At 35.2% G+C, this 72,089-nt stretch overlaps 1 protein-coding gene across 1 annotated transcript; it reads left to right on the top strand.

The window, feature by feature from the left end:
* The first annotated feature begins 39,141 nt into the window (after positions 1 to 39,141).
* LOC131030605 (uncharacterized) lies at positions 39,142 to 43,316 on the top strand. Its single transcript, XM_057961479.2, has 8 exons — positions 39,142 to 39,446; positions 39,630 to 39,667; positions 41,057 to 41,434; positions 41,552 to 41,779; positions 41,916 to 42,270; positions 42,373 to 42,503; positions 42,623 to 42,758; positions 42,843 to 43,316. The coding sequence occupies exons 3-8, from the start codon at positions 41,088 to 41,090 to the stop codon at positions 43,080 to 43,082; spliced, it is 1,437 nt and encodes a 478-aa protein (XP_057817462.1). The 5' UTR covers positions 39,142 to 39,446; positions 39,630 to 39,667; positions 41,057 to 41,087; the 3' UTR covers positions 43,083 to 43,316.
* The last annotated feature ends 28,773 nt before the right edge of the window (positions 43,317 to 72,089 follow it).

The raw sequence follows: 72,089 nt of genomic DNA, 5'->3' as shown, positions 1-72,089 counted from the left end.
AGACTTGCGATGATTCCCTTATTCCTATCTATTCTATCCAAGAAAACAACACCCTTTCAAATCCCATTGACATTCCACATCCTGAGTAAGATCAAGATATCCCAATCTGTCCTATCCCAAATGATCCTCTTCCATTGCATGACCAAAATGTCCTTTTAAGTCCCATTGTCAATCCACTGCCTAAGCAAGATCAAGATATCCCTTTCATTTTTCCTAGTGACCCCATTGGATGTCAAGAGAAGAGCACCTTTAAAGAGGAATCCAATTATCTTCCTCCTTGTCAAGATCAAACTATCCTTCCAAATTCATGTCCACCACAAGACCCCATCATTCCTTTAAATTCTTCACAAGATCCCTTTGTTCTTCCATCTCCATGTCCTAATCCTACATATCCACTCCAAGATCTCATTTCTTTTGATGATCCCATTATTCCCCCCCTTCTATCTCATGAAGAGTTCGTCATTGATCCCAATCCCCCTCACGAAGCTAACATTTTGGATCAAGATGTTCATGAATCATCCACTTTGGTCCAGTCCGATCCACTTCATGATCTCACTATTTCTCTCATGTAATTTCCACCTCATAATGGACTCGTGTCTTCTTCCCAAAGAAAAGAGTATCCTACATGTCAATATTTTCATAAAGGCGAAGGGATAGACCTCCACAAGCAAGAACCCCTTCATGTTAAAGAAAATATTAATGGTCATGGCCTCAGTGACATTCCTCAAGATGTTGGTACCCCTACTAAATCCACACCCCTCCAAAATCCAAACATGTACCTTCCCCTTCATCCCTTCCATCCATCTTAGGTCCTTATATTCCTTCATCCCCTAGTCAAGGTCAACATAGAAACACATCTTCGAGCACCTTCCATCCAAAAAAAATACCTCCATATCATTCCTATCCGTCCATACATTCCTTTCCCTCTCCAAGCAATTTGGATGCCAATCATAAAAGTCATAAGTCCAGCAATCCATGTGTATTCAAGGATCAACATGTCAAAACACAGAAAAATATGATCCAAAAAGAAAAATAAATGTCCAAAAGGCCACAAAGGCCCACTCAGAAAAATAAAGCAAAGTCAATATATATATATATGGGTTCCTAAATCCCTTGTGCAAGCTATGTGTTCCAAAGAACAACGAAAGGATGAAAAATCCAAAACAATGTGGGTTCCTAAGAGACTCCTTGAAGCACAAAAAGAAAAATCCAACTTGGCATCCAAAATTTCTATTCATACATCCAAACCTTTCAAATATGTTCCTACATCACCTCCTTCATCCATTTTGGGTCCTTATGTCCCAAAATCCCTAGCTATTCCTTCATCAAAATCTCCATATCCAAAATCCACTCTTCCTCCATCAGTCCATCACCCCTCAAGCTATGTGTCAATGTTGATCTTTCCTTCATTTCCATCTGCTCAATCCCAATTCTTCCAATAACCTATCCATTATCCAATGCATATTTTTCATCCTTCCATCCCTTTGGTCCAATCCTTTGCATAAATCCTTGCCTTAGTGTCATCTCATTTTCCATGTCCTTATCCTACAAACGTCTTTGAGAATACTTTTAAAGGTCATGGTCCATTTTTTTCAAGGCTACTATGCAAACAACAAGATGCTTGAGTCCTTCTTCCATCCCCTATCATGTGTCCATTTTCAGCTAAAATGTCAAAATCCAAAAAAAAAAAATTGGAAAAAAAAGGAAAAAGATAAAGAAAAATATAAAGAAAAATAATTCATCCATTGGTGAAAACATGGAAAACAGGTGCCTAGGGAAAGTACCATGATGAAAACCTAGCAAACAGATGTCATGTGTAATCCATGAACTTCTTGCATGTTATATTTGGGGGTAGGTTTTATCCTATCATATCCCATTACTCTTCATTATCCTATCATATCCTATTACACTTCATTATCCTATCATGTCCTATTACCCTTCATATCCTACTTTCCCTCATGCACGTATCCCCTTTTACACCTTTGATCTTGACAAAGTTGAGGATCTTCATGAGCGTCATGCTTCATATTCGTAGTTTTCAGTCTATCATAACTTTTGGTCATTTATCCATTGGCTTATCACAACCTTACGTCCATATTCCTTGGCTTATTGCCACCTTCTGTCACTATCCCTTAGCCTATCCCGACCTTCAGTCCATGTCCCTTATCCTCTCTTGGTCTTTCTTATCCTATCCATATCTTATCACTATCCATACACTTTTTTTCGTTCCTTGATCTTGATCTAACATAAGGATGCAAAATTTAAACATAGTTTCAAAAACCTCTTGACATGTCCCTCATGCCATGCCATTGCCTTACTTTGTCATATCCAGTTCCTTATCCCATAATGTGATAGCCCTTGGACATTGAATATGTTTTGTCTCCATAATAAATGGCCTTTGTCATCCATCTATCCACCAACATTTCAGCAAACTTGTTTATCCATTTGTCATATTCCTTTCCTTGCTAGATAGTGGGGTTAAAATCATAAAATTTTTCAAAAACATAGAAAAAATACCCTAAAATAATCCAAAAACATTAAAAAAAATATTCTGAAATAATCCAAAAACATAAAAAAAATGTCCAGAAATAATTCTAAAACATTCATAAAATGTCCTGAAAAAAGCCCTAAAATCAAATATATTCAAAAACCCTAAATATTGGAAAACATTAAAAATCCAAAAACAATCACTTTGTTTCATTTCAGCAATAAACTCTCTTTTGTACATAGACAAACATTTGTGTAGACAACAAATAGATAACATGTTACAACACTGCGCTTAACAAATCATGCATTAACAGATGAACTTTTCAATCAACCAGGCATTCAAACTAATCAAAATTGTCATGTCAATCAATCAACATCAATATCATTTATCGTTGTCAATATTACCATGGGTCTTATACAGGGTGTGGTATACTCGAAACCAGGTTGTGTCATGTCTTAGATGGGGTATTGCGTTCCCTGAAATCAGACAACATGATCGTCCTTTTATGACGACACTATCACTTTGGCAACGAAGATCAGAATGTTTGTTTGACTTGTTTGAATTTGCGAGTCTTATCTTTTTATTGATTTATTTTTTTCTTTGACCATGTTCCTATGTTGCTCAATGATGTAACTAAGTGATTTAGAGTGGCTAGGATGGCTCATGGTCTTTCTTGTTTTTCGTTTTTTGTCTGTGGAGTGTTTCATAACATTCTGAGGCAAACACACATAATGTCTTAGGATGGTTGAACCATTCCTTGTCTGCAATATGTCTATTTTACGCAAAGGGATTGCATAATCGACCTGGCCTTCATTGCCATGGTGGGCTGCATCCATTTTTCCATATCAAAATAAAGGTTCTCACCTACTATTTGCATTTGTGAAAGAAAGATTTCATCACATTAATCATTCTTCACTTCTCACTTGCGTTTATTCTGGCTAACATTTCTTCTATCCCATCAATCCTTCTATATATTCATCAAATCAATCATTCTCATGCTATCTATTATATCTGATCAATCAAGAATTTCTTCATTTGATATCAATCAACCCTCTTTCTACACTCCATTAACATTCTTCCCTTCTTATTAATATTTTTCTCTTTCATCATATTTTCTCCTTGTAACATTTCTTCTCTTCTTTTGAGAGATCATTCATTTCTTTCATCCATAAACAATCTCTCAAGGGGGCATCCTACCTCCATCCCTTAGTTTGCTAGGGTATGACTTTATTTTTCAATTTTATTTGAAACAATGCTCATAATCGCATTGTCTCAAAGAGGGGCAAAATGTAGACACTTAAAATTGGTCATCACGCATGTGTCACTAACCTAATTTTTAACATGTCTTCTATGTCACATTTGATTTTCATCATATGTTGACATTGTGTCATTCTTCTAATTCAAATTTTCTATTTTCCTAATCATTTAAATCATTTTGTTATTAATCATTCATTTCCTAACATTAATTGAATAATCTTTATTACTTGATTATGTTCAATCCTACTTTAATTAAATAGTCTTTATTATTTAATTAAATTCAATTTCATTTTCCTCATAATTGAATAATTTCTTTAAATTATTTAATTAGCTAATTATTTCATCATTATTAAATAAATTTCTATTTATTTAATAAAATATAAATTATCTTCTTCCAAAAATCAAGAATGGAAACAAAACTTTATTTGCTTTTCTTTAATTAATTTAATTTCTAATTATCCTCATTGAAATTTAAAAATGGCAATAAATCGAGAAAATGATTTAAAAATTAAAATAAATCATTATCCAATTCAAACAAACTATTTTCTCATATTCTCCCAATTTTCAAAAATAGAAAGCATGTTGTCATCTGATTTATATGATTTTCAAAAATCATTATCATATCTTCCTAAAAACTGAAAATGGAAGTAACCAGTCAACTTCTGATTTTCTTGATTTATCTTCTTGGAAAATATCTGTTTAATCTCAATTTAAAATTCGAAAAAGGAGATATGCCCAATCAAAAGATGCTTTATGCCATATTTTTGAATCCATCTTGATTCTCCAATCTTGTCTTCAATCTTCTATGAATTTATCTATCTTTTCCATAATCACATGGACATTTTGAATAATTATATGTTGTCAAAATTAACTTTCAATCTTCGAATCTTCTCACCCTTGCTTTCAACACATTTGCAATTTGGAATTTGAGAGCCACATACCATTTGATTAGAGAAGAAAGAAGGAGCAACAAGGCCTTCATTGAATGGAGTAAAATTGGTTTGATTTTCCCTAATTTATTTTATTTCATTTGATGACCTTGTTGTGAATGTGCTTGATTTTGCATGGTTTTGTGTAATTTTCTTGCTACACTTACACTATGCACAATCGCCCATAAACACATCACACATAATCATTGATATAAAAAATGATCACATCAATCGGTCTTATATATCTGCAACATCAATTTAGGTCTTCATTATGTTGGCCCAAAAATGTATAACTCAAAAATGAAACGTGTTACCCAAGTCAGCTCAATCCGATCCAAAACAATCATGCAAACCAAAAAAATTGTCCACATGCTTCCCACATGTCACCTTACTAACCTTTAACACACAGACAATCGCCAAAATCACTCCGCACAATCGACACAATGAATCTTCACACATTACTGCTAATAAGCATTGTTCTACTCAAAAACCTATCTACCAGATCTTCCAATTTACACAAGACTCATCAGCAGAGGCTATAAACTTGGAATAAGGCATACTGCACGTCCACAATGCTTCTCTGAGATCCACAACACAAAATACTCAACACAACTGAATTGCCAATCAAATTATTGTACACTCTGTTAGATGTCATGTTCTTCTCATCGAACCTCAATCAATCTTCCAGTATGAATGAATTATGAACTAAAGATTGGATATCTGACTCTAGTTTCCATCAATGACAACATCTAAGCAACAATGCAGTGTCTCTTGCCAACAATCTCCCCCTTTGGCATTGATGGCAGCACTTAATGAAAAATGACTAAGTGTTGAACCAAAACTAAGATATGTACACTGTAACCAAAAAGCTGACTACCAGACTCCAAAAATCAATGCTCCCCCTAAAATCAACATTTTTCACTCCTCTACTCTCCCCCTTTGACATCAATGGAAAGGGTAGGGTTCCAGAAACCAAAAATTCAAGCCAAAAATGTTATTTACATATGTACACACAATCCTTTTATACTCACAAAAATTTGAATATGTCTGCAAAATAATTCTTCAAAAAATTTAGGTGGCTATCCCAACCCTTCTTGAGACTCTCCAACACAGATATAAGCCCACTGAACAGGTATACAAGTGCCTTTGCTGACTTGAGATCTGTCGGCTCCATGGATTTCATGGCAGTTTGGGAATCTTCCAGACCACTAAGCATGATATCCAACTTGGGAGTAATGAGACTCCTAAGTTTGTAGACTGCCAATTATTCTCTCTTTTTCCAAACTCAAACTCCTGATTTTCTCAAGAAAGGATATTATTTGGTCTTCGTGACTACTCAACGAGACGGATAAAGGATCAAATGATTGAGACATCTGGGCAAGTTGATCCTCATGCTCATTAGCCTTTTTCTCAATATCCTGGGTGAACTTTGACAGTGTTAGGCATGATTTATAAATATTTCCTCCCTCAGATAGTGCATCCTAAATGCCCTTTACACAAGTATCCAAAGTGACTCTGTCATCAACAACCATCTTTTGTAGTGTCCAGAGCCTTCCTGCATTGGACTCATTGCGGACCTTCTCTTCAACAAATTTTTCAAAAGATTGAAAATGACTGTCCATGGAGTTAATTAAAATTTTTAGTTCCCCAGATGGAGTGTCTGATGAGTCCTTCTGAAATGAAGGCATTGAATTTCTCCAAAACATTAGATGTCATGGTAAGCAACTCACTATCCTATGTGTAAGATTTCAACAGGTCCTCACTAGCTTTGGCTTGAGCAAATGCAACCAATTTGAGCACTTGGAGAGGGGACAAAGAAGCTAGGTTGATGGGGCCTTGGATGAATTATGGATCCTCTACATGAATATGCTTCCCCTTCACTACTTCCTAAGTGTCTCTTGCCTGAGTTTCAACCTCAACTTCCACCTTTTCCTTTTCTGCATCCTTCTTTGTATCTACTTCCTTTTCATGAACCAGAGGATTATCTGCATCAACCAGAGGGTTATCACTCTCGTCCTTACCCCCATCTTCTTTTCCTACATCCACTTCATCCTCAACATTAACCTCTACTTTCTCAACAGTCTGAACTTCTGAGACAGAAGTATTATCTGGCATGTTTTTCTCTCCCGGATGAGATTCCCTGTGTCCTTTTTCCTGATTAACTTCATATTGGTTATCTAACAAAATTTTTGTCAAAATTTTATGTTTCCTTTGCAACCTCATCTATTTTTCCGAACATGATTTTATTTACTCTGTACTTGCTCCTAAACTCATTCTTTGCTAACTTGAGCAATCTTTCTAACTCTTCTTTAGAAATTACTAAACATGGATTGACTAATATATATTCTTTCAAGTTCTCATCTTCTTTAGTTGTTGTTTGTCTCCTAGCATCCAAAATTTCATACAATCTCTTTGGTATGACTGACATTAGTTCAATTAGAGCCTTACTATATACATTCAGGTACTCTACAATTGCTTCCTCTAATGTTCTTTTCCCATTCTCATCAAAATTATCATACCACTCTGATAGTGGCTTCAAGTTACCATTCTTAATGATGTCATTCACAATCTCATTCAAAGACATGGGAGGCTTAACTTAAAGTTTTCCTTTCTTTAATGCCTCATCAAGTTCAGATGTCTTAGATTTCTTACTAGATTTAACACCATTTGAGGGCTTCTCTTGGTGATCTTGGTGGCCTTAGCAACTTTGGCTTTAACCTCCTTGACTGCTTCATCTGAATATGTTTCTTCTTCATCGACAAGAATGAATACTCTAGCTTGTCCTCACTTCCTCTTTCCTTCATCAGATGGTTTGGCTTGGGACTTAGAAGAACTCACAAGTTTTTGACCACCAGAGGAGGGTGAAAAGCTCCTTGGTTGCTTTGTCTCAGGGGAAGGGGCTTCTGGTTTAGCCTTCTTTGGCTTGACCATATCTTCTTCGCTCAGAATGTTCTTCTCTCGGTCTCTTTGGACCGCCTCCTTAGTAATTCTCATGCTCTCCGCCAGCTACTCTACCTCCTTCCTAACCTTCTTCTGAATCTTAGGCTTCTTGAACTTAGAGTGTAAGTCCACGTTCTTCTCCTTGTAAGTTCCAAACATTTCCTCAAATTTATCTACCGATTTTCTAAATAAGTGTTGAGGATATGCATCAAGAATATGTCCTTCAAACTCATACCCCATGGGCATGATCCATGAAGTTCTTGGCTCCACAACTTCCATAAGGCAGTGGTCAGTGTCAACCATAAAACAGATTCTGTCCTTATATTTCTCCACTATCTCCTTAGGAATTCCCTCTCTGCTCTGCATCATGCTTTGAAAGGTCTTAAAGAATCCCCATAGAATGCTATTCTAGACTGTAGCATCTCCAAGGCCATGAAGTGTTTCTTTTATTTGCATTGCCACCGACCTGTCATAGGCCCACTAAACTTTTCCCCCTCCCAGAATCTCATTCACTAAATAGAAGTATAAACATATAATCAAAGTTCCAAATTTGAATACATGCTTCTTATCCTATTTGATTTTCTTCAAGTTGCTCAATATCTCACTCTAGAGTACTTCACATAAGTCATATTTCTTATCTTCCTTCAATATATGATAGACAACATATATAGTCATACCAGATACTGAATTGTCCCTACTAGAATGATATATTTTGTATCCCATCACCATTGATGCAAACCTGACATCATATGCAATGATATCATTGATTGTCATCAACCTTTTGTAAAATTGGGAACCAGTTGCCTCTGTTACCGTCTAGTTCTTGACATTCCTCAAAGTAGGCATCTCACCAACATAGATTAAACAAGTCACTGCCTTAATTGCACTCTTGGTAATCTTGCAGTGTTTGTCAAGCCACATGAAATTGTCATGCATTCTGCTCATAATGTATCATACCCACTCAGGTTCATCGAACATCGGAAAGTTGATGAACTGTGCGAAACCCTTCTCTTCAATCAACTTAAATTCAAGTTTCAGGCTGTCCATTCCATCAATCATGTCCTGCGTGTATAGTTTCATCATTTTAGCACTCCCGAGCTCCTCAATGTTACAGTGGATGTAAGCCCTAATGTCCTCCACATACAATACTCCATATGGGATTGATGAAAAAGCACCACTCGTATCATCTTCCATTGACTTAGGTCTTGCCCTTTCATTGACATCTACTACCAATGGGGTCGCAATTCCAGATGATGCCATATTCAAAAATTTAAGCTTCAAACTGAAAAGTGTTAACCGATAAATACCTTTCAACTAGATGCAAGATCACGCAACAAATCTTCTTTTCACTCTGAATCTCTAGAAATTCTGCTTCACCACACTCTTATGCTTTCTTGCTTCGAATGCAAAGTGAGAAATGAAAGGTTAATTTGCCTTTTATCCTCTACATGCCTAACTTTTAGGTATAATAAATGCTCTTAACCCTAACTCTTTCGGATACCCTGCATACAGAAAGATCTTCAAGAAATCTTCTACAGATGACCAAATTTGATCAAAATCTTTCGAAAAACCTTCCATTGAGTCTGTGATCTTCAAATAAAACATCCGCAACCTGCTGAAACTAGGTACAAATCTCCAATAAGGGGTTTGCAAGATTTTCATGAAGACCTCCCCCTAAGGCCGGATGCCTTATCTTAGTTATTGGATGAGGTTCCAACACTAGAATCAGGTGCGGACCCATTCACTGCATTATCATCACTCTTCTTCACCCAAGTCTTCTTCATATGATCTCCGATCTCTTCAACTTTTGATTTTCCTTTCTCATCTGAATTCACATTCTTGTTCTTATCTTTTGGACCTCTCCTACTCACATTTTTTTCTTTTGTAATACTTAGCAATGTGACCGGATTTGTTGCAAGCATGGCAAACAACATTTCCTTATCTAGGCCTGAAGTTCATCTGATTTCCTCTAGATCTGCACTAATTAGCAATATGTCCAAACCTACCACATGCATAACATCTGACATTTCTCTTATTTTGAAAGTTGTTTATCACCCTTCTACATTCATTTGCCTTACGACCATACTTATTACATTTGAAACATTGACAGGTAAAAGATGGACCTTTATTATTCATCCTATTTCTACACTGACTAGCCATATGACCAAATTTATTGCAAACAAAACAGTTACCATTGAACTTATGAGTATTAGGTTGTCTTACCGAAGGCCTTCTTGAATTGTTCTTTTGTTGTGCTGATTTTGAGCTTTCACCTTTCTCAAATCCAAGACCTTGAGTATCATTAGGATTCTTCTAGCTTGCAAGCATCTCATTAAGCTTGGTTGAGCTGACATGAAGTTTCTCCTTGTACTCATTTGCAATATCAAGATCATATCTAATAATAATGATCTTCCTTTCAAGATCTTCCTCATGTTGTCTGGAGTCTTGCAAGTCAAACCTTAGTTGTCCATTCTCATTCTCAAGTCTACAACATTCTTCAGATTTGTCTTTCAAGGATTGAACAAGCTTCTCCTCATTCTTATTCCTTTCCTCAATCTCCTTTGTGAGTTTTATCACTATAGACTCCATCTCATTTTTCTAGACTATAATAGCTCTAGCAAGCTTTTCATATTCTTCTCTCTTCTCCTTCAGAGCTTCTCCATCAATGCTTTGACTTTCTTTCTCTTTCACCTTATCAACAAGTTCCTTTCTTTTCTCCTTTGACTTGTTCAACTGATCTTTCAATGATTCAATAAATTTCTTAGCATCCTTAAGGTTTTCTTTTACTTGTCGAACCTCGACTTGGGCATGATCAAGATCCTCAAGTGATACAACAAGTTGTTGCTTTAGACTACCAGATTTCATTGAATCACTTTCTTGGATCCTCCTCAAGTTGTTATGCTTATTTCGAGGAACTAGGCTCTAATACCAATTGCTGGAAACAAGGAACATTGAGGGGGGGGGGGGTGAATCAATGTTCTGCAATTTTTAACATCCTTAATCTGTCCTTTAAACCACTTAATGCAAATGAATAAAAGTAGAGTGCAGAAACACAAAGCAAATAATAATAGAACCAGGATTTTTACATGGAAACCCAGTTAAGGGAAAACCCACAGTGGGATTGAGACCCACAATATTAATATACCTTGTTAGAAGTATAATAATATTACATGACAACAATGCACATGCATTTAGGCACATTGCCTAGAGCTCACTGCTCAAATTACAATAAGGGATACAACCCTGAAAGGCTCACTGCCTTACAAATGATTACATATATTAATTGGAATGTTTGAACTGATAAACAACATCTACAAATGCCAAAAATAGTTACGGTTAAGCACAAAATACTCTGTTCACTTAACTCTAAGGTGATTGGGGAAATTACTTCCAAGATTGCTATTCACTTTAATGGGATTTTTATTTTATGTTTGAAACTTCATATTTGCTACAATAATTTGATTTATATCTCTAAGAAAGATTGCATGAGTTTTTAGTTGAGCATTCTTGGTGACAATACACATATTTACTCTTGGAAATTAGTTGATAAGAACAAGATATTAATTGAAAAAGATTAAAGGAATGCTACAATACCTCAAGTTATATTGAGTAAGAGATTGTACAATGAAAACCATCTGCACACTGTTATAGAACAAAGATATACTTGTTGGACATTGTTGCTGCTAGGATATGTTGTTGCCATTCATGTCAACATATTCCTACTCTGATGATTGCAGATTGGTTTATTGGGATTTTGGTTTGGTGTATGGAGTATTTATAGTATCAATATATTCTTTTGTATTGGTTTTGGTGATCCGGAAAGCTTAATTGATCATATTAGATGATCCAGTTTTGCAGTTTGTTTATTTGATCAGTTCTTTGCAGAGTTTAGTATTTCCTTCGGTATATTCCGGTGTGATCAGATCTTGAGCTAAGCTTTTGAGATATTTTTTGGGATGGTCTTATGTATCTTTATTTCAGATGGTTCATGATTTGGTGCTCCACAAGTTATCTTTATTTGTGATAGTTGTTGTTGTTTGAGTATTCTTGAGGTTCAGATGTCGATCAATGAAGATTTGATAAGTGGTGTTGGTGCAACTGTTACTGATGATTCTAATGTGCTTTTTCGTGTTCCCTAATTGTGTCCTATTTTTTTTATGATCTACATTGATCGTTGTGCATGTTCTTGGTGTTTTTGCCGAACCGGTGATGTTCTTCGTGTTATGCGGTTTTCTTGGTGGTGTAGCGTGTTGTAGTTGATCTTGGCGTGATTATCAATGGTGATGAGCATTTGGATATTTGAATTAGGTCCATGTTATGTCATGTATATCATTATATTGGTCCGATGGTCGATCTTTGTATCGTATGATGTAATTTTGTAATTATGAGTTGAGGGTTTAGCCGACCTTGTTGTCAAGGTTGATGAATTGTATAAATAGGTGTTATTGTCATGCAATTTAGATATAGAGGTGGTGTCTGTATTATCAGAGAGTGGTGTATGTGCGAACAAGTGATTCATCCTTCGACATTATGATTGAGCAAAGATTGGTGTTGAAGAGCAGACAATTGTGCCTAATAGGAACTATCATTAGGCATTTGGATATGCTATTCTTTTAGTTCATTCCTTTCGAATTGTAGTCTGAATCTTGTTGTAAGTCAGTGAGACTTCCCTAAGGGTTGTAGCCTTTCGAGTCATTATCTTTTGAGCAGTGAGCTTTAGGTGGTGTGCTTGAATGCATGTGCATTCCCCATTGCAATATTTTCACACACTATTGTGGAGTATCATCTTATTATGGGTAAGTTCCCACCGTGGTTTTTCCCTTAACCAGGTTTTCCACGTCAAAATCGTGGTGTTGTGTGTTGTGTTTTCAACTTACTTATCTTTGTTATTGTTGCAGTTAATCAGATTAGTTTTTGTGGTTAAGTTTGTAGATCTGGTGAAAATTGATTCACCCCCTTCCCCCAACCCCCCACCCCTCTTAGTTTTCCTTCATTGTTGTTGCCAACAATACTTTCCTAGAAAATTTCAAGATGCTTGGGAAGAAAATGCAATTTCACACGGGTACACAATTACAATCTATTATGTAGTTTATCATGATATATCATTTTGGCATCAAGATCTTGGAGACATGCTTTTAATTGATTGAGGACAAGCAAGTTTGGGAAGGGAGGATTTGTCATGTCCCCCTTTTTGAAAATAGGAACTTACTAAAAATGGTAAGTATCCACTATCCAAAAATAGTAAGTCGAGCCCATATGATAGTTTGGGAAAATAAAACACTAAATAGTATTTTTTTATTTTTTTTTATGTAAATTCATATTCATCAAAATAAATAAATAAAGTAATTTCCTCTTATGGTGGGCTTTGGTTTTTGGAAAGTTTCCTTGGTAAGTTTGGACATCTTTGGCGTGTAGAGGCTTTATGGAAGTTGCCATAAAATAACTATTTCTAGTCCATGAAAGTTTCCTCCATGTTGAGTAGTGATATTTGGGCACCAAATTTGAGTTGTGAAAATGGTTTCATATATGCATGGATTTGGCTCCATTTTGAATTCATTCATGATGTAGATTTTGTTAAGTTTTGGCTTGTTTCTTTAATGGTTGATAAACCAGTGGAGAAGGAGATTGTAGGATGGGAGTTTGAAAGTTTATAGGTGATCTAAGGAGAGGATTCAAAGGAATACTAGGTGATTTAAGACCAGAGTAAAGGATTACCATTAGATAATCTCATTTTCGAGGTTATCAGTTTGCTGAATAATTGAGGCTTTCTTTAGTTTTCAATTTATATGTGTTATAGAAGTTTATGGAATCCTTGAGACCATGGTTTTTCTATTATTTTAATTATTTTCATGATATTTTGTCATTAATAAAGTTTCCTTGAAATTTGGTGAGTTTATTTCGAAGTTTTGTGAGCTTGCAGTACATTTTAGACTTCATATCTGCTCACTGTTTGGGGTTAATTTGTAGTAGAATTATATTGTTTTTTATCAACCTCGAGTCTATGGGTTTTCTAAATATAACGTATTTTTTATATTATTTACTTTCATTTTAAGCTTTGTCAAGTTTTAGGTTGATTTGACAGTCAGATCTACAAATCGAGTGCATGGTTTGTAAGATTTCTTGCTAAATATTTGTGGCTATTCCAGTTTATTTGGGAAAATTAATTTCATGTGGGTTTTGGAATGAGAATAAAATTACATCTACTATCCCTTTCTACAATTTTAAGTTGATTTCATAAATTTATCAAACAAACACGTTATAGAAATATCCACAAACATTATACAATCCACTTCTTAGTAATAATATATTAATTATGACATAATCATGATATCACAACAATATATAAAATATAATTAATAATTATCAAATTGGTTTTGAAAAACCATATAATTAATTTGACTAGCATATCATCGCTAAAAATGAAAATAGTGAAGTTGAATACAACATATCTATGTTCAATCATAAATTAACATATATATCTTTGGTATAAATACATTGATATTCATGCATAAATACAAGTACAATATTTTAGATCAATCTCAATACATAACTACATAGATGCATCTAAAACAAAATTGCATTTTGATGGTGAAGGTACAAATGTCTATATACCTTATAAGCTCATTCCTTGATCTATCATTTTTCTCTATTTACACTAATTTTCATATATTTAACTTTATCTTATCCATATTTGCTTATATCCTTATATTTTAACCATTTATTATACTTTTCCTTTCACCCATTCCCATACATTCCTTCACCACCCTTACATTAGCACTTTCGTGTCATGAACACATTGGTACGTGAAATTGACCCAAAAATTTACAAACGTTCAAATTAAAATGTGTTGACTCTCACCTATCCCACTAGTATCATAACCCTAAATTTCACTCACTATTTTAAACATTTATTTTAAGTTGAATTAGAATAATTATGATTGAATTTTTTCACAAATATTAAAGTAAGCTGTTTTATTTATAAAAAGTTATATTTAAAATTGAATGTTAAAAGTGATATATTTTATTATAAAGTGACAATAATAGGAATAATCATCCGTACATGCATGAAAGGAATACTTATGTATGAAAGAATCACTCATAAAATGCATGAAGGGAATAATCATAAAATGCATGAAAGGAATACTCATAAAATGCATGAAGAGAATAATTATAAAATGCATGAACGTAGGATTTTTATTTAAAAAGGTGAGTTTTTCAAAATTAGGAAAGAGGGGATAACATTTCATTATTTTTGCAACATTCCTTTTTAAACAAATAAAAAGAACTTAACCAAATTTTGGAGAGAAAAGCCATCTTCTTGCTTGACTTTTGTAGTTTGAAGAATGAATTAGTTTGTGGATAGATTCAAATGGTTTTTATTGGATTGAAGTAGGAATTGGGAAGCCTTCAATGTTGTCCAAGAATTGTACAAATTTGTTTGGTATGTTGGAGTTCTTTGCATTTTCATTTTGGAGATAAGTTAGGTAGGGCTTCTCATATCTTTTTCATTTCTTCATCTTTTGAATTAAAATTTGTTGCAAATTGATTGTAGTGTGGTTTTAAGCATTCTCCATCTTTAAATACTTTCATTTGAATGATTAATATTATTTGTGTGTTTCATATTTGGAAAAGTATGGATTTATATGGGGAAATGTTCCTAAACTTTCATTGGATTATGGGGAGGGAATTTTGAATGCATTTTTGTGTTGTTGGGTTCATGGAGACCAATGGGTTTAGATCTTAGATTTTGGTTTTGAGTATTTTAGGTTTTTTAAGCTTTTGAGGTCCATCAATGGAGAATGACCTCTTGGATTAGTTTTTATTCAAAAAATGAAATTTGAGTGTTTAAATGACATAGTTTAATGTGGAATGTTATATTTATATTTTAAGTTTTTTTTATTTGGCTTGATTTGAGTTTGTTTTCAATTGATTATGGTCATGGTGGGATAAAATTAAAATCGAGGATAAAGGGTTAATCAAGGTTAATAAAATGATGTGTAATTCATGTACCTTAAGTATATAGTTTCAATTTGAATGTAATTGAATAGGTCATTATAGAATCATGCTTTATTCTATCTAATAATTTAGGGGAAAAAGGATTAACATCAATCTAATAAATTAGCTTCAATGTCATCTACACAATTATTGACATGAAATAGTTGATATAGGAAACTCTATAATATCTTCATTTGACACCCTAATTGTAGCGTAGATATTAAGAACAAGGATAGATAAATATAGGAGTACTTATGTCAAAGTTGTTATTCTAGTGTTTGATTCAAGAGTACCTCATGACAGTTAATGATGACCAACTTAGGATTGATCTTTTCTTTTATTTATTTGTCTTCAGTATACTTGAAAGTGTAGATTTTATAAAAGACTTTGCATTGATGGGGTACTTAATATTACCCAATAGTTTGTGAGCCTTTCTCGGACTCTTAATTACCTTTTATTCTAATCTTCTTCCCTTAAAGAATATTTTGGACTTAATTGGAAAGGACAAAATCCCTTTCCTAAAACTTAGTGAAGGAATCATTAATGGCTATGTCAAAATCAACATATTTACCAAGCTTAGAATATTAAATCTTATATATACTTTATTCACCATTTATATTACTAAATGCAACTTATTTTAATATTCTAGCATGCAACAACAATCCTCTATTATAAATCCTTCCATGTAGTAGTATGGATGTAATAACCCACCACAATTGATTCAACAAAATTGAGTATTCTTTTTTTGTGTGTGTTTAATTTAATCATTATGTTTTATTCAATTGCATACTATGGCCATCCATCCATTCGGGATGAGCATCTAACCATACGGGTTAGGCAATTGTCCATACGAGACATAAGATTCCATCTATCCAATACGGGATAGGCATCTACCCATACGGGGTAGGCATCTATCCAAACGGGATAGGAGATGCTCTGGCCAGAGACTTAGACTCATCGGGACCATTCGGGTCCTGAGCCACTCACTAAGTACTACACTCTTCTAACAGAAGTGCACCGAGGCCGTCGTCCTTAGGAGTAATTAAATAATACAAGCTTGAATTCCGCCTCGGAATTTGGCTTAAAGCCTTGGGAAGTCAAGCGAATCCATATGGGATTCCTTCCGAGTATGCATTGAATTTCTTTTTCCAATTTAATTATCTTATCTTTCAAATAGGATTCTTAGTCAACCAAGCCTAGACCCCACCCACGAACGCCTGAGTACGAGGGACAACTCCGTCCCAAGATTGCCTACATACCCGCTTCGGCACGGGATCAAGGCGTAAAGTATGTAGTTCTATTTTCTATTTTGTGGTTTGATGTAAACTGATTTGTGGGTACGCAACCCTTTCTAGGGTCAATGTCCTAGACAGTTTCTCTGCGGTTGCTACCCACGATGGTAGCGCTTAAGCGAAGGCTCAAGATGGCCTATTGCTTGTGGCCTAAAATAACTAGATCCTAATTCTTATCATGAGCGTCACCCTTGACCAAATTGCAAATCACCAATATCTCTTCAAGATAAAAAAAAGAAATCAATTTCATAAAAGCATTTAACTTGACCATCCCTAAAAGGGGTTTACTATGGTTTATCTCAATGGATGTGAAATCATTTAAAAGTTATCTTATTAGATTATTGATCCAAGGGGGATTACCCGCCCCTTGGATTTTAACTTCCAAGTGTCCTTTATTACTCCCCGACGATTTATAGGGACGATGCCACAGACGTCGTTGATGCAGCTTTATTAGGTGTTAAGTGCAGTAGTTCAACACGACGACATTACCCGTAAGCGTGACCCAGAGGCACCGTATATACCAAACGTTGCTAGTTTTGGTTTTCCAACTTCCTTTGTTTAGTTTCTAACTTATAATAACATCATGTTGAAAAATAATTATGAATTTAGACATTGCAAAGCCAAATTAATTGACATAACTGTGGAATAAAAAAAACCATAACTAGAATCATTTATTCAAAAACTTGAGTATAATTTGCGAAATAATGAAAGTTAGGTAACTTGTATACCAACAATTAAATGTATAATTTGCATGAAGATGGAACACCAATATTTGATTCAACGTAAAGATGTATGCATGAGCGAAGGTAAGGTAAGTTGTACGCGAGAATGCCGCTTATAAAATCACTAGCCCCAACATAGAATTCAGCTTATGTCATTAATTGCTAAGTGGGTCTTAAGATGACTTAATATAAATTTATTAAAACTAGTTTATAAATTTAAAAAAAAAAGATTTCTTAAGTTTAAAATTTTCGTTAACTAAAATTTATTTACATATCAAAATAAAAGAATTTTTAATTAAACTAAAATTTTAAATATATATAAAAAGGAATTTAAAAAAAAAAGTAATCATTGCCATCGAACTAAGTTCGAATGGCATGCATGCAGGTTAATGGGAGTGGGACCCCATGGTCCCCTCCACTAACCTGCGGCCATTGCCGCAGCAGTGACAGCAGGCTAGTGGAGGGTACCATAACGGTACCACTACCCCTGCGGAGTACTATCTCCGTTCTCAACCTGCGAACCAGTACGCACAGACCCGTTCTCGTGCAGTGCAACATCAATCACTTCGCATTTGTTAATACAAAATGCATTAAGATTAAAATGTTAATACTATATATATATATATATATATATATATATATATATATATATATATATATATATATATATATATATATATATATATATATATATATATATTATATTTTATGTCTAAAGTTCCCAGTTTAATTTTATTTTAAAACCAGAATATGAGAGGTAAAGTATTAATGTGAACAATAAGAATTTACTTACAGTAGCAAATACATAGAGAGTAGTAATAAACCAAAATACAAAAATGAAACAATATGGATTTACATATTGGAGCGATCAACACAGAGAGTAGAATTTAACCAGGAAGCAATAAGGATTTACATATTGGAGCGATTAACACAGAGAATAAAACTAAACCAGAATACAAAGATGAAGCAATATGGATTTGCATATTGGGATAATTACTACAGAGAGTAAAACTAAACCAGAATACAAAAAAAATGAAGCAATATGGATCTGCATATTGGAATACAAAGAGTATTTCACAGAGGGACTCATTCCTTGGTTTTCAATTGTTATTTTTTTCCAGAGAGGAGTAGATAACCAAACTAGAACAAATGAGAATATTGCAGAAAATTATTCACAGCGAATCCTATCCTTTCTTTCAACAATTTTTTGCAGAAAATATATAACCAGATAATGGAAAATATGTATAGAATCAAATGAGAAACATGGAGAAATATCCACAGCGAGATCTATGAGATTCAGATTTTTATTCGAAAACTAGGGAGATGAATTAGAGGGAGAAATAAAAATTGATCTAATCTAGTTCTCAACAAGAATTGAAACAATTTTGATTTACTTGAAACAAATTGATCTAATCTAATTTGCAGCAAGAATAAGATGCATGATAAAGTAAAACTAAATTGAAAGAACCTGGATGCTTGAAATTGATGTAGAATCCCCTATGAATCCTTCAATTAGTCTCCCGTGATCCTTCAACTTGAAAGAAGTTCTCCAAAACAATCTTAGTTATTTTCAAAATGAAATATGACTACAAAAGAAAAATTTACTTGAGAGAAGAATTTCTTTATGGAATAACCAACTCCCGTTTTTGAAAACTTGTATATCATTTATAAGAAAAATCTCTCTATTCCACTACCTAAATTTTTAATTAAAAAAAAGAGATTCTTTCCCAATTTTGGACTTCATGTAAAATTGATTAGACTTAGTGAGAGGAGTTACATGCAAGGTGGTGGAGAATCCTCTAAAAGCTTCTTATTCTTCCTACAACATGTGCCATAATTGGGTGAGGAAAATTAAATAAATAATTAAGAAAAAATTATATTTTCCATGTGTGTGTGTGAGTTTTATTATTTTATCCTTTTATGATATTCATTCAATCATTTAAATAGTTTATCCAAAAGTATAATAGAGTTTGTATTTTAAATCCAAAAGTGATAAAGGAGGGTTGTGACATCCTCCCCCCCTTAATTTGTGCATCGTCCCGATGCACTTATTAAATGAATGCAAAAGAGTCTATAGTTTATGTTTAAAACAAAAAAGGAAACAACTACTGCATCTCCTTAGTATCTTCCCACGTGGCATTCTTTTCATCATATTGGTCCCATTGTACTTTGCACTGATCAACCTCTCTGTTGCGCAACTGGCACTGGCGCCTCTCCAAGATTCTGACTGGCTCTATCATTATTCCTCCCATTTCCTGGACCTGTAAAGCATCCCAATTCAAAATGTGTTTTTCATCAGGTACATACTTTTTAAGAAGAGATACATGGAAGACATCATGGATTCGACTCAATTGGGGAGGTAAGGCCAACCGGTATGCAACTGGATTAATCCTTCCCACTATTTCAAAGGGTCCAACATAACGAGGTGCAAGCTTAGTCTTCTTCCCAAATCTTATAGAACTCTTGTGTGGCCTAACCCTTAGGAAGACTTTCTCTCCTACCTCAAACTCCCTTGGTGTCCTGTTTTTGTCTGCATAACTTTTCTGCCTATCTGAGGCTTCCTTCAATCTTTGCCTAATTTCCTTAGTTTTCCTTTCCATTTCTTTCAACATATCTGGCCCAATAATCACTCTATCTTCAAGACTATCCCAACTCAAAGGTGTTCGACATGGTCTACCATACAAAGCTTCAAAAGGTGCCATTCCCAAATGTGTTTGATATGTATTATTGTAAGCAAATTCTACTAGAGGTAGGTATTCTTCCCATTTCCTCTGTTGGTCCATACAATACATGCGAAGCAGGTCTTCCATAATCTGATTTCTCCTTTCTGTCTGACCGTCGGTTTCAGGATGGTATGCGGTGCTAAAATTTAGTTGAGTTCCTAGAGCTGATTGAAGAGTGGTCCAAAACCTGGAAGTGAATCTAGCATCTCTATCTGATATGATTTTCTCTGGTATTCCATGCAACCTAAATATTTCCTTAACAAAGCATCTAGCCAAGGTAGGTGCATCATTCGTCAGATTCCCTGGTATAAAGTGTGCCACCTTAGTGAGTTTGTCAATTACCACCATTATTGCATCATGCCTAGAAGGTGACATGGGTAACCCTTGTACAAAATCCATGCTAATAACTTGCCACTTGTGTTGAGGTACATTGTGTAATTGTAACAATCCAGCTGGATGTCTATGTTCTGCCTTTACTCTTTGACACTCCAAACATTTAGCCACATACTTGACAATGTCATTCTTCATCCCTTGCCAAAAGTATAACTTCTTTAGATCTGCATAAAGTTTGTTAACTCCTGGGTGCCCTGAATAAGGGGCATTGTGAGCCTCTGACAGGACTACTTCCCTTGAGTCTCCTGAATTTGGAATATAGATTCTATTATTGTATCTAAGCAACCCTTCTTCATCTAATGTATACCCTTCAACCTTAGGATCGGTTGGGTTGTGTTCTAAAGTCAATCTGACTTGCTCATACCATGGGTCGTGACCCTGCTCATCCATTACTTGCCTTTTGAGAGAAGTTTTGAATGTTGTTATAGTCATCAAGTGTCTCCTCCTACTTAAGGCATCTGCCACCCTATTTTCCATCCCTTTAATATATTCAATTTCAAAATCGTATTCACTTAGAAACTCTAACCACCTTCTTTGTCTGACATTTAAGTGGGGTTGGGTAAAGATGTATTTTAGTCCTTGGTTATTTGACTTTAGCTCAAAGGGCTTCCCTAGTAAGAAGCGTCTCCATTTTTGTAGGGCATGCACAATTGCAGCCAACTCTAAGTCGTGGGGTGCATAATTGACTTCATGAGTCTTTAGCTTTCTGGATTCATAGGCTACTACCCCTTCATCTTGGACAAGTACTCCTCTTAACCCTTCAATAGAAGCATCAGTTATGACTGTGAAGTGTCCATTCGGATCTGGTACCTTCAAAATGGGTGCTGAAGTTAGTTTTCCCTTCTAGATTTGGAATGCCTTATCACGTTGCTCGGTCCACACAAACCTTTTGCCCTTCCTTTTTAATGAGGTGATGGGGTTTGCTATCTTAGAGAATCCTTCCACAAACCTCCTATAGTAACCTGCTAGCCCCATAAAGCTTCTTACCTTTGAAACATTCTTAGGGATTGGCCATTCTACTATTGCCTTTATTTTATCTGGATCAACTGCTATTCCTTCCTTTGATATTATATGCCCAAGGTAGTGGATCTTTTCCTCAAAGAAGGCACATTTGGACAATTTCCCATATAACTTATGTTCTCTCAACCTTTGCAAAACAATTTGTAGGTGCACTAAATGTTCCTCTTCATTTCTAGAGTAAATCAATATGTCATCCAGAAATACCAAAACAAATTTATCTAAGTAGTCATGGAGTACACTATTCATTAGGTTCATAAATGCAGTTGGGGCGTTGGTTACACCAAAAGGAACTACTGTGAATTCATAATGCCCATATCTAGTCCTGAAAGTTGTTTTCGGAATGTCTTCCTCCTTAATTCTGAGTTGATGGTACCCTGACCGGAGGTCTATCTTTGAGAAAACTACCGCTCCTTTCATTTGGTCAAAAAGATCCTCTATGCGAGGCAAGGGATACCTATTCTTTATTGTGACCTTGTTCAACATCCTATAGTCGATGCATAGCCTTAAGGTTCCATCCTTCTTCTTAACAAATAAGACTAGTGCTCCCCATGGTGATACACTTGTCCTTATTAATCCCTTAACTAAGAGTTCCTCTAATTGCATTTTGAGCTCTTGTAATTCAGTTGTGTTCATACGGTAAGGTGCCCGTGATACTGGTTCAGCTCCTGGTAGTACTTCGATAGAAAAGTCAAACTTCCTCTTAGGGGGTAAACCGGGTAATTCTTCTGGAAAAACATCCTTAAATTCTTTTAAGAAAGGGGCATTTTCAAAGGTTGGTGTATTTTCCTCCTTTCCTTCATCAATTTCAACCATATAGATTTGGCCTCTTCTCCTTTCCTTCTTTAATTGCATTGCTGAGATGGTTTCTATATTAATGGGTTTAAACTTTCCTTGGATTTTGACCCTTTTTCCCCCATCATCCAAACATTCAACAACTTTGTTATAGCAATCTACATTAGCTTGATGGTCTGTTAACCAACTCATTCCAATAATTATATCATATAATCCTAAGGGTGCCACATAGAGATCTACCCTTGTTTCGAACTCAAGAAATTGTACCCTTGCCCTCGGCAAACACTTAGTTACTTCCCTAGTTGCCTTATCCCCATATTGAACCGTCCATGATGACTCCATTTGATTAACTTTTAATGCATATTTGTTTACTAATTCAGGTGAGATGAAACATTCAGATGATCCAGTGTCAATTAGAATTGATATTGGTTGTTCAAATAGTGTACCTGTAATTTCCATGAGAACATTCTGGTATCTTCCTCTTCGGTTCCTACCCGCTGCATGAATCCTTTGTTGGGGCCCTTGTTGGGGTTGATTGTCCCTAATTTGTCCTTGCATCCTGGGGCACTCTCTAGTAAAATGGTTTCCCCCACACATGAAGCATCCACTTGGAGGACCCCTCCTACCTTGATTTCTAGGGGGATCATTCCTTGTTTCATTGACCCTGGGTGGATAAGTTACCCTGTTCTGCTGGTCATTCCTGTTATAGTTGCCTCTGTTATTATTGCCCCTGTTATTATTATTATTTCCATTTCTCTGATATTGATTAGGAGGTGGCCTTCTTTCGGAAGAATTATTCCTTTGACCCTTGTTGAAATTCGTGTTTCCATTGAATTCTTGCTTTCTTTTAAATGAGTGATTCCCATTATAGTTCTGCCCTGCTAGTGTTTGAATCTTCCTCTCTTGCCTTAGGGACTTTTCAAGTACTTCATTCATGTTTCTGGGTCCATGTATGTCAACCTCTGCCCCTATGTTGGTATTTAGCCCCAAAATGAACTTCCTTGCTTGACCTTCTTCATCTTTCTAGTACATAGGTACATATTTAAGCAACTTGGCGAACTTATCCCAATATTGTTGAACGGATAGGGACCCCTGACGTAGATTATGGAATTTTGTCACCTTCTCATCGAAGAACAATTGAGGGAGCCACCTATCTCGGAAGTGGTGAACAAATTGATCCCATGTGACTGTATCCCTGCTATACCCATTCTGTTCCTTGAAGTTGGTCCACCGACTGGCTGCCTCCCTTGTGAGTTGATAGGAACCCCATAAGGCCTTGGTTGTTTCGCTAAAATCTCTTAGCTCAAAATATTTTTCCATTTCATTTAGCCAATTCTCAGCCCCTTCACCAATCTACCTCCCATCGAAATTAGGAGGGGTGATTTTCTTTAAGTCCTTGGAGAGTTCCAATATGTTATTTTCCTTTCTATTACCCACCATATTCCCTTGATTGCTACCAGGGTTTCCATTTTCGGTACCACTTCTATTTTCAAAGTCGTTCTGCTTTTCCCTAAGGTCTTGCATTGATTGTTCCAAAAAGTTGATTTTATCTCTTTGTTCGGTTAGAAGATCGATTATAGCTTGGACCCCATCTTCGTTATTTCTTGGATTGTGTCGATCCTCTTCATGGTCTTCCTCATGGTTTTCTTCATGGTTTTCCTCATGGTTTTCTTCTCTTTGACTCCTAGTACGTCTTCCATTACCCCTTCCTCTTCCTCTTCTTCTTCCTCTTCCTCTTCCTCTTGCCATTCTAGGGTTTTACTTGAAAGTTAAATTATGTAGTTAGTTCTCGGTTTAGGTTTTTAAAATTTAATTCCTATCATTGCAAAACATTCCCTTAGTTGAATAAATTGAAGTGAGCACAAGGCCTAGATTTGAACCTTTGCTCTGATACCACATGTAATAACCCACCATAATTGATTCAACAAAATTGAGTATTCTTTTTTTGTGTGTGTTTAATTTAATCATTATGTTTTATTCAATTGCATACTCTAGGCATCCATCTATTAGGATTAGGCATTCATCCATCTGGGATGAGCATCTAACCATACGGGTTAGGCAATTATCCATATGGGACATAAGATTCCATCTATCCAATACGTGATAGGCATCTACCCATATGAGGTAGGCATCTATCCAAACAGGATAGGCATCTACCCATACAGGGTAGGCATCTATCCAAATGGGATAGGAGATGCTCTGGCCAGAGACTTAGACTCATCGGGACCATTCAGGTCCTGAGCCACTCACTAAGTACTACACTCTTCTAACAGAAGTGCACCGAGGTCGCCGTCCTTAGGAGTAATTAAATAGTACAAGCTTGAATTCCACCTAGGAATTTGGCTTAAAGCCTCGGGAAGTCAAGCGAATCCATACGAGATTCCTTCCGAGTATGCATTGAATTTCTTTTTCCAATTTAATTATCTTATCTTTCAAATAGGATTCTTACTCAACCAAGCCTAGACCCCACCCATGAACGCCTGAGTATGAGGGACAACTCCGTCCCAAGACTGCCTACATACCCACTTCGGCATGGGATCAAGGCGTAAAGTATGTAGTTCTATTTTCTATTTTGTGGTTTGATGTAAACTGATTTGTGGGTACGCAACCCTTTCTAGGGTCAATGTCCCAGATAGTTTCTCTGCGGTTGCTACCCACGATGGTAGCGCTTAAGCGAAGGCTCAAGATGGCCTATTGCTTGTGGCCTAAAATAACTAGATCCTAATTCTTATCATGAGCGTCACCCTTGACCAAATTGCAAATCACCAATATCTCTTCAAGATAAAAAAAAGAAATCAATTTCATAAAAGCATTTAACTTGACCATCCCTAAAAGGGGTTTACTATGGTTTATCTCAACGGATGTGAAATCATTTAAAAGTTATCTTATTAGATTATTGATCCAAGGGGGATTACCCACCCCTTGGATTTTAACTTCCAAGTGTCCCTTATTACTCCCCGACAATTTATAGGGACGATGCCACAGACGTCGTTGATGCAGCTTTATTAGGCGTTAAGTGCAGTAGTTCAACACGACGGCATTACCCGTAAGCATGACCCAGAGGCACTGTATATATCGAACGCTGCTAGTTTTGGTTTTCCAACTTCCTTTTTTTAGTTTCTAACTTATAATAACATCATGTTGAAAAATAATTATGAATTTAGACATTGCAAAGCCAAATTAATTGAAATAACTGTGGAATAAAAAAAACCATAACTAGAATCATTTATTCAAAAACTTGAGTATAATTTGCGAAATAATGAAAGTTAGGTAACTTGTATACCAACAATTAAATGTATAATTTGCATGAAGATGGAACACCAATATTTGATTCAATGTAAAGATGTATGTATGAGCGAAGGTAAGGTAAGTTGTACATGAGAATGTCGCTTATAAAATCACTAGCCCCAGCATAGAATTTAGCTTATGTCATTAATTGCTAAGTGGGTCTTAAGATGACTTAATATAAATTTATTAAAACTAGTTTATAAATTTAAAAAAAAAAGATTTCTTAAGTTTAAAATTTTCGTTAACTAAAATTTATTTACATATTAAAAAAAAAGAATTTTTAATTAAACTAAAATTTTAAATATATATAAAAAGGAATTTCAAAAAAAAAGTAATCATTGCCATCGAACTAAGTTTGAATGACATGCATGTGGGTTAATGGGAGTGGGACCCCATGGTCCCCTCCACTAACCTGTGGCCACTGCTGCAGCAGTGACCGCAGGCTAGTGGAGGGTACCGTAACGGTACCACTCCCCCTGCGGAGTACTATCTCCGTCCTCCACCTGCGAACCGGTACGCACAGGCCCGTTCTCGTGCAGTGCGACATCAATCACTTCGCATTTGTTAATACATAATGCATTAAGATTAAAATGCTAATACTATATATATATATATATATATATATATATATATATATATATATATATATATATATATATATATATATATATATATATGTCTAAAGTTCCCAGTTTAATTTTATTTAAAACCAGAATACGAGAGGTAAAGTATTAATGTGAACAATAAGAATTTACTTACAGTAGCAAATACATAGAGAGTAGTAATAAACCAGAATACAAAAATGAAACAATATGGATTTACATATTGGAGCGATCAACATAGAGAGTAGAATTTAACCAGGAAGCAATAAGGATTTACATATTGGAGCGATTAACACAGAGAGTATAACTAAACCAGAATACAAAGATGAAGCAATATGGATTTGCATATTGGGATAATTACTACAGAGAGTAAAACTAAACCAGAATACAAAAAAAATGAAGCAATATGGATCTGCATATTGGAATACAGAGAGTATTTCACAGAGGGACTCATTCCTTGGTTTTCAACTGTTATTTTTTTCCAGAGAGGAGTAGATAACCAAACTAGAACAAATGAGAATATTGCAGAAAATTATTCACAACGAGTCCTATCCTTTCTGTCAACAATTTTTTGCAGAAAATATATAACCAGATAATGGAAAATATGTATAGAATCAAATGAGAAACATGGAGAAATATCCACAGCAAGATCTATGAGATTCAGATTTTTATTCGAAAACCAGGGAGATGAATTAGAGGGAGAAATAAAAATTGATCTAATCTAGTTCTCAACAAGAATTGAAACAATTTTGATTTAGTTGAAACAAATTGATCTAATCTAATTTGTAGCAAGAATAAGATGCATGATAAAGTAAAACTAAATTGAAAGAACCCGGATGCTTGAAATTGATGTAGAATCCCCTATGAATCCTTCAATTAGTCTCCCTTGATCCTTCAACTTGAAAGAAGTTCTCCAAAGCAATCTTAGTTATTTTCAAAATGAAATATGACTACAAAAGAAAAATTTACTTGAGAGAAGAATTTCTTTATGGAATAACCAACTCCCATTTTTGAAAACTTGTATATCATTTATAGGAAAAATTCCTCTATTCCACTACCTAAATTTTTAATTAAAAAAAAGAGATTTTTTCCCAATTTTGGACTTCATGCAAAATTGATTAGACTTAGTGGGAGGAGTTATATGCAAGGTGGTGGAGAATCCTCTAGAAGCTTCTTATTCTTCCTACAACATGTGCCATAATTGGGTGAGGAAAATTAAATAAATAATTAAGAAAAAAGTATATTTTCCATGTGTGGGTGTGAGTTTTATTATTTTATCCTTTTATGATATTCATTCAATCATTTAAATAGTTTATCCAAAAATATAATAGAGTTTGTATTTTAAATCCAAAAGTGATAAAGGAGGGTTGTGACAATGGAAAAGATACAATAGTTTTCAATGTTAGTGACATGAAGATGTCATACTTTGCCAAAATTAAATATGTATACTTTCATTTAAAAAAAATAAGATAGTGCAAGTAATACATTTATGTATCCTTATCTTAAGGATAGGTAATGGCAATATAATTTCTCTACCATTTATTAAAGAATAATTCAATAGGATAGTCACACGATAGAATCATTATGGGAGAGTCCTAAGATGATCATTACTATAATAGGGATTAATGAAGATATTAACACTTAAATGAAATTAAAGTATCATACATTTAAAAATTTATGAAAAAGTTACTTTTCTTGATTTAATTTTGAAATTTATCTAGTATTTTATGAATTTGATTTATTCTATCTATTGTTACAAGGATTTGCACCCAATAGCTAAATGTGATGCTCAACAATCTCGTGAAACATTGGAACATCCTCAAGCCCGTAGGTTGCTCATTTTGAGGATGAACCTCTAGATTATGGGTTGGCTCCCCTTTTGATAACCTATAAACTACTGATTTTTGCTTGAGAAAAGGGATAAATGGATGCTTTGGAAATGAAACTACTGCCACTAATGGGTTATGCACCAATGACTAAAATGACTTGATATGTTGTCAAAGTCACAAACTACTCAACTATGAAGCTAAATCAGCTTGTAGTCCACCTACACATGCCTGCAAAAACGTTTCATATGAAAGTTTTTTCTGATTTTTGATGGCCATTTGTAGGAAGACAATAGTGTTTCACAACTTGCATACATCTAAACATGAAAATCATTCAAAGACTTGCACCACACATGTTGCTCTTGAACCAAACATTAAGGAATTATACAAAAATAAAGGATGTTGAGAATCAATCACAATATTTTTATCATACAATTCACATACAATAATTGGACATCAAGAGAATTGGAAAAGAATTTAGCTTCTTTATTGAACAATATGAGTCATTTACACAAGAAGTCTGAAAAATGCTTATAAAATAACTGAATTACTCATAAGGAATGAGTTACAAAGTGTACTCTTGCTGCTACAACAAAGAAAGTCAGAACTAGAGAAGAATGGAGAAATAAATCTTATAGTCAAAAAAGGCTCCAACATTTGAAATTTGAATTGTTGGTTGTCTTTTTCTCCTGATGACCGAGTTGTGATGATGTTGACTGCTCCTTCTTGTGCTTGAAATCAGGTCCAACTGGCTATTGATTTTGAAATCATAGTCTTGTTGGGCAAGCATACTTGAAAGGCCTACAAAATAGGGCTAGAACTGAAGATGTCTAGCTGCTAACTGCTTCAAAACTCCCTTTGTCTGATAGACAACCCTTGGGGGCCTTCAAATCAGGGGTATGACTGTTGTTTAACTCTCAACAACCTTCTCAAATCATGGGTTTTGTCTTTGGTCGCCCTCCTTTGACTCATTTTTGAATTTGAAGATGGATGCATCAATGATGAGTTTGAATATGCATCAATGATGAGTTTGAATTTGTAACTCAATATCTACTTCTAATGATTTATCACAACATTACAACTCCCTACAAATATGTCATTCAAATGCCTTTTATGGGCTGTGAAAAACTTCCTTCACCCTTTGACAGTCCCTTATGTGTATGCATTGTGATATATGCTCATGCCTTACACTTGACAAAGGCACCAATATGAATTTGCATTAATGAAAGGGATAAGACGTTTTCTTTGTAATCACTGTCACTGTTTCTGGAAATACTGCAGTGATTTTGCAGTCTTTGGCTTTGACACTGTTTATCACTATCCTTTTATCCTACTATTCCATAAATACAACCTCACTATTGTTGTGTACGCTTTGAGTTTGGTGAGAACTACCACTAGGATTTTACAGGCCGATTGGTCTTAGCTCTGCTATTAATAGGCACTGATCTGCCATTACCTTGTAATGACTCATTTGGTATCTTAAATGCAGTATTGCTGCTATGGTGTATGACTGTTGTCATAAGGCTACTTGTGACTGCATCTTGGCCCGAGTACCTTTGTGATGATATTGATCCATTGTGCCTCTTACTTGGGCTGCTATAGCTACTTTGTTATGGTTCAAAGCTCTTGACTGTTCTAACAGTCCTAGACCTGATGTAGATTCATTATTGTTGCTGCTATTATCACTGCATCCTTTCAATGGTGAGGAAGACTCCATTGATTGCTTCGAGAGATCTTAGGGCTGCAACAATGGCATTTGTTTCTTCCATGATTAATGTTAATGCACAATATTGTTGTGGAAAAAGATCTTGGGTTTGATTCATCATAGACAACACCTTTTGACAATGTTGCACCTGTAACCTTGAAAACCTTGGGAAAAGATCATCACTGCTTTTGTCTTTTGTTGCCGCTACAATGATGTCTTTTCGCCCTTTGTGGACTACACATTCTTCATTTAGGACTATGTATATATTGCCTTCTTTTAATTTGACAGGGGCTGCTATCATTCTGACATATTCATCTTATTGAGCTGAGACTGCGTGAAGAGGCTTTATGACTGTTATCTCCTTTGACTGGGTTATTCGTTGTGTTTCCAATGAGACTACCATTATGATTCAGCATGACTCACTTTGGTTTGAACTTCTTACTTACTGTCTTGTGTGCACCTTTTCATGAATTCTCTAATCTCCTCCAAAGGCCTTTGTTGTCTCCTTGGACAAATGATTGTCTTTATGATGGTATACTCTATCTTGTAACAGTCATAGGATGCTATTTTCATCATAACTATGTCAGTGCCCATGTGGGCCTGTGTATTGATCATGTTTTTAAACAATCAATGGAAGACTATCCATGTGAGTAGTCAATGATCTTTACCCTGTTGTGACAGTGATACAATCAGTGTGATTTCTTGAAGATTCTCTGCTGCCCAAGTATAGTCTTGAAGGTTATCTGAGTTGAGGACATATTCACTCTTGGTGTTGTACCATGAAGATGCTTCAATCTTATTCTTTCGTTATCTCTTTACTCTTTGTCGAGGGACTGTTATTAGGCTTGTGATGCTATCCATGTCTCTTGACATTCTCTGTCTACACAGAGATTACCATCATGATAATGATTGCATCCTCTTGTGATTACTGTTTGGTGATATTCTGGGCTGTGACTGTAGGATCGTTGTAGAGTCCTTCAAGGTTATTCACTACAAACCACCTTGACTTGTCTGCCCATGTGACAGCTACATCTGCATTTATCATAGGAAATTCACTATTTTGAGAGTGGATTCTCTCTGTCACAACTTTCATAAACTGTCCTTGAAGAATACTGTCATTTCTCTGTGTTTGCATCTTGACAGTGACCTTCATTATTGCCTTGAGATTTCATATGACCTTCACTGGTTTAATAGGTATTGTATTTCATGAATTAGTTGAGCTTTCTCTGACATTCATGATCCTCATATCACTATGATTGAGTGCTCTATAGGACTGCTCTTATATTGACAGTCTTTTGGAATGCTTCAATGACTGCATTATTCATAGAGATATCAACAACTTATTTGATAGTTGAAGAGAAACAAAAACCATTACTAATGAGCAGTGACTAGGATTGTGCTCTCTATGCATCCTTTCTATTTGTCCATTTGAAAATTAGAAGCACCTTCAATACTTATTTTTTCATGGATTGCTTTGTCTAATGACAGTGCTGTGATCATATTTGGGATTTAGACATAGTATTTACTATCTTCTTTTCACTGCTCCAATGTTCTAGCTCACTATCACAGTCCTATATTATTCATGCTATCATCATACCATTATTTTGGCCGCCTCGTACCCTTGGAAAAATTACTATCTTATATCTATTTACTTATACACAGTCATAGCCACAAAGTATTGTTTGAGATCTATGGCTGCCCTGTGACCGTATTCTCATTCTTTGCAAGGATACCTTCAAATCCTCTCTTCACTGATTTTGAACTTTGGACTTGGGCCTATGATGTCCCAAAAACAGTGACTGCTATCTTGGTTGTGGATTTCTACAAACCTTTGCTTCGATGGTGACAATATGCTATTAAAATCCACTCCCATGACTATGATAATGTGTTCATTGATATCTTGATAAGACCTTATCATTTTATGCTCCTTAGAACTGTGAAGCTGTTGTTGTTATATGGAGCCTAATCAGAATCAAAGGTTAAATTTTTCCTACTTCTATCGGTGCGGTTTCCCTTCATATTTTTTCGATGGGGGTTTGGGGGTAGCGCCCCCAAGATGGGGTCAAGGGGCAGTGTCCCTTGCGGGGTCTAGGGGCACAATACAAGGTGGGGTCGAGGGGTAGCGCCCTGCGAGGACAGAAAGACTTATTATTTTATAAAGGCATCGAACGTTATTTTTCTATTGGCTGACATGTTGTAACCCTAATTTTGTAATCGACATAAGTCTTGATAAAAAGGCTAAGGGTTAGGGTTTTCAGTAGAGAATTTTGTAGCATTTTTGCAGCGGTATTGAGTTGCAAGGGGTTTGTTGGTTGTAATCGATTTTGATTTACTGGATAATAATATTGGACTCTCTGTTTGGTGGATGTAGCCCAAGATTGGGTGAACCGCATTAAATATTGTCTCTTCGCTGTTATTTTTTTTTGTGTTTTTCATTCCCGTGTTTAATATTTATCTCAATATAATTGATATTTTTTGCATGCAATTCCTAACAAGTGGTATCAGAACTGGTTGTGTTCGATTATCGTCTGCAGGAAGATCTCATGGTTGAGTGGGAGTCTCACGGTTAAGTGGGAGCAATGGCGGATGAGGGTGAATTGAAGGTAGAAAAATTCAATGGGTAGAACTCTCGGTTATGGAAGATGCGGATGGAGGATTATCTCTATCAGAAGGATTTATGGAGGCCATTAGAAGGAACAACCAAGAAAGGCACAATGAGTGATGAGGATTGAAATATTTTGGATAGAAAGACACTGAGAACCATTCGGCTATGCCTGACACCGTTTGTAGCATTCAATATAATAAAAGCAACAATGACTGCATAACTGATGTCGACACTAGCTAAATTGTATGAAAAACCCTCAGCCTCAAACAAGGTATTTCTCATGAAGCGTCTATTTAATCTAAAAATGATTGAAGGTGGATTTGTGATAGATAATTTGAATGAGTTTAATACGATTACCAATCGACTTCTCTAAAGGTAAATTTCAATGAAGAAGTTAGAGCTCTCCTGATATTATGTTCTTTTCTTGAAAGCTGGAATAGTTTGGTAATGGCGGTTAGTAACTCTGTTTCTGGTTCAAATACCCTGAAATTTGATGATGTTGTTAGTGTTATTCAGAGTGAGGAAATTTGTAGGAAAAGATCAAGTAGATCCACATCAGGTAGTGTTTTTGAATGCAAAAAGTAGGGGCAGACCAAAGGAGAGAGGAAAAGGTTCTGGAGGTTATGGGAAGTCATGAGGAAAATCAAAAGACAAGAGATCCCAATCCAAAGGACCGAAAGATTGCTGGTACTGTGGGAAACTAGGTCATTTGAAGAAAGATTGCTGGTCCCGGAAGAATAAAGAAGGAGACAAACAAGAAAGTAATAAGGAGGCAAATGTGGTAAGTAATAAATCTGAAGAAGATGATTTGATTCTTTACCTAGATAATGCTAATGATTCATGGGTTTTAGATTCAGGGGCTTCATTTCATGCTACGCCCCATATAAGTTATTTTCTTGATTACGTCCAAGGAAATTTTGGGTTGGTTTATTTGGGAGATAATGAACCTTGTCAGATTGTTGGAAACAGAAGAATCAAGATTAATTTGCAAAATGGGAATCATTTTCTACCACAAGAGGTAAGGCACATTCCAAGGCTAAGTAGGAATTTAATTTTAGCAGGGCAACTAGGTGATGAAGGTTGCACAGTTACTTTTAATGATAAAAATTGGAAGCTTTCAAAGGGTGCCTTGTTAGTAGAAAAAGGTGTGAAAGTAGGAACCTTATATCTTTGTATAGGTTATACTGTTCCTTCTACTTTAGTTGTTGCAGAGAAAATCCAAACAATTTGGGAACAATTGTTGTGGGTTCACAGGAAGAAACTAAAATATTTGTTGCAAGTTCTGAGACAACACTGTGGCACAAAAGACGGGCATATGAGTGTTATTCTAAAAAGGTTTTACTAGGTTTGAAATGCATTAATATGGATTTTTGTGAAAGTTGTGTGTATGGCAAACAAAAGAGAGTTAGTTTTCTCAAGGATGGGAAGCAAAAGAAAGATGAAAAGTTGGATCTTGTGCATACATATGTATGGGGACCGACTCAGGTATCTTCTCTTGGTGGCTCTTGGTATTATGTTACATTCATAGATAATGCAACTAGGAAGGTTTGGATTTACTTCCTTAGGCAAAAATCTGATGTATTTGAAACATTTCAGAAATGGAGAAGCTTGGTTGAAAATGAGACAGGTAAAAGATCAAAATATCTCAGATCTGATAATGATGGTGAGTATTGCAACAAAGAACTTGAGGATTATTATTCCATTAATGGAATTCATAGGTAGAAAACAGTTCCAAGAGCTCCACAAGAAAATGGAGTGGCTAAGCGCATGAATAGGACAATAATGGAGCATGTAAGGAGCAAGAGATTGCATGTTGGGCTACCTTTAAACATGTGGGTAGAGCCTGTCAATACTATTGTATATTTAATTAATAGAGGTCCTTCGACTCCTTTGGGTTGTGGTATTCCAGAGGAAGCATGGACAGGTAAGAAGGTGAGTTATTTTTTTCTCAAAACTTTTGAATGTGAAGCATTTGCACATGTAGATTCTGGAAATAGAACCAAGCTGAATGCAAAATCAAAAAAGTGTATTTTTGTTGGATATGACATTGATGAATTTGGTTATAGACTTTGAGATGTTGAAAATCTGAAAATTGTGTGAAGAAGGGATGTTGTATTCAATGAGAAGGTGTTGTACAAAGATCAGTTGCAGCAGCATGAGAAGAAAGAAAAGGATTTTGTTGTGCTGGATGATATTCCAAATAGTGATGTTCCAATGGTTCCTCATGCTCCGCAACAACAACCATAAATACCACAAACTCCTGTGAATGTTAGACGGTCAACAAGGCTAAGTAGACCTCCTGATAGGTTCTCTCCCTCTTTGTATTTTGTTTTGTTAATAGATGATGGTGAACCAAAAGGATATGACGAAGCTATGCAGGTAGATACAAAGGTTCAGTGGGAGCTTGCCATGAAAGAAGAAATGGACTCCTTGCATAAAAACCAGACTTGGAAATTATGTAAGCTGCTTGTAGGTAAAAAGGCTTTACAAAACAAATGGGTTTATAGGCTGAAAGAGGAAGATGGAGGTAAGCATAGATTTAAAGCTAAGTTAGTTGTTAAAGGATTTGCACAGAAAAAGGGCATTGATTTTGTTGAAACTTTTTCTTTGGTTGTTAAGATGACTTCTATTCGTATTATTTTAAGTATTGTGGTTGCTGAAGATTTGCATTTGGAACTGTTAGATGTGAAAACCGCCTTTCTCCATGGTGATTTGGATGAGAAAATATATATGGAACAACCCTAAGGATTTGAGGTCAAAAGTAAGGAGAAATTGGTGTGTAGATTGTAAAAGAGTTTATATGGCTTGAAACAAGCACCTCGACAATGGTACTTGAAATTTGATAGTTTTATGGTTGAGCAAGGCTACAGTAGGTATAATTATAACCATTGTGTTTATTTTAAGAGGTTGGATAACGAAAGCTACATTATTTTGTGTTTATATGTTGATGACATGCTTGTAGCGTGGTCTAACATGGATCACATTAGAGAGTTAAAACAACAGTTAGCAAAATCATTTGCTATGAAGGATTTTGAGGCAACAAAAAAAATCCTTGGTATGAAAGTTTGTAGAGATAGGCAGAACAAAAAATTGACTCTATCCTAGGTTGATTATGTCGAAAAGGTGTTGCAGAGATTCCACATGGAAAATGCAAAAGCTGTCAGCACACCTTTGCCTAGTCATTTGAAATTGACTAAGGAGATGTGTCCAAAGACACAAGAGGAGAAAGACAAAATGTCCAAGGTACCATATGCTTCAGTTGTAGGAAGTTTAATGTACACAATGGTATGCACGAGACCGGATATTGCACATATTGTTGGAGTCGTAAGCAGGTATATGAGTAATCCTGAATTGGAGCATTAGAATGCAGTAAAATGGGTTCTCGGGTATTTACGAGGTACATCCAACAAAAAATTATATTTTGGGGGCTCTAATACTGATTTAGCAGGTTATGTAGACTCAGATTTGGCAGGGGATATAGATACCAGGCGGAGTACTATAGGCTATGTCTTTCCTGTCGATGAGACAACAATGAGTTGGATCTCTAGGTTGCAAAAAGTGGTTGCTTTATCCACCATAGAGGCAGAGTATGTAGTTGCAAAAAAGGCAAGCAAATAGATGGTATGGCTGCAATCTTTCTTGGAAGAATTGGGCAAAAGACAGGCTAACAGTTATTTGTTTACAGACAACCAAAGTGCCATCCATCTTACAAAAAATTCTGCCTTGCATTCAAAGAAAAAACACATGCTGTTGAGGTATCACTTCATTCGGTCAGTGTTGGATGATGGACAATTAAGGCTGGAAAAGCTACATACAGATGAAAATCTAGCGGATATGCTTACAAAGTCAGTGACAAGGGAGAAGTTGAGCTCCTCTTCAACTTCAGTTGGTCTTCAAGATTGAAAACAATAAAACAAAATAATAGAGTCTAGGGTGTTTCATTCCAGTGGGAGCTATAGGGTTAGCGGTGTTACGATTAGTCTCCAAGTGGGAGATGATATGTTGTGGAGTCTGATCAATCTCCAAGTGGGAGATTGTTGTTATATGGAGCCTAATCAGACTCGGAGGTTAAATTTTCCCTACTTTTATCGGCGCGGTTTCCCCCCATATTTTTCGACGGGGATTTGGGGGCAGCGCCCCCAAGATGGGGTCAAGGGGCAACGCCCCTTGCGGGGTCCAGGGGTAGCGCCTCTGTCGCGATACAAGGTGGGATCGAGAGGTAGCGCCCCACGAGGGCAAAAAGACTCTTATTATTTTATAAAGGCGTCAAACATTATTTTTCTATTGGCTGACATGTTGTAACCCTAATTTTGTAACCGACATAAGTCTTGATAAAAGGCTAAGGGTTAGGGTTTTTAGTAGAGAATCTTGTAGTATTGTTGCAGTGGTATTGAGTTGCAAGGGGATTACTGGTTGTAATCGATTTTGATTTACTGGATAATAATATTGGACTCTTTGTTTGGTGGATGTAGCTCGAGATTGCGTGAACCATGTTAAATATTGTCTCTTCGTTTTTATTATTTCTGTGTTTAATATTTGTTTCCATATAATTGATATTTTCTGCAAGCAATTCCTAATAACTGCTACTCTCTGTCTTTGAGACTATATTATATAAACCTTATGGCTACCCATGACTTTGATCTAACTCTGTTTATGATCATGGTGCTTTCCTTATTTCAATGTATTACAACTCTCTCTCATAAATAAGAATAGCAAAAGGAATTTCAAAAGGATTTGACAAACTCATAAGAACCTCTATTATTGTAAACTCCACATGTAACTATAAAAGTTAAGCCACACGATTTTCAACAACCAAAATGAATCAACACCTTTACTGCATACCTGAAAAACTTTTGAAACTTAAGTGTGAAGAAGAGTGAAACTCCACATGGTCAACATTGGAGACAATCCTAGCTGCCAAATCTGCATTAAAATCCTCATGAAACGTTGCATGCTATTAACAACTGCCTCTTTTCTTCTGTTTGGTGTCCGCCATGAAACTAAATCATTGAGAACTAGGGCATTTTACAGTCCAAACTCAAGTTCATTTTCTTTTACTTAAACCACGGGTTCAACTCGAGTTCGGGGATGCTCGAAATAAAACTTAAACCTCCCTCCAAAATTTTATCATGAACTTTTCTTTATGTCCTCTCTTCAACGTATCACCTTGAAAATATCACTCTTAATTCCTTTTCAAAAAGAAAATAGATGGAAATAAAAGCTTTTGGTTATTAAACAATGATAGCAGGATAAGGGGTATTTCCAACTACAAAGGCCGCTTTAGGATTAGGAGCTTGACTTAGGATTTTTACAAGACAAAACCCCCCCCTTAAACCACATATCAACCTAAAATAGAAATTTTAGCCCTATTTTGTTGAAAAGTTACATCTCATTGTGCAATTTTTAGCTTTGCCTAAAATTGGACAACACTACCTAATAAATGATTAATTGTTAGGTTTTTTCCCCACCTTATATAAAAATTTGGTAAATATTATTTGGAAAAATTCTTTGAGTAAAACCTGCGAAGAATATTATGACCAATTGAGCCAAGGTGAGGAATTTAGTGAGATGATAATATTACCCTTGATGATGTCAACTACAATGTGACTTTCTACGAGTATTCTTTTGGTTTTACTATTTGTTCCTCAAGATTAAGAAATGACTCGAGAATAGGATTGGAAGTTATCTAAGAGAAAGGCTATAATAGGAGAATGCATATATTTGGGTTGAGCGTCTTCTATACCTGTTTACTTTTTGTGATTAATAAATTTTTTTGAAATCCTTTAAAAAGAGAAGGGGCTATTAGTTTTACGAAGTTGAATAATTTTATATTTATATTTGAGTAACCTTATATTCTTGATTAATTTATCAGACTCCATTTTGATTAATCTATATTTATCATTCTCAATTTTGATTAATTTAATCTAAATTGATTTGTATTTAATTAAGTGTATTCACTTACTTAATCTAGATTAAGAGTACTTTTCCTTTACAAATTTATCATTAGGTTTGACTTGAAATTATAGGGATCTATATTTCCTTGCATATATACATATACATCTTAGCTACTAGGAAACGGGTTTCATGGAGCCTTTATACAAACTAGTTTTTGGAGCAAGGATTAAGAAGAAAAATAGATAACATGCTAAATTAGAACCTTGTGCAATAAAATATGTCACTTGCTTCCTAAAATTTAGTTATTGAACTTTCTTTATATCTAAATTTTAAAATTCCTACCATAAATTTAATATTTAATATTTTATATTTTAAGATGGTATCTTTCAAATGAGATTTATAGTTTCCTCCACTTCTTAAAATTATATTTGAAAAAATAATTTATAAATTCCTATTAAAAATATTTTAGATTTAATTATTAAATATAAAATTAACTATATATTTAAAAAGTTTTAAGCTTGCAAAATCCATGAGATGACCTATTTAAGAAGCTTTAAAAACTCTCTTAACAGTACCTTCTCAGATATTTTAGGAAGTCCCCTTCATGGGACCGCATCCCAATTCTTCCTTTCCACGTGACCTGGTGCTTTACTTCGCAATTAATAGAAGATACATCCACCGACCGATCTTGACGAAAGACCTGGAAGAGACATTAAGAGCCGTCCGATCTACTTCCACCCCTGTTTTGGGCGTAAGGAAATAAACTAGTGCCGACGTGCTGCTCAGATAACCTAGACAGGCTAGATAAAACAAGGGAAGGGATCTACACTTCCGGGTTCGCTTTCTATGATAAGCTACATGTAATCCAGAGTTTAAAAAACAATGGCGTAAGGAGAGATCTGTTCTAATTTCTCCCACGCTTTCACCGTCAGCTCCAATTCGATCGACTACATCTACTGAGCGCCGTATAATTTGGTAGGGTTTCTCACTTTTTTCATAATAAACGCCAAGTATTGCAGTATTTCTTAAAGGTTTTTGTTTCACCTGCTTAGATCTGCTCTATGGTGCACCCCATGCCAAATTTTACAGGCTTTTTTAAGGTCTAAGGGAGTCTATGGATTAACAGTGATTTCAAGGGTTTTCTTGTTCGTTTTGCAGATTACTTTGTTTGATTGGGTTGACCGACAGAATATCAGGTACTTTTATGTGAACTTCGCAACCAATTAGTATTTGATCCTTTTTCTGAGCTTTGATTTCATTTTTAATAAGCATTCGCTGTATACACGAAATACTTTTGGGACTCTTCATGTGCCTTGCCAGTTGTATTACGGCATTCTATGAAGGGATTTAGGATTGTATGTGCAGATAATTCATTTTATTATTGTGGATTTAATGCCTGCTGGTGGTAGATTTAAAAGGCCGGTTGTGCAACAGTGTAATTTTCTATGTGATCAGTTTTCATTAATTGGTTAATTCTTCTAAAAAAATTTGCCAACCAGAAATTTTTTAAAATAATATTCGCCAAATTTTTTTAATTAAACCTGCAAACTTATCAGATTCACCAAAATATACATTTACTAGTAGTGAATTCCATTATTTTACTCAAAACTCGCTTATAATACATAATTTAAATTATTATTAATTTAAGTTACAAATATTCCCCTCACATTCTATACATATGAATATTTTGTACTACTTTGAAACCGCAACCTTTTCTATCATTCATAATTAGTTGATTGTAAGTTTAGTCATGATTTGTTGATTGCAAGTTTAGTCACGATTTTTTGACTGCCATTTTAACTGTGTTGTTTGAACTCTTTCGCTAGCTTTCCGTTTCCGATTTTTATCTTTTATAACCAGCTTGTTAAAATTAGTGGTTTTGTGACCTTTCGGAGCTTCTGCCTATATTATTTACTCTAAGGTTACTTTTTAACAAAGCTAAATTCGTTGTCATGGAGCTATCATGTGTTATAATCGACAAACTTAGCATTTTGTTATGGGTTTTGGACCCCTTTGTGAAATTGCTGAAACTGTTTTTCATGTTGTTCCCGAAGGTCGATGAAGGTTCTTTTTTTTTCTTTTGTGTACTCTCTTTTTTTTCTCATATTCTTGTCAGTATGATAGGCAAGGAGGTGATGAAGTTTCTGAGGTAGACGGATTTCCATTTTTTCTTTCTTGTTAAAGAAAAATGTTTCTAAAAAACTTCATGAAAACATATTATTTATTAGTATTGAGGAATTTTGGGATTTTGTTGACTATATGCTGGTCATAACTGGAGATTTGTGGCGTGTTTTCATTGCTGCCCAAATATCAGATGTCAGCCTAAAAGAAAGAAATACATTTTCGAGACAGTTCATTCTTTTAGTTTGATGTATACAGATTTTAGTTTTAGTGTATAACAAAAGTCGTTCTTTTCTTACTTGAAAAGTATGTTTTCAATTTCATTTTTGACATTTTGTGAGCAAGTACTGAAAAACAATCTGCTCTGATCCCATGTTTAGTGAACTAGTTTACTTTTCTATTTCATTTCTTCTTGATGACAAATCTGGTATTAGATATGCTTACATTGCGCTCCATATCTACAGTTTAATATTTTGGCTTTACCTACAAGAAAAAATGCCGAGCGGTGGATTTAGGGTTTTACACCTTGTGAGGCCATTTCTCTCAATTTTGCCCGAGGTTCAGACAGCAGAAAGAAAAGTTCCTTTTCGGGAGAAGGTTCTTTATACTGTAATCTCTCTATTTATATTTCTGGTATGCAGTCAGTTGCCTCTGTATGGTATACATTCAGCTACAGGTGCAGATCCATTCTATTGGATGCGTGTAATCCTGGCCTCAAATCGTGGAACTGTTATGGAGCTTGGCATTACACCTATTGTTACTTCAGGCCTAGTGATGCAGCTTTTGGCAGGATCGAAGATAATTGAAGTGGACAATAGTGTTCGAGAAGATCGTGCACTTTTGTAAGTGTTTGGCTTTCTGAATCTCATTGATTGAAAATTCAGTTGGTGTTAGTTATGATAGTGCTATGTTTGGTCAAAAATGATCTTGTAATAATCTGAGCCTTCTGTGGCTGGCAGGAATGGGGCACAGAAGTTACTTGGTGTTCTGATCACAATTGGGGAAGCAGTTGCGTACGTGCTTTCAGGAATGTATGGTGACATCAGGGATCTTGGAGCTGGCAATGCCATCCTTATTATTGTCCAACTCTTTTTTGCTGGTATCATTGTGATATGTTTGGATGAGCTGCTTCAGAAAGGCTATGGATTGGGCTCAGGCATTTCATTATTCATTGCAACTAATATATGGTGGGTATATATTGTAGGTTTTCAAATTTTTTTACCTGTTTTGTTTATAGAGAATTCTAGAGGGAGAATTTTATTAAAATTGTTTTTTTGTTGTTCATTTTATGTATACTCTTTATTGATAAGTGTGTAATTGCAGTGAGAGTATCATATGGAAGGCATTTAGTCCCACAACAATTAATAGTGGACGTGGTGCTGAGTTTGAGGGAGCTGTGATTGCATTGTTCCATTTGTTGATAACACGAACAGACAAGGTTCGAGCACTCAGAGAGGCTTTTTACAGGCAGAATCTTCCAAATGTGACCAATCTGCTTGCAACAGTTTTGGTTTTTCTCATTGTGATATACTTCCAAGGCTTCCGGGTTGTTTTGCCTGTGAGATCAAAGAATGCACGTGGGCAGCAAGGATCATATCCTATTAAATTATTTTATACATCTAACATGCCAATCATTCTGCAGTCAGCTTTGGTTTCGAATTTGTATTTCATTTCTCAGGTACTCTTTTCCATTGCTGTCTAAAATTGTCAGCTTTGTTAATATTATTTCTCTTGCATATGATAATTGTATAAACTCTTAAGTGTATGCATTATTTTCCAGTTGCTCTACAGGAGGTACAGTGGAAACTTCCTTATTAATTTGTTAGGAAAGTGGAAAGAATCTGAATATTCTTCAAGTGGCCAGTTTGTTCCCGTGGGTGGTCTTGTTTATTACATCACCCCTCCTTCAAGGTAAATGCTAATACTATATGGTTGGTTTGAAAGATGTGTGATATGCCAGTCTTGACATTGTTAACAGTGCCTGGGATTATTAATTATTGTTAAAAATTAAATTTCTGATTGATATACAGCTTGGCAGAGATGGCAGCAAATCCTTTCCATGCTCTTTTCTATTTGACTTTTATGCTGACAGCATGTGCACTCTTTTCAAAGACATGGATTGAAGTATCAGGTTCCTCTGCTAGAGATGTAGCAAAACAGCTCAAGGTATAAGGAGCTTCAATAACCTTTTTAGTATTTGCTTGCATTTTATTCTTCAGTATCACATATTTATTTGCATTCAACCTGCAGGAGCAACAAATGGTTATGCCAGGCCATAGAGAGTCTAATCTCCAGAAGGAGCTGAATCGATACATACCAACTGCTGCAGCTTTCGGTGGCATGTGCATTGGTGCTCTGACTGTCATGGCTGATTTTATGGGTGCAATTGGTTCCGGGACAGGAATTCTTCTGGCTGTAACTATCATCTACCAGTATTTTGAGACCTTTGAGAAGGAAAGGGCCAGTGAATTAGGTTTCTTTGGTTTTTGAACGATATCCCGTTGAACTTGAAATTTTTAGAAATGTTTCATATCAGACTTGTTTTGCTAGTTCTATAACCCTTGAAAGATGTGAGTTTCGGGGGATTTTAAGCCCCAGTTGAAGTTTTGCAGCCATCTTCTAATGTAAACAGAAGTAGAAGCTAGCAGGCATAAAGGTCCTGAGTGCTTTACTAACGTTGAGATGTTTTAGAATAACTTTTTATTTGAACACAGCAGTTCTATATGATAAGAGGCCATGGACTCGTAGTTAGGAGTAGCCTAAACATTGCTTTTTTAAAAGTTATATGCAGTCTTAAAATGCAGAGGGACCTGGTAATTTCGTGACAAATAATGCAATATATGGCTTTTTCAGTATCAATAAACATAACACAAACATGGCTTTGTTGACAAATAATGCAATATATGTTCTCCCTTCAAAATTAATAATCATCATACATTTGGGTACTCACTCTAGTTGTGAGCCCCAACATGTGGCTGGGCAGGCTCTGCCATGTTGTAACACCTATATGCTTCAAACGGCTTTTAGCCTTGTCTTTGAATGTTTGGAATATTCTACCAAGTATTTTGCGCATGATTGCTTGCGTCTCGCAGCAAAACAGCGTTCAAAGGGCATTTGGAAATTAAGTTTTAATCGTGATTGTTTCCTCGTATTTCTCTCCTTCCCTACGGCATTTTGCAAATTTAAAGGGGGAATGCATAGATAGATTGAAATGTATTGTTTAGAAAACTCTCTTTTTAAATTTGTAGATGAATCAATATTTTTCTTTTTCAATATCTTTTTATATATATTCAAAAGGGAAACTAGGGTTCCAAGCCCATAACAACACAGTATATCAGATTAAAATCCTACATAAATAGCCTAGAAGTTCAAAATATCAAAAGTCAACACTAAATGCTAAACCATTAACATAACTATCTAGTATCAGAGCTCAAATTATGGTGGTTGATTAAACACTCTCATCGGTTTTAAGAATTTTTGTTTAGCAGCCCATGGTATTATCTATATTGTTGGCTTTCGTTCAAACATTGGTTCATATTTCTTTTTTAGGTTTTGTTGTTCCACCTTTTCCTCAAACCTCTTCTTCCTCTTGTGAAGTTCAGATTGCAAAAGAACTTTGTTTGTGACTCTTTGCCAAAGCTGACAATCTTAGAGATCGCTTTCTCATTTTTGTCAACTTTATTCCTTATAATGGCACTGGTTTTATTTAATTTTTTACCATTTAATAACACAGATAGTACAACGTAATTCATTTAGCTATTCCAAGAAGTTCTTGTGGAATACTATCATTCTTAAGATTAGCATCAGGATCTTCAGACATCTGGTCATCCTTTTCGATGGACTGTTTTTTTTTGAAATTTCTACACTAGGATTTGTGTCGTATCTCACAGAGGCCCTTGTATCAGGAAGAGGGGAATTCGGATATAAAATATTCGTATCAGAATTAAGAACAAAATCATAGTCAAAGGAAAACATCCTCGATATCATCGAGGCCCTTGTATCAGGAAAGGGGAATTTGGATACAAAACATTCTTAACAGGATTAGGAACAAAATCATAGTGAAAGGAAATATCCTCAATAATCGCTTAATTAGTGGGTCTACAATTTTCCCATCTCTATCTTTCTTTTGAAAATGAGCAGCAACTTTCCTCACCGTCTAATTAGTGGCCTTACAATTTTCCTATCTATATATTTTTCTAGAAAATATGCACCAACTTAATTTTAAATATATTCTTTGCTCTAGATTTCTCGGACTTTCGTCAAAAGCAAAATTAAAAGTGTTTACCAGTCCGTTTACTAGCAGGCTTCACCTTATTAGGGTAAGGGATAAGGGATAAAAGCAACGACTATGGTCATGATTGTAGTGTCTGATTTGATTTTGATATTCTTAAATTTAGAATCCCTGCATTTTGAGAGGCATTTTGAGAGGTTTATGAACGACAGTATCAAAGATCATCTTTGGAGTACAAGGGTCTTTTTCTTCATTAATTTAACAGGATTCTTGCTTGGTTTGGCGAGGGTGTTAGCAACATATTTTTCCTTGGTTTAGCAAGGGTGTTAGCAACATATTTTTCCTTGGTTTAGAGCTTAAAAGACATGGGATTATCATCAAAATTAGCCTTGTTAGGTAATTCAACTTTGTTCAACAGAACTTCTGTCACACAGATCAAAAGAGGATGTATTAAGAAAGCTGATCAAATTAAGGTGCCTAAGGGTGATCAAGCAAAAGAAAAGATGTGCATGCGCATGTATAAATTATCTTCCATGATAATGTATTTAATCAGAAATCAACTAACCTCATTCCATGGTGATAGAAGGTTCTCCCACTTTAACACAATTTGAAATTTAGTCAGATTCTCCTTCCCTTGCAGAAAAGAGGTAATAGACTACTTGTCCTTGTTGCGCCCTAACCGTTTGACCTTTATGACTTCTAGTTGCAGCACCAATTTTTACCAGTCTTCGTTTGAAGATAATAGGGACAATTTGAAGAGTTATGCACATGAGGAAGAAAATACTAATAAGAGAAATGTTGAAAATTCCTCCATTTCTAGTATAAATTCATTAATCTTCAATGATAGAATTGACTTACAATTAGGTCAATTATAATTTTGGAGTCTTTCTATGGATTTCCTTAAAATTTGTCAATTTCACCTTCTATTGGGCTGTCATAACTTCACCCTCATTATTGGTTTTGACATCGATAGTAGAAACGTAAGACTCAATCAACTCGCTTTTGTCATTTTTCAGAATTCCTTCAGCCCTTGAAATTTTCTTTTAAAGCACCATTTGATTCAACATTTTAGAAGGCATTGTTAAACTATTTTTTTATTTTTATTTTTCATTTTTTAAATTTGAAACCTCTTCAAATTTCTATTGAAAAGATCTCTTTTAATATCCCATCCTCTAACAATTTGAGGTTCTTGTATTGAAGGGGGACTTTTGGTCTTTTAATATGTGATATGTTCATTTTTTGACTAATTAAGAAATAGAATGAAATAATTCATTTGCATTCTTGAATATCTAATTATTCCTCTCCTTCTAAATGCCCTCTCTACATGAGGGAGTGATCCAAATTTTCTAAATAATAGAATGTTCGAAATGTAGAGTTGAGTTGTCTAACAACATTGCTTATAGTTTAACATTAATAACTATAACCAACTTTAGTTGCTGCCGCGATGTTGTCTGCCCTAAGGCCGTCTGCGACTATTGCTGCCGCCACCGCTGCCCTAAGGACATTGGTTGGTGATGTCGTCCAGTCCTCCCATGGGGTGGCTAGTCCTGGTGCTATGCATGGGATGCTTGCGAATGTTGCTGTCGCGATGTCGTCCGCCCTATGGCCGTTTGTGACTGCTTCCCCTGGTGCGGCTAGTCCTGGTGTTGTGCATGGGAGCTCTGCGGGGGTTTCAGATGGTGATATGGTGCTTCTAGTGCCCTCTGCTGCTGATCGGGGTATCCGTGGCTTAGGGCCTGTGGCGGTTTCTGTTTGCAAACCTCTGGTTTTCAAGGTGTCTGCTGATACTGACATGGAAATCATCCACATGTCCTCTGTGTTTGAAGCTCATGGTCTGATCTGCAGGTTTCGAGGTTTTTGGCCAAGCCTTCCTCAGCTGCACACTTGGATCTCCCAAAGCTGGGAATCAATCATAAAAGGTTCAGTTAACATTTTTCCCTCAGCGAAGGGTTTTTTCATTGCTAAATTTGAATTTGCAGAGGACAGATCGAAAATCTTAGGGATTAATCCTTTCAGCTAGGAGGACAAATATGTTTTGATGGTTAAACCCTGGTTCTCAAGCTTTAATCCATCTACTGATTCATTTAATGAGATTCCTATTTGGGTTAGGCTCCCCAACCTTCCCTTTCATCTTTGGACAGATTCTCTGCTAGAGGAAGTGGGGGAGGCTTTAGGTGAATTCCTAATGATTGATAAGGAATCTTACCAAATTTATCATTCTACTTATGCTTGTATTTTGGTTAACATTGATGTCTCTAAAGGGCTTCTAGCTGAGATAGAGATTGAATCTTCCTTGGGATCTTGGGTCCAACCACTCGACTTTGAAGGTATCCCCTTTAGATGTCGAAAGTGCTTCCAGACTGGACATGTTGCTGCAGGGTGTGAAACAGATAAAAAGAAAAAAAGATCTGCTTCTTGGTGGAAAGGTGCATCCTCTGAACACTATTTTGTTAAAAAGAAAAGCTTCTCCAAGGTGGTGGCACAAGTTCCTCAGACTAAGGGTACGCCTCTTGTTTCTAGTGTTGCCTTGCCTCAGGAATGTGTGAATGCCTGCAGTGTCATCCTGAGTGATCGTTTGAAAAATGATGGATCTTCTTCTTCGATGGATGACCCTCCCGCATCTTAGATTGTTGTTGGATCTTCTGCTATCTTTGCCTCTCCGGATGTTGGCTCTGTTCCTCATGATGATGGGAGGTCCTCTATTCTGGACCCATCCTCTTGACAAAAGGCTGCTGCTAGGGTTGAGGAGGGATGGATTACTGTTTAAAGTAAAAAATCTAAATTGTCCCAGTCCTCTTTTGATATGACCCTTCGATCCCATAAGGGTAGGTCAAATTCTTGATCTTTCCTGGTTGGGGTAGGGTTGCTGGTTTTTTTGCAGCTTGTTGGTTTTTGGTGGGGGTTTATGTTGTTCCCTTTCTTTTGATTGGCTGGGCCAATTCTCTTTTGTGTTCTGTTTCTTTGAGTGGTCTTTCAAGTTTATCTTTCGGTTCGGGTTGCAGGTCCTAAAACCTGTCTTGTATAGGGTTTCTGGTCCCTTTAAAACTTGTTTTTACTTAATATAAAACATTGCTTATAGTTTGAAGTATGATTTTATTGGTGTGAATAGAGTGTTTTGCTTATATGGTTCATCACCTAGGCGCTATTCACATTAGTTACTTACACAAGATAATTAACATTTTATGTCTCAAGTCATAAGATTAAGACACATGTTATAATCTTAAGGAAACCTATGTCTCACCTATGTTTATAGAACCAAGTTTGTATCCTCAATTTGATCATCATTATGCTTTCATTGAAGCTCCAATCTATTTGACCATCCTTTAATAAAATAGAATCATTCTCTTATATTTGATCTCTCTTGTACTTTCATTAGAGTTCCTAGACTTGAGCTATTGGAAGGCTGGTGCCTTTGTCCCCTTGGTTGTTTGGTGCTGCCCTAGGGGATTCACGACATGGCTTAACCGCCTTGTGTGGTTTGTTTATCTTTGGTGTTTGTATCGGGCATCAATAGGTTGATCTTTTGACACAATGACAAACCTTGGACCAACATGAGTGCCTATATCTTTATCCAAATTTTCCATGGCATAAGCATTTTATACTAACGCTTACAAATCTAATTTATTTTAAATTCGTCATACAAAGCTTCCTAAATTAGTTTAGAATATTCACAATGAAAAAAAATATGGTCTCTGTTTCTTTTTGAAGAGTAGCAAAATAAACATTTATTTGGGGTTTGAAATCCTTGCTTTATTAGATTATTATTTGTAAGTATTTGATCATATACAATAGATTATCATTTTTAAGTATTTGATCATATACAATAGATTATCATTTTTAAGTATTTGATCATATACAATTTTCCAAATAATAGAACCTTTAGGAGGACCAATGAAATTAGTTAATGATATAATGTCCTTCGAAGATAGTTTGCCTTCATTATAGAACTCTAGCCTTTGTTGTCCTTCATCAAATGCCAACTCACTTTTGCAACAAGTGCCTTGTTTACCACCTTTTTCTTATCTAATCTATCATAGACTTAGCCTGCAAACTAAGTCTTAATTCACTAAAGGTAGCTAATTTTTCTCTTCTGATTTTTGGATTTGACTTGGGGATATATATATATATATATATATATATATATATATATATATATATATATATATATATATATATATATATATATATATAATTTTAGATTTTCATTTTTGTAAGGTTTATTTCAAATGTATTTGACAATCCTATTCTAATGTCATATTTAACATTTTAAATATGAAAGGGAGAATAGAATAAATAACAAAAATATCTAATTTTACATAGCCAATATATTATATTCCTATGCAAATATTTTGTAAATCTAAAATGATTTTAAATGACATAAATGTTAAATTTTGTGACCCAGATTAGTAATCAGATTATTAGTATTTAATTATTTGCTAATATTAAGTAAAGTAATGATAGAATGAAAGTAAGTGCATAGGAGACAAACACAAATACCTTGGGAAAACCTCCAAGGAGGAAAAACCCTGCACTAAAGACCCACAGGTCAGATTATGTATTCAATCTGAATTGTACCAATACAATACTTAGCTGAACTCTTTAGCCTCTTATCAGATCTACATGTTTAATGGTCAGATTTGCCCTTCTAATTATTCCAAGTCTGCATCAAATCTGCTCTCTAACAGAATTCTGGCCTTTGGCCTTCTTGAATGAGTTCGCCCAATTTTACTTCTTAATTTCGCATGCTTAGTTGCAGAGGTATTTTGCTTTGCAAGAGGGAAATAAGAATGTGTTTGTGTTTGGTAAATGATCATTTAACCCACATACCCTTTAAGTTGGCCTCCATTTACATATTCATTTTGGCGCCAATTTAATGTGGCGTGGTGAATGGGGCTAGTTGGAATTGGGTTTGTTTCCTGACCCGGACCCACTGCACCACTGAGGTGAGGACGAGCCATCTGCCTTACCTGGAGCGCTTATTAGAGATAGAGCTACCCCCTCAATCAATGGAAATTTCCGAGCCGGTTGGGCACCAAGAAAGATTTGCGAAAAGTGTAGCATTCGGATATAGTAGGCATTGAACCGACTGAACCTACCACGTTAACCCTTTTTGGGGCTGGTCCTCCACGTTATGCTTAAGGGAAGGGGTTCAGATGTTGCCTTAGGGCAATCCGAACCCTCTTTCCTAGTTACAAACAACACTCCCTCTTAACTAGGGAAGACGTGAATACATAATCTGAACCTTTAGAGTTCCATCTAGCACACAAGCATAGAATGGATCTAGCACACAAGCATAGAATTACATCTTCCACCTAGCACATGAGCATAGGATGGTTCTAGCACACAAGCATAGAAGGTGTAATACAAAAGTGGGTCTTTACATAATTACAATTTTCCATCTAGCACACAAGCATAGATTGGACATAATTCATTCTTGCACACAAGCAAAGAATGATTCAAACTGCTGCAGATAGAGTCACTGAGATTGAAGCTCCCTCTCAATCAGGGTTTTGTTTTCGACAACACCAAGTCTGTCTCTGAAGTATTCGAACTTCACCCTGGATAACGGTTTGGTAAGGATGTCCACAATCTGTTCATCTGTGCTAATGTACTTTAGATGAATGGCGCCTCTTTGCACCATGTCCCGAATGAAATGATAGTGTGTTTCCACATGTTTGGATCGATCATGAAATACGGGATTTACTGACATATTTATACGGCTTTGATTATCACAATGAATGGTGGTAGGACCACTAGCTTGACCAAATAATCCAACAAGGAGCTTGCGGAGCCACACTGCTTCTCTGGATGCAACAGATGTGATAATGTACTCAACTTCTGTAGTGCTTAATGCTACCGAAGATTTCTTTCTACATGCCCAAGAGATCACTGCAGAGCCTAAGTTGAAGCAGATCCTTGAAGTACTCTTCTTGTCCTTGACACTTCCTGCCCAATTTGAATCTGAGTAGCCTTCCAAGAGGATTGAGGTATTAAGTGAATACTTCAGCCCATAACCAATCGTGCCACATAGGTATCTTAGGATGTGCTTAGTAGCAACTAGGTGAACAAGTTTAGGTAAGCTCATGAACTGGCTGAGAGCATTCACAGCATAATAGATATCTAGCCTAGTATTGACTAGGTACATCAGGGAATCAATCAACTGCCTATACTCAAATGGATCTGCAAAATCCGAGTTAGCTGCAGAAACACTTAACTTCTTTAAGTTAGATTCCATAGGAGTATGCATAGGTTTACAATCTATCATTATAAATCTTTTCAAAATATCAATAGTATATTTTCCTTGACTTAGAAAAATTTCATTGGATCTTTGCCATACTTCTAACCCTAGGAAGTAGTGCATTAGACCTAAATCCTTCATTTCAAATTCTGAGGCTAATTCCTTCTTACATCTTATGATTAATTTACTTTCACCAGTGAGAAATAAATCATCCACATACAAAACTAAAATAAGCATCTCATCATTATAAACTTTCAAGTAAATGTTAGCATCAACATCATTCTTGCAAAATCCTAAGCTTAGTAAGTACTTATCAATTCTTTCATACCAAGCACGAGGAGCCTGTTTGAGCCCATATAAGGCTTTCTTCAACCTGCAAACACGAGAATCTCTTTTATGGATTACATAACCTTCTGGTTGCTCAATATAGACTTCCTCCTCAATGACACCATTGAGGAAGGTTGTCTTACTGTCCATTTGATGCAGCACCCAACCTTTGGCTGCAACAATAGCTATTATAGATCTAATAGAGGTATATCTAGCAACAAGGGCAAAAGTTTCTTCATAATCTATTATTTCCTTTTGAGAGAAACCACAAGCTACAAACCTAGCTTTATATTTTTCGATACTACCATCAACATTATGCTTAATTTTAAACAACCATTTAGAGGAAACAATAGACTTACCTTTGGGTCTGGGTACAATGTCCTAGACATCATTCTTGATGATAGACCCATACTCTTCATCCATGGCTAATTTCCAAGCATAATGGGACATATCTTCTTCGACATTGTGAGGTTCAAACTCAATGATATTGCACATCACAGAAATGTAGTTGACGTGATTTTGGAATCTCTTGCTATCTCTAAAGGTTCCTCTGGGAGCAACAAAACCTTCAGCATCTTGAATTGTGTTTCTAACCCAAAGTGGTATTTTCTTGCAGACCACAATATCCTGAGGTATATCGGTAGGGAGCATAGGCTCTGATGAGTCATTCTGAACTTCCTGATCTGGAAGGTCAGTAGTCTCCTCCTGTATCTCAAGGTTAGCATCAACTATTGAATCTTGATTTTCAATTTCCATATCATTATTGTTTGATAATGAACCTTTAGATCTTTTGAAAGAAATATCTTCTTCAAAAGTTACATCTCTACTTACCTCAACATACCTTTGACCTGAAATGTAAATCCTGAAAGCCTTGGAAGATTCGTTGTATCCCACTAAGATGCCTTTCTTTCCAGATGGATCCAACTTGGTTCGTTTTTCTTTAGGCACATGAACATACACCGGGCTCCCGAATATCCTTAGATGACTAATGTCAGGTTTGATTCTTGTAAAAGGCTTCTTCGAGAGTCACATCCTTTAGGGCACGATGAAGACATCTATTCTGAATATACACTGTTGTTTTGGATGCTTCTGCCCATAGAAAAGGTTGCAGGTCTTGATCATGGATCATGGCTCTTGCAGCTTCAACAATGGTCCCGTTCTTTCTTTCAGCAACTCCATTTTGCTGAGGATTGTAGGGAACACAAAACTCCCTCTTAATTCCCGCTTTAATACAAAAGTCATAAAAACTACTTGAGGTGTATTCACCTTCATTGTCAGACCCCAGACATTTGATTCGGTTTCCTGTAGTATTTTCAACTAAGACTTTGAATTCTTTAAATCTGTTTAGGACTTCTTCAGACTCTTTAGATTTAAGAAAATAGATCCATGTTTTTCTAGAGAAATCATCTATGAAGATAACATAATATAGGAAGCCGATAGGAGATGCTACAGACATAGGACCACATAAATCTGAATGAATAAGGTCTAACCTTTCTTTAGCCCTACTATCGCTTTTATGAAAAGGATTCTTCACATTCTTGCTCATTGCACAACCTTTACAAGCATCATCATGAGATAAACTGAGTTTGGGCATACCTTTAACCATTTTACTGAGAGTAGGAAGAGCTTGAAAGTGTAGATGTCCTAGTCTTCTATGCCATAGCTCACATGATTCAGGGGTCTCATGAATGAGAGCTTGAATTGGATTAGCTGCAAGCTTATATAAACTATCACATCTATTTCCAATAATACTAGCAGCTTTGAAATTAGATTTCTTAGGCCAAGTGAGTACTTTCCCTTCAGAAAATGCTATTTGCAAACCCTTATCTTCTAAGGCAGAAATGGAAATAAGATTTCTTTTAATACCAGGTACAAAGAGAATATCACAGAATTGTAAGGAAATACCAGAATCTAGTTTTAAAGAGGTAGTACCAGAACCTTTTACCGAGTATCGAGTATCATCACCAATTACTACATGAAGGTTGGTGTCCTTTTCAATCAGATCTGAGAGTTGCTCACGAAAACTTGAGATGTGTCTGGAGGCACCACTGTCAAGTATCCACGTATTGTTGTCTGTAGAAACATTGCTGGATAGAGCAGAGATAAGAAGATAATCTTCAATTTGTTCGGCAACTTCATTGAAGTTGACTTCCCTTTCCTTTGGATCATTCTGACAATCTCTGGCATAGTGACCATACTTATCACATTTGAAGCAACGAATGTGAGAGGAATCTCTTGACTTCTTCCTTGGATCATAGGAGGAGGATCTAAAATCTTTGCTTCTCTTTTCTTTCTTCCAATGTCCAACTTTCCTAGATTTAGCTAAGAGAACATGATTATCTTTGTGAGAGTTCTTGAGTTTTCCTCTTACCGCAATTCGAGATTCCTCTTCGATGCAATCAGATTGAAGATGCTCAAAGTTGGGACGATCAACTCTTCCACCAATACTATGAATGAATGGTTCCCATTCATCAGGTAGACCATTTAATGCAATCATAACAAGATCTTTGTCCGAGATTTGGCAATCAAGAGTGCTTAGCTTGTCCTTTAGTTCATTGATCTTCATGAAGTAGGCTATGATTGAGTCTTCTTCTTTCATTTTTATGTGAAGAAGTTGCTGTCATAGTGCAAGTGCCCTGCTGAGGTTGTTGACTTCATACATCCCTTCCAAGTGTTTGATCATTTCCCTGGCAGACACAAACTTTGATATGACAGTGACAAGATGATTCTTAACGGATTCAATTATGATCCTCCTAGCCTTGAGGGAATCTTTCTTGAACTGTTTCAGTTCTTCAACATCTTTTGGAGGAGACATCCCTTCTTCTTCTACAAATTTCACCATATCATTCTCTTCAAGGATCAATAGAATATAGACCTTCCAAGCAGCAAAATCAATGGCTCCCTCAAGTCTATCTTCAGCCTTCAAACCCGACATTTTAATCTGAAGACAAACAGTAGCTACATGCAACAAATGATTTACTAAAATCAGAAGTTAGTAACACCTTAGCTCTGATACCATGTTAAATTTTGTGACCCAGATTAGTAATCAGATTATCAATATTTAATTATTTGCTAATATTAAGTAAAGTAATGACACAATGAAAGTAAGTGCATAGGAGACAAACACAAATACCCTGGGAAAACCTCCAAGGAGGAAAAACCCAACACTAAAGACCCATAGGTCAGATTATGTATTCAATATGAATTGTACCAATACAATACTTAGCTGAACTCTTCAGCCTCTTATCAGATCTGCATGTTTAATGGTCAGATCTGCCCTTCTAATTATTCCAAGTCTGCATCAAATCTACTCTCTAACAGAATTTTGGCCTTTGGCCTTCTTGGATGAGTTCGCCCAGTTTTACTTCTTAATTTTGCATGCTTAGTTGCAGAGGTATTTCACTTTACAAGAGGGAAATAAGAATGTGTTTGTGTTTGGTAAATGATCATTATTTATATGATCATTTAACCCACATACCCTTTAAGTCGGCCTCCATTTACATATTCATTTTGGCGCCAATTTAATGTGGCGTGGTGAATGGGGTTGGTCTTTGTTTTAGGGCCACGTTAACCCTTTTTGGGGCCGGTCCTCCATGTTATGCTTAAGGGAAGGGGTTTGGATGTTGCCTTAGGGCAATCCGAACCCTCTTTCCTAGTTAAAAACAACAATGAATGCATAAAATTCTCAATTTCTACATAAAAATGTATAAGCAAAATTTGATGGTTTATCTAGACAAAAACGGCATAAATTCAACACTTTAAAAAAATAAATAAAAAACTTATATACAAATAAACCTAAGAAATTACTCCTTTCAACATACAAACAATTTTGACAATTCTTGCACCATACATAGACATGCCTTTCACAACTTTAGTAAATTTTCTTATAGACTACTATGCATAATAAAATGTGGCAATAACAACAATAAGAATTGTAAAAATTTAAGACCAAACAAAGATAAACATTGAAATCTTGAAAACTCTTTAATCATTTTGATAAGTTTTGTATCTATTTTCTGAATTTGAATGAATAAATTCTACAACTAAAAGTAGATATAAAACAAACAAAATAACTACATACAAAAATAAAATTGAAATAACTCTCTTCTACTTTAATAAAATATACAAACTAACAAACTAAAAATAAGTTAAAATCTATAATATTATGAAACAAAACATCTTTTGAATGAGATTATGTTACTAAATCAAATAACATCAAATGAAATTTTCCACATATAATTAATTTTCAGAAGCTAGGACACCTAAAAACCCAATGCCTTAGCTTGGGAAACTAATATTATATTTTTTTTCTTTCATAACTAATGCCTAAAAATAGATTGTAATCTCCCCACTCATTACCTGGAATAAATTATCATACCATAACTCTGATCTGTCTTCCTTGGGATTTACGAGTAGAATATTTAGAAAAATAGATTATTAATATTTTTTTTGGATGAGAATTTTTTTATTAGAAGATAAAACAAAGTACATCAATGCAAGCCCTTAACGCAAGGGTGCTACATGAAAACACAAAACTAGTCTGTTCACAAGCTTTCTAAGCTTGCCAAAGTAAATTACAACATTCATTCTATTGTTGTATTCTCATTAAATCCAGCATCTGATGCTTACCAAGAAGGGAAGAAAAGAGGGGATTTCTTCCCTTTGACCATTGTCCATCCTTGATCTGAGGGGAGAAGAGACCCAAGTGTTTTGGTCTACTTCCTTTAAAGGTCTATTCCCCTCAATGTCTCCTAAAATCTGTTCTGTTGCACCATTTTTGTTGGCAGCTAATTCCCCCTTATAGTTGTTCTCAAGGATCGTCTGAGGGCCAGAAGAAGCTGGAACATTGTTCATCATTTTGGAGTCGGCGCTATCTGTGGAGATTTTGGAGCTGCTGGAGGTTGAGAAAAAATGGCCTACAACCTTCCTCCCTCTCATGTTCTTGCAAAGAGGCCACCTTCTTGGCTTGTGGGGAAACAAAATCCTTCTTGTGGCCTTTTAAAGGGCATCCATAGTATAAGATTGGTGCTCAAATTTGACCTTCGATTTGGTGTAGATGCTAGCCACGTGACAAGTTTCAAAACATTTTCTCCACCAGAAAGGCAAAATCCAATGGTTGAGACCAGCTGCGATAAACAATCTAGAAAGTAATATCTGCCAGAAGATCTCTCGAAATGTTGATGTCCACAAGGAGGATATGGGCAAATGTGGTATGAAAGAAGTTAGAAGTATCTGAGTCAATGGTCAAGAAGTCACCGAAAGAGTCATCGATGGTTTTGAAGCAATCTTCAAACCAGAATTGAAGCTGGACGTTTGGGAGGTGCTCATCGAAAAAGATTCCTTCAAGGGGGTTTGAGAAGGAGCAGATTTTGTCCTAGCACCAGCGTTCCTGGAGGATGGCATCCCAATTCTGTTTGCAGTAAAGAAATCAAAATAAAAAAAAAACTTTGAACACAAGAATAAACTTCAACATTACCTTGTAGCAGAGGCTGCCATTCCTCTAAGATCCATTTGTGCAAATTGCAAGCGTTGGCCATAAACAATTGAACTGGCCAATCAAACAATTGGAGATGTAAAATTGTTCTCCCTCAGATCCTCACAAATAAACTAGAATTGGGGATGTCTTGGCCCATTTGATAAGGGTTTTCGTGCAAATCCTAGAACCCCCTGCAAATCTGACGCCGTTCCACACTTAGTCGGCTGTGCATCACAAGTACCACGAGCAATGGCATCACGGAACGAAGAACCCAGCTCAGTGCAGGTCGTCACCAAATCAGAAAAAGCTGTAGAATGACTCTGGAAAACCTCCATTCCACCAAGAACAAGCTTGAGCTGATATGGAGGTGAAGGAGGACTGTAGGTGTCCTAATAGATTTATGGTACGACACACCCGATTACGCAATCACATTACCCTTGGCCTTACCAGCAACCAGAATCTCTCTATTTCTATTAAACTCTTGAAGTTGATAATTATTTTTAAACAATAAAATGTTATTATTTATTTAACTATAATGTTAAAATTTTTAGTTCTTTTAGGTATATAATTAAATATTAAATAGATTATTTCTTGTTCCCTTATGTTGATTCATTGAAAATATTGGAGTTTGATAATAAATCTTTAATTAATTTATATATAACTAAAAATGGACATTGCATTAAGAATATTAAAGATTTTCCATTACAAGGACATCTTAGCAATAAAGAAACATAAAATACTCTTTTCATATTAATATACTATCCAAAAATAACAAGATATTTGTCTTAAGTATTCTTCTATATTTTTGGTTCAATTGGTGAGGATTTACCAAACAATATGGTATCATCAACATAATCACTTATGTGATTGATTTGACCCTTCACATAGAATAGTTTGAAATCAACTTAAAAATACACTTGTCCAATAATTTTGCAATTATAATAAAAATTGAAGAGAAAGAGGATCTCCATGTTTTTTTTAATGGGAAAAGGTCTCAGCCTATAATATATTATATATATAAAATATGAATGAAAGATAATTACAATGTGAAAGTGCCAACAAGAGGGGAAGATAAACACCCTCAGACACATTTAAAAATCCTTGATCTGTTCAAAATATAGAACCAAATACTGCAATACCCTAAAAATGGTCATCTAAACCATGAGCCCCTAATCTCGACGTCGTCACCAAGGTCCTAACCAAAGACAATTAAATAAATCTTGAGCACACTATTAATTCTTTAATCATCAAATGCCACATGGCAAAATTAATCACTCAATATTAATTAAATATTTATTTAATTAATTGATCATTCCAAGTAAATCATTTTTTAAACAATTATCTTATTTATTTTAATTAAATATCCTAGCATATTTAATTAAATAAATCAATTTGCCATTAAATCATCAAAAAGAGGAATTAATTTGAAAAATAAATAAAAATTGCCATAAATCTTCAAAAAAGGAAACAAATCAAGAAAGAGGAATTGGAAATTATGAGCACAAATCTTCAAAAAAAAGGAAAAATGAAATAAATAAAAACATGAATTAATTGACAAAGAAATAATTAAAATTTGAGAAAAGAAATCAGTTGGAGATAATCTTGAAAAACAAATTAAAAATTGATAAACAATTTCAAAGAAAGCAATTAAAACAATTAAATATTAAAATTGAATGAAATAGAGAATAAATTAGTTTTTTTTCTTGATTTTATCTTAGTTTTAGTTCAATTTCCTTTAAAACAGAGAAAAGCATCCAATCACATCAATTCACCTGGATTGTGCTTCCTCTTGGAAAATCTTGACCGCTCATCATCATTTGATCTCAGCCATTGGTTTCTTTCTGAATTTTCTATAAATTTAGGCTCTCATCTCTCATTCAAAAATCCTAGAGAATATATTGTTATTATGTTGCTTTTGCTCTAGGTTCATTGAGAATTTGCATTGAGATATTGCATATTAGTTATTTCATATTGTTTAAATCATTTAGCTTAAATATTCATATATTGCTTAAATCAGGTTAGATTAATCTTGCATATCTAGCTTAAATCTTGCATCCATCTAGCTTAAATCCATGCTCATATAGATTAAACATCTTTCGTTTAGGTGTTGTCTAGTCACTGGATAGCTTAGCAATCTAAGAGCAATCTAAACTCGCATCTACTAGAATGCAATGGGTCGCTTTGTAATGGTTTATTATTCATTGATTATTGATTTACTAACCATGCATCCAATGACTTAATTGAAGTGTTGTGTATTCCAGATACATATATAGGTCCACTTTTCACACACACATTTTTTACGCCCACCATGGGGCTTGAACCCACGAATACAAGATTTCTAATGTTTCTTAAACAAATTTAATGTTTGGTTTTTATAACTAATAAACATGTGTTAAATTTGCAAATAAAAATCTTTTTTTTTGCTTGTTCTTTTGTGATAGTAAAAAATGGTCTATTTTTGGAGGTCATAATTTTTTATTGAACCGTTGGATCTAAACCAATTTTTGATATGTTGTTTAAAACCAATGTTTCTACAGTTTCACTGAAGCAATTGTCCTAAACATATCTGGTTTGAAAGTTAGGAATGATAGAGTGCAGTACTATCATTTTACTTATTCTTCCGTGACAGTCAAAAATGGTCTCTGTTCGGACCAAATAACTTTTTATTGAACCGTTGGATCTAAACAAAATTTTAATATTTTCTGTAAAACCAAGTTGTCCAAATTTCCACCGAAGCGATTTTTCGAATTAGCTCTGGTTAAAAAGTTATAAATGACAAAGTGCAGTACTATCAAAACTGTCATAACTAGGATAGTCATAAAAAATGGAAATTCTTGTTAGATTAGTTTAATTTATAGTTTGCATGCTAGAATTTTCTTTTGATGATTTTTTTAATGTTATTTTGGCAACTAATTTTGGGCTTTTAATGTTTACAGGTTCACTTGACAAAGAATTTATCAATCAAACATATGCCTATCAAAGAATAAAAAAAAACATGACTACTGATGCGTTAGTTTTGCAGGTTGCCTAAAGAGAATCGACCAAACATTGTGTATTCTTTAAATTAATTTTTAGGCGCTTAAATTTCTATTTGGTTAAAGAACAAATCTGTCTTTTGTGTTTTCAGAAAAATTTGAGAGGTAGGAGAGTATGCTCTTGTCTTTTACAGACAATAAAAAATCTAGACCTTTGAAGATTTTTTCTAAGTTTTGAGATTTGTGTATCTTTAGCGGGCCTGTCACAGTGGGAAAAAGTAATCACCCTGTGAGAACGACCCAAGTGAGTACAACTGGACTTGAGCATTCCAACTCACTGTAATAAATAGGCCTCTGGTGATTAAAGTCTCAGAGGATGAGATTATTTGAGTTTTCTCTTTGAGATCTCTCATATTGAGAATTTTGTAGGGCCTCGTGGTCTCAATCACGTTTATGTTACTAAAACTTGTTTCAGTACCTTTTCGGGCTATAGGCCTCAATCATGCTTGCGTGACTTCAAGGGGTAATTTCAAACAAAATTCCTGACTAAAAACTATAAGATAGAGGCTACTCGATTCACCCCCGAAAGGGGGATAATCTTTGTGCAAGAGAGATAGTAACTCTCCCAAGACACTTGCCATACCATGCCCCCATTAGCGTTTGGAGTCGGCTAAAACGGTGTTGAGATTCCATTGCGTGAGACTCAACAGTCGTATTCTGATTAGCTATTGGGTGTGTACCTAAGTTAGCAAGCAAAGATTTTCTTCTCTACGTCAACTTCTGTACGATTAGCGTGCTGTGATTGAATTATTATATATCTTGCGTGTTTTATGTGTTTTCATCCTTGAAATTGAAAATAAAATACTAAAATTGGAGAAAAAAAAATCAAACAATATCAAACAATTCAGTGATAAACCCTATCCGTGTCCAAACTGGTCTTTGTTAGCCATCAAAACATCAGTCCTTATAAAAAATTGGTAGTCGCTAGTAATTGAAACTCCATCTGTCAAAATCTCATCTTTGTCCAATCCTCTGTCGTACGAATTCTTGATCTTGTCAGTCAAAACAGTCAAAATTGCCCAGATCAGTCTACAACGAGCATAAAATTGGTTATCGTAATTCAAAGCATAAACAATCTTGATAGTGTACCCCTGCTGTTGCGTTGCATGATTTAGTTGATCATCTCTAAGCTAGTTGAAATGACATCTTATCAAGCCTAAGTTAACTTAGATAATGTCTTACATAGGATAGATCATTCCTGAAACCAGACCAGATCTTAGTTACTTCACTCAATCACTATGTTAAATGAACAACTAGCTACAATTTGATCTTGACTTCTGCAACACATCTAGCTCTCGGTCTTGTCGATTGTAAATGCCTATTCAAATTAGAAGCTCTTCTAAAAATTCTGACAAAAGTAAGAAGCCCATGGATACCTTGGCCCAACAAATTCAAGATCTCAAGAAAGAAATGTATGACATTCAAGCCCAACAAAAATATTCAATGACCCCTCTTGAGATGAAAATCAATGATATTAAGAACACTAGACTTCAAGAAATACTAAAACAATTACATAAGATGGAACAAGAAATAATTGACAGTCAAAGACCAAATCTCAAACAAGCTCACAAGACACCTTCACCAAGACAAAAAGACATCCATCCTCTAGATAGACAGTTTACACCTTTGGGGCAATCTATTGAGTCAACTTTTGAGGAGCTTCTTAAGAACAATCTTATCATATTGCCTAGAAAGACAACATGGGGATGTGAAGTTTTGAGTAGTTACTGTGCATATCGTAGGCATAACAAACATAAGACTTCAAGGTGTATGGATTTAAAACATAAGATTCAAGATCTCATTGATAATGGTGTCATTGAAATTGAAGATCCTAATGACTCACCTAAAGAAAAAGAAGGAACTACTTCTAAGCATGATCAAAATCATGAACCTATATCTAGCAAGGCTCCATATATAGCCTTCATCCCTTCCATGATGCCTTCATCTCCTAAGACTTCTCAGCAACAATCCATACCATCTCCTTCAAACACTAAAACTTCTCATGTTTACCTTCAAGGGCTATCTCCTATGGAAATCCAAGTTAATGCCAATATTGATACAAGTTGCTCACATGATTTAAAAATCCCAGATCCTATGCCATCATGCACTCCAATTCCAATCATACCCACTCCAGAAGGCCCTTTCCAAAATGCTTCCCCATCATGCCAAAATATGGAGACCTTCCAAGAATCCCCTACGCCTATGCAAAATCCTATCCCTTCCTTAGAAGTGGTTCCATGCCAGGAGTATAATTTGAAGAATGAAGAAACAAGTCCTATCATAAATCAAGATCAAGACACCAAAAATCCTCAATCCCATCTAATGATTGATAAAGATCCTATTTCACTAGAATCCCATGATGATCCCATTATACCTTTCCATTTCTTCCAAGATGATCCCCTTCCATCTCAAGAAAAAAACATCCTTCCAAATCCCATTCCTAATCCACTTCCTAAGCAAGATCATGATGCCTCTTCCACCTTTTCAAACGATCCTATTCAAAATGAAGAGTCAAACATCCTTCCTACTCTATCCAATGGTCCTCTTCCATGTCAAGATCAAAGTATCCCTTCATCTCCTTGTCATAATCCTCCATGTTCACTTCATGATCCTATCATACCTTGCAAGCCACCTCCACCTCAAAATGGACTTGCCTCTAGCATTAAAAGTAAGAAGAAACCCTTTGTTAAAAAGATCTTTCAAAGCATGCATTATCAAAGAAAAGGGTTAGACATTCATGAACAGGGCATATTAGAACTCCCTACTATAAAAGAAAATCTTGATTATATTGGCTACATTTACCACTCTCAAGATGTTGGCATCTCTCATAAATCCTACATTTCTCCAGTTAAATCCAAATACACACCTTCTCCTTCATCACTTCCATCCATTCTAGGTCCCTATATCCCTCCGCCCCTTATGCTGGATCAACAAAGGCACACATCTTCGAGTACCTTCCATCCATCTAAAAGACCTCCATATCATTCCTATCTATCCACGCATCTCCCTCCAATCAATTTGGATGCCAAGCATAAAAGTCATAAGTCAAGTAATCCAAATGTATTCAAGGATCAACATGTCCCATTTAATCGACATGTCAAAACAAAGAAAAATATGATCCAAAAAGGAAAAGAAAAATACAAAACGCCGCAAAGGCCTACAAAGAAAGAAGCAAAGTCAAAAGTTATATGGGTTCCTAAGGAACTTGTACAAGCAATGTGCTCTAAGGAACTACAAAAGCATGAAAAATCAAAAACCATGTGGATCCCTAAGCAGCTTCTTGAAGCACAACAGTCTAAAGAAAAATCAAAATTGGCATCCAAAATTGTTGTTCCTCCATCGAAACCTTCTAAGTCTATTCCTCCATCACCTCCTTCATCCATTTTGGGTTCTTATACCACAAAATCTGTAACCTTTCCTCCATCCAAATCTCAAAATTTGAGATTCACTTCTCTTCCATATGTCCACCATTCCTCAAGGCGTGTGCCGATGTTGATCTTTCCATCATTTTGATCTATCCATACATAATTCTTCCAACATCCCATCCATTATCCAACACCTGTTTTTCACCCTTCCATCCCTCTTATCCAATCCTTTGCATAAATCCTTGCCCTAGTTTCATTTCATTATCCTGCCAACATCTTTGAGCATACCTTCATAGCCATGGTCTATTGCAACTCATATTCCAAGGGTACCATCCAAAGAAGCGAAAGATTGGGGTCCTTCTTCCATCCCCTATCATGCCTCCATTATCTTCCAAAAGAAAAAAAAAGGATGAAAAAGTGAAAGAAAAAAAAATCAGAAAAAAGTAAAGAGAAATAAATTCGTCCTTGTGTGAAAACCACTTCATGTGGCGCCTTGGGAAAGTACCATGATGAAAACCTGGAAAACAGGCATCATGCGTAATCCATTATCCTTTTTCACTTTACACTAGGGGCAAGTTCCATCCATGTACATCCATCTATTATCCTTCTTCCTCCATTATCCTTCATCCTCCATTATCCCTCATTCACTCTATCTTCGCTCATATCCCTTTTCCACCTTTGATCTTGACAAGGTTAAGGATCTTTTTAGGTTTCACATGTCCTATATATTACACTTGATCTAGACCCTTTATCTCCTATCCATTGCTCGCTTACATCCTTCATTACCACCTTTGATCTTGATTATCCTATTTGTCCCCTATCCAAATCTATCCCTTGATCTTGATCAACACTATGGACAAAATGCAAAAACATGCTTTCCACAAACCTCTTGACATGGCCACTTCTTTGGACCATATGGCTTCATTACGCCATATCCTTGCTTTGTTATGATATATCCTTCCTTTACATCACTAAAATCCTTGCTTTACATCGCTAAAATCTTCGCTTTACATTGCTATATCTAGTTCCTGTGCTTGAATTAACGTTGTGAGATAGTCCTTGAAAGCGTCTGCCATCATTCGCTTATCCATTCATGTACTCAAAATCCCTTTTGCCTTGCTAGACACTAGGAGAAAACATCAAAATCCTAAAATTAATAAAATGTCCTGAACAAAAGCCTAAAAATAAAAAAACTCACTAAATCAAAAAAACTGACAAAATTGAAGCAAGAAAGCATAGACAATCCTTCAAACCAAATCAACCACAAACAAACTCTCAAGGTCTGCAATCAAACTCATCTCATGTCTTGTTAATCAATCTATCAAACTCTACCAAACATCAACATGTCTTATACAAGGAAGGGTATACTCGAAACCAAACAGATCGGTCTTATACGAGGTACTTACTCTTTGAAACTAGACATTCCTATCAATAATCACACAAATCAAAACAATGACATAGATCAGTATGGCTGTTGGATTTTGTCCAGGTTGGTCTTATCTCTTGTACTGAAATGCTGCATCTTTGCTTTATCTTTTGGTCTCTTTTACGTGTCCTAAGCAGTATCAACCAAGTCAACTTTACGTCAGTGAAACCTCGTCGTCCACTCCGAGTCAGTCACCTGTCTCCTGACCACTGAAGAGTTTTATCACTGAGTATACAAGCAAACCAACATTACTGAAAACAATCACTAAACAGTTTGAGCTATGCATGAAATTTTCTTTGTATGCTCTCTCTTTACATTGGTTTTTTATTATTATTCCCTCTGAGTAACTCGAGGAAGTCTATCTTGACTAAGAGAAGCAAGGATTGGGGACATAGTATCTTCGTTGTTTTCTTCTTATAAGAATGATTCCGATGATCTGAAAACATCTAATCAGCTAGGTGTCTATGACCTTCATATTCAGGTGAAATCACCACACATACCTTGACTCCGCTTATTTGAATGCTATAGGGAAGTTCGCATCATTTCTTTGTCTATTTTGAGGGAATTTCTTTATCATGCAATCCAGGTCCATGCAAAATCTGTTCAAGGATATGAACAAAAAAAGGGTCATTGTAGGCAAGATAATTAATATTGCACATGAAAAGAAAGGAACTCTAATCTACCTACTATGTTTGTTAAAAACTCAATGATGAAAATTAAGCTTTTCAAATCCAGTGACTAGGTTTCAGTTGCATCTCATTTTGCATCTCATCTTGCATTTCATTTTGTATTTTGTGAATTTAGAGTGATTACGGTATAATAACAATGCTCTCTTTATCTTCTGAATGAGAGTTGGAAGCTTCATCATTTCTCAGCTAAGTGGTCTCTTTTTCATCATCGTTTCTCCGATCGAGTACTTGTGTATTGATATGTTAGCTGCATACATGAGCATTTTATATAGACCCATACATTTCATTTTATACTTATTTGCATTCATATTATTGCATGAAGAAAAATAAACATTTGCATTACTCATTACTCATTTTCATCATTTATTTGCATAAAAAGAAACAAAAATAAACATCCATATTCCATTTGCATTCATTAATCTATACTAAAAAAGATATGCATACATATAGAATAAAGCATAAAGAACAACATCTCATAATCAATCAACACAAGTACGATGAAATCAAATCAAGAGCTCGTAAATCGGCTGTCTTGAGTCCATTTTCGGGATCGAAATCGAAATCTGATGTCAATTCTTTCATCGAAATTTCATGACGTTGACCACTTAGCGCTTTCATCAACTGCTCATTCTCTTCTTCAATTTGTGCTCAATTTCTCGTTAATCAATGCTAAATCTCAATTTAATTCTCACATTAACTCTAATTTTAATCTTCAACATTAATCTTTGTGCTCAAATAACTTATCATCGCTACAATTTTTTTTTTTGCCTACAATCACTACACAACCCTCACTATCTTTCGATTTCGCTCCCGAGGGGGCATACTCATGACCTTATGACCTCATATCTTCAAATGTCGAGAAAATTTTCAAATTTTCAAGTAGCTAAGCTTCATCAAATCAATCTCTAGGGGCATATTAGTTTTATCGCTTCATATCAAGCTGATATTGTATTTGTCTGAATCCATCTCTTAACATTAATCAGTTTCATCGCTTTTCATCAAGCTGATTATTCGTTTAAACTCAATCAAGGGTTTAAAGAGTATCTTTGATCACACTCAATCTAACCAGGTGTTCAGTTTCATCACATTGAATCAAGCTGGACAGTTTATCTTCACTCATTGTATCTTGATCAATCAAGTTCAAGATCGGTTTTTATCTTCGCTCACTGTGTCTAGTTCAATCAAGTTCTAGATCAGTAAGATCCGCTTCTTGATCAATCAAGTTCAAGTTCGGTATCTTCGCTCTCTATTGTTCCTAGTTCAATCAAGTTCGGGATCGATATCGCTTTAATCAACTCTGTTTAGCTTCATCGCTTCAAATCAAGCTAAACACCTCACTCTTCATCTGGTTCGTGATCAATCAAATTCAGAACTGGTATCTCCTAGACATCAAATTTTCTTTGAACCAACGTGCTTCTCGCACATTAATTCAAAGAGGGGCAAATGTAATACCCTAAAAATGGTCATCTAAACCATGAGCCCCTAATCTCGACAACGTCACCAAGGTCCTAACCAAAGGCAATTAAATAAATCTTGAGCACACAATTAATTCTTTAATTGTCAAATGTCACATGGCAAAATTAATCACTCAATATTAATTAAATATTTATTTAATTAATTGATCATTCCAAGTAAATCATTTTTAAAACAATTATCTTATTTATTTTAATTAAATATCCTAGCATATTTAATTAAATAAATCAATTTGCCATTAAGTCATCAAAAAGAGGAATTAATTTGAAAATAAATAAAAATTGCCATAAATCTTCAAAAAAGGAAACAAATCAAGAAAGAGGAATTGGAAATTATGAGCACAAATCTTCAAAAAAAAGGAAATAAATTGAAAAAGGAATTAATTGACAAAGAAAGAATTAAAAATTGAGAAAAGAAATCAATTGGAGATAATCTTGAAAAACAAATTAAAAACTGATAAATAATCTCAAAGAAAGCAATTAAAACAATTAAATATTAAAATTGAATGAAATAGAGGATAAATCAGTTTTTTTCTTGATTTTATCTTAGTTTTAGTTCAATTTCCTTTAAAACAGAGAAAAACATCCAATCACATCAATTCACCTGGATTGTGCTTCCTCTTGGAAAATCTTGACCGCTCATCATCATTTGATCTCAGCCGTTGGTTTCTTTCTGAATTTTCTATAAATTCAGGCTCTCATCTCTCATTCAAAAATCCTAGAGAATATATTGTTATTATGTTGTTTTTGCTCTAGGTTCATTGAGAATTTGCATTGAGATATTGCATATTAGTTATTTCATCTTGTTTAAATCATTTAGCTTAAATATTCATATATTACTTAAATCATGCTAGATTAATCTTGCATATCTAGCTTAAATCTTGCATCCATCTAGCTTAAATCCATGCTCATATAGATTAAAAATCTTTGGTTTAGGTGTTGTCTAGTCACTAGATAGCTTAGCAATCTGAGAGCAATCTAAACTCGCATCTACTAGAAGGCAATGGGTCACTTTGTAATGGTTTATTGATTTACTAACCATGCATCCAATGACTTAATTGAAGTGTTGTGTATTCCTGATACAAATACAAGTCCACTTTTCACACACACAAATACAACACTAAGATAATTAGCTTGTACACCCAAAACTCCAAAAGAAGATATTCTGCCTAACAAGAATCCATATAGACCAAAATAATTTGAAAAATAGATCCAATTTTCAGCTACTGACCCTTGGAGCTACCTTTGCAAAGCAATTGCCGACTCTTCCCAATTGAATAATGTCGGGTGGACAAAAAGCTTTAATAAGAAAAATCTTTTAGAATGTCATTAATAATAATAGAAAAAATTGAGATAGAAATACAAATTTTGAACCATCTCTAAAATTTTACTTTGAAATTCAAAATTCCTCAAAACAAGAAACAAGAATTTCTATGATACTCTATCATAATCCTTTAAAATATCCAACTTTAGAATCATACCTTTTAGTTTTCTCAAGAGAATGAAAGACCTCATCAGTAGTTGTTGTAATACTTAAAATTTGCATTTAAGGGGACAAGCCCTTATTGATTTTATGATATAAGTTTGAAGAGATATGACTAAATATAAAGCACCATAAATTTAGAAAATACATTTTATGTAGTACTGCACAAACTCATTGGGTGGTAATCTTCCATGGAGACAATATCACATTTTTTGGGAATGAATTCAATTATTTTAGAAGTTTACTTGTTAAAAAAATAATGTAGTAACATCTTTTTTCACATTATCCTAATATTCTTTGAAAAAATTGGAAAAATATAGGACTCTGGAAAGTATCAAAAGAAAAAAAAACAACTTTAATCTCCTCTTTAGACACCTTCGATATAATAGCATTATTGTCATGCCATAAAAGGGTAAGAATCATATCAAAATACTGGTTACAATTATTTTTTGGTTTAGGTAGTCCCTCACATTAAAGATTAAAAAAAATGAACTAATTTTTCTAATTTCCTTTTCATAAGTGACCAAGGAACCATCTTTGCATGTAAGATGAAAAATGGTGTTTTTTTTTACCTTATTTTCCATCTAAGAGTTGATTGATGGAAGAGTTTCATTTTTTTTTTTTTTTTTTAATAATTGAATTTTATAGTTTTACTTTTAAAAATATTCTCATAAAATTATTTTATGCGAATCCCTTCTTAAAGATTTTTTCTTGATTACAAGTGTTTTCATCAACCCTCTCAAAAGTCATACATTATTGAATCTATATTTTTTTAAGGAGATTTCTTTCTTTTGTCTAAAACCATTTCCAAAATAGTGCTTGTTCTAGATTTTTCTATGAGTAGGTGTTCAAACAATAATGGGCTACAAAACCAAGACACAAAAAAAATCTAAGTTGGGGGAGAATTTTTTTCTAAACACCTTTGTTGGAAGGTTTACCTTTAAATGAAGGTCATGGAATTACCTTGATTTGAATGTGATTCACACATCACCTTCAAAAGAAGGCACATAGTATAATATTTTTTCAAATAAAGAATACCTTCGAGTGAAGGTAACCTTTGCTCAAAGGTATTTTTTAATTATTTTTTTTAAAATACTTTTTAAGGTCGCAATAGTTATTTTGTCATTTTCAGCCTACATAAGAGAAAAAAGCATAGGAAAGTGACCACACGCACTAGGAGAAGTAAACCACCATGATACGCCACGTATTTTTGTTGGAACTTGCTATGCATACCACATTATCTTTGAATGAACTAGTATAGCACCAGGTTGATATTTTTGATCTAAAACCATAGTTCATTTCCTATTTGTCCTATTGTTCTCCGATGTTGTGTCTATTAATCTCAACCCTAGTTTTTTATCCAATTCTTTTCTTCCACTCTTGCTTGCTTGCATAATTCCCAAGAAACCTAGAATGAGGTCTTAGAGTTTTATTGTCTTGAATTTGTTTTAGACCTAGTTTATTTATCAAACCAATTTATCATATTGCAGTACACCATATATACCATGTGGAGTAATTTTTGATAATCTACATGGGGGATAACTGAGATAGATTCTTTTTCTAGATAATGGATGTTTTTTATAGGTTCACAACTAGAGATTCATAAAGTTACATAGCCTTTTTAACACACTTATATTATTTTACTAATATCACCATTTGATCCTCATAAGGTTAAACAACTCATTCCAAAATTATATAAAGTACTTTATTTCAACTTCAATTAGCCATCAACTATCATTAGTAGGAACCACCTTCTACTTCGCCATCTGTGATCACTAGGGCCACCATATAAACCACCCGAGTGGCCACCCAACCCATTAAATCATTTTATTTAGCCACCCTATTCTCAAAATAGGACTAAGTTATTATCAAATCTTAAAAATAGAGGTAGATATGTTACACCATTTTAGCTATTAGTTTCTTTTATACAACTAGTTATGCTTTTTTTTGCTTTTTTGCTTAAGTTCACTTAGGAGTGCTTACTTCTAGTTGCTTTAGTTGTGCTACTAGTTTAGCTTTTGTGCATCTAGTTTAGCTAGAGTTGAGTTTTTTTAAGCTCTTCATGCTTGCACTTTAATTCTCCTTAATTTAACTCAATGCTTTATTTATAAGTGTTAGAAATTAATGTTCACATCTATGCATTTGGATTAGTTATAAAGTTGTTGACAAACGACTTTATATTATAGTTAAAATATATTATTGTTAGTTTGGTGTGGTATATTATTGGTTGTACGAGAGACTATAGATAGAAGAGTTGTTAATAATGTAGGATCTATTAAAATCCCATATACGTCTTATGCATTTGAATGAAAAAGAGGAAGCATGGTATTCTCTTGTGTTTAATTTTTTCTGCTCCTATTCCACCTAAAATTTATATTATGGTATCAGAGCGGGAGAAGATCAGAATGGTGGCATAAAAATCTGTTGTTTCTAAGGTTCTGGTGATCCTAGTGATCCCACACTCTTGAATGATTATCAACAATATGAAAAAGAATTCATTGTTTCAATCCACGTGAGGTCAGCGCACCCAAAGCGAGAATCATACCACTGGATGTTAGTATGAAGATAAGTTCAAAAGAAAGATCTGGGGTAATCCAAATCATAATCTTTGCATAGATGAATGATCACAACTCAACTATAACCTGGGCCAGGGTGAATGATATTGTGATCACAGGTTTGATGTAGAGAGGACCACCATATTTCTTAAGAAAAGTTGTAGGATTTTAATGTTTGATCCTCAAGCCATACTTGCCATGATGCCTGTATTATCAGTCTGGGTTTGGTTTGTGCATTAATGAAAAAATGGTAAAAAGTAATTGAAGAAGAAATCATTGGTCCCAGTTTCAGGATCCATGAGCACCGTTTTGGGCACATATTAGCCTCCACTCACCACTTTCATCTTAGAGGCGCTGTTATATGTTAATTTCTTGTTTATTATTGAATACGCCAATGTGGTCCTCTTGTTCCACGATTTTATGTTGATCATCTTCTGCAAGTGTGGTGGCTTGGTTTGAAGTGGATAGTCCACTTGGGTGTGTAGGTACTAATTTTCTAAAAGTCACTTTATTTTCTCAGAGCCAAATGTAGTACATTTGTTCTTGGTAGTGCCTTGTTCGAGGTCCATGTATTGGCAAATACTAGTTTCAACCATAAAACCTTAGATCTACAATGAAATTCAACAAAACATCAATGAAGAGCCATCAAACATGCAAAATATTAAAATAAACCAAATAATACCTTCACACATTCAAATGGGTTTGACCTTCATTGTTCTCCTATTTCCATTGATCTTGTTTTGACGAGTCACTCTCAGATTTTTAGGCTTGCACAAGAGCTCAATGAAGAATGGATGTGGTTGTGATGATGTAAACTTGATTATGATAATGTAGGCTAAAGTGATTTTGATAGAATGTAAGTATGCTCCAAGATTCGATATGTGAAAGATGAGAGGAGGAAGCCTCTTTTATATAGAACATCCTAAAAATGGAGGGATAAGATGAAGAGGTGAGATAAAGATGGCCAAGATTAAAGGGTGGGCGTAGGAAATAGCAACATAAAGGAGGTGGTTAAGGTAAAAATGGGGCCACATTGTAATAACCCACCTTGTTTAACCCAACAAAATTTGACCATTTTTTTTTTGTGTGTTTAATTTAATCATTTGTGTTTGATTCAATCACATAGTCTGGGCATCCATCCATTAGGATTAGGCATTCATCCATCCGGGAGGAGCATCTAACCATATGGGTTAGGCATCT

Source organism: Cryptomeria japonica, chromosome 2 (genome assembly GCF_030272615.1).
Source record: "Cryptomeria japonica chromosome 2, Sugi_1.0, whole genome shotgun sequence".
NCBI lineage: Eukaryota > Viridiplantae > Streptophyta > Pinopsida > Cupressales > Cupressaceae > Cryptomeria > Cryptomeria japonica.
The sequence above is the reverse complement of the archived record's forward strand: the minus strand, read 5'-3'. Positions and strand labels throughout refer to the sequence as shown.

Excerpts from the sequence above, each read along its gene's own strand:
- LOC131030605 (XM_057961479.2), top strand. The coding sequence starts at position 41,088 with ATGCCGAGCGGTGGATTTAGGGTTTTACACCTTGTGAGGCCATTTCTC. Across the intron at positions 42,504-42,622 it reads TACATCACCCCTCCTTCAAG|CTTGGCAGAGATGGCAGCAA; the intron begins GTAAATGCTAAT and ends ATTGATATACAG. Across the intron at positions 42,759-42,842 it reads ATGTAGCAAAACAGCTCAAG|GAGCAACAAATGGTTATGCC; the intron begins GTATAAGGAGCT and ends TTCAACCTGCAG.